At 34.4% G+C, this 72,089-nt stretch overlaps 3 protein-coding genes and 1 long non-coding RNA gene across 4 annotated transcripts; 1 reads left to right on the plus strand and 3 right to left on the minus strand.

The window, feature by feature from the left end:
• Window positions 1–13,011: 13,011 nt before the first annotated feature.
• Window positions 13,012–15,625, minus strand: LOC126717936 (cytochrome P450 86B1-like). Its single transcript, XM_050419939.1, has 2 exons — window positions 14,181–15,625; window positions 13,012–13,688 (listed from the first exon to the last, which is right to left on the minus strand). Exons 1-2 carry the CDS (start codon window positions 15,465–15,467, stop codon window positions 13,287–13,289), a joined length of 1,689 nt encoding a protein of 562 aa, XP_050275896.1. The 5' UTR covers window positions 15,468–15,625; the 3' UTR covers window positions 13,012–13,286.
• A 5,217-nt stretch (window positions 15,626–20,842) lies between these two features.
• On the minus strand, window positions 20,843–27,176 carry LOC126717938 (uncharacterized). The gene is made up of 3 exons (XR_007652784.1): window positions 26,652–27,176; window positions 25,151–25,325; window positions 20,843–21,209 (listed from the first exon to the last, which is right to left on the minus strand). It is a non-coding gene; the product is annotated as an uncharacterized LOC126717938 (long non-coding RNA).
• Window positions 27,177–33,432: 6,256 nt separating this feature from the next.
• On the minus strand, window positions 33,433–33,867 carry LOC126719583 (uncharacterized). The gene has a single exon (XM_050422117.1). It carries the CDS (start codon window positions 33,865–33,867, stop codon window positions 33,433–33,435), a length of 435 nt encoding a protein of 144 aa, XP_050278074.1.
• Window positions 33,868–52,110: 18,243 nt separating this feature from the next.
• Window positions 52,111–62,419, plus strand: LOC126717939 (serine carboxypeptidase-like 35). The gene is made up of 8 exons (XM_050419940.1): window positions 52,111–52,497; window positions 55,105–55,212; window positions 55,451–55,639; window positions 55,774–55,862; window positions 56,003–56,281; window positions 58,082–58,218; window positions 60,462–60,554; window positions 62,068–62,419. Exons 1-8 carry the CDS (start codon window positions 52,224–52,226, stop codon window positions 62,324–62,326), a joined length of 1,428 nt encoding a protein of 475 aa, XP_050275897.1. The 5' UTR covers window positions 52,111–52,223; the 3' UTR covers window positions 62,327–62,419.
• Window positions 62,420–72,089: the final 9,670 nt, after the last annotated feature.

Consider the following 72,089-nt stretch of genomic DNA (forward strand, 5'->3'; position numbering starts at 1 on the left):
TTTATTTTATTGAAATTAGTAATCAATTGCAGATAATTGATGTAGGTACCATATTTTGTTCAACCTCAAATTTGGTTAGGAAACCGTGTTTTAAATAAAAAATCTCGAGAGCTCATTTTAACATGACATTAAACATATTGAAATTTTCTTCATTTTAATATCCAAAGACAAAATCAGGCTTGAGTTGATCGAATTGTTGTGAAAGTGAGAAATTTACCAATTGCGGATTTGCCATTAAAATGTGCTTTATTTCTTAAATTGACAATTGTTTTCCCTTGAGATGCATTAAAGATCATATCTAATGTATTACTAGAGTTTGCAAGATTGCTCTGGTGAGCTGCATTTGAGATAGAAATTAATCTTGGCACATGCTCAGAATTACCATTTGATGTAGGTAGTAAGAAAGATTTATCAAGAAATGCTCATCACTAGTTTAAATTGGGTCCGACAATTTCGCATTTATTTTATTTTAATCCCATGATGTTTATCACTTTTATGAATTTATCTAACTATCCTAACATTTTATTGAGTATGTTTAAGGTTCATTGATCATTGGTGAGTGTCAAAATTGAATGGTGGATTGATGAGAAATGGCATGTATTTGGTTCTAGAGTATTCCTAAGTAGACAATTTTGGACTTATCTGCCATGTGCTAGCACACAATGCGTGCTTAGACAGTGCACCATTTGTGCTTGGACAACACGCATACTCCCATATAAATACTCACTACAGACCTCAATACCCTAGACATAAACCCACGGACTTGGGCATCCTTTTTGCCTCTCCCCCATCTCTTCCCACCTCCATTATCATTCTCTCATCCAAGAACCCCCACAATAGATCCAGGAGATTCTTCAAAAGGAAAACTAGAAACAACTCCCCCAAAATACCCAGAAAAGCAACCCAAAGACAGTTTGAAAAGCTCAAATAAATCCATTCAAAAACCCAGAAAAAATAACCCTTTGAACCCATAGAAAACTCAAAGAGAAAAGAAATCCAAAAGAAGCAGATTCAGAACATCAACAGAGAATCTAAACACAACCATGAGCTTCTTCTCACTCATTTCTTGAATCAATTTTCTGGGTTTTGCTTTAGTTTGAATCTAACTTGTTTATTGTGTTTTCTTTGTAGCTAAACCCTCAACCCCAACGGAGGCATCCATAAGCACAAGATCAGAATAAAAAAAAAACAACAACAATAACCTAAAAGCATCAAAGCAAAAAGAAGAGCAAAAAGGAAAAGTGGAGAATACTGTAGACACTCGATTTTGCACTCATGATTTAATCAAGAAAGATGACTGGAGTGACCATCCATGTACAAAAAAAAAAAAAAAATCATTCTTGCATCACTTGCATCATTTTGTTCTTGCATCACATGCATCAATCTATTCCTGCATTGTATGCATTAATTCATTTATTGCATATCATAAAAATGATCTTGAGACTTTAATGGTCGCAACGGTGTTTCCAGTTTCTAAATTGAACCATCGGATCAAAAGATATCGCACGATCAGGTTCACACGGTCCATATGCATTGTGTCAAGGTAGAGTCGGCCACACACGATTAATTTAAATTAATTCTGATTGGCTGAACAATTAAAATTAATTAAATAATTTTGTGATGGTTGACAACCAGTGTTCAAAATAGGGATGCATGCATGGAAATAAAAGGGATGATTAAATAATAATAAAATTGTGGATAATCTGAACTTTATCAAGATTTATTTTAAGGGATATATCTACAAGATAATTGTTCTTAAAAAAGTTTGAATTATCCAAAAAGAGATAAAAATCATAGACAGAGGATGAAAACAAGTCTAGGTACAAGGATTGGCCAAAAAACCCTAGAAGGAAAGACCAAGTGGCACTCGAACACGAAAGTGCGTTTGGCCTCCAAGAGCCAATTTGACACTTTTGGAGTGCCGAATTGCCATCATGTGGGCTTTGGCCCAACGGCCTTTGGGTGACGATAAGGCACACCCTTTTCACAAAAGGATGTGGCTGGATTCAAATCCTAATTGTCCATACCTATTTTTTTAGAGTCTTCTGGCCTTTATAAATAGAGACTGAACCTCAAATTCAGCACATTTTTTTTCTACACTTTGAGAGGCACACATTTTTGGCTCCCACAGCTCATATTTTCTGATCTCCTTTTTGATTTTTTGTTGAAGCTAGGGTTTTTAGGTTTCAAAGATAACTTAATAAGTTTCTTTGAACCCTAAAACATCCTCTCAAGTAAAAGAGTGCTCATGCAAGAGGTTGTTTTCTAAACCCTTTTGTTTTTATGCTTGTCTTTATCATAGTGATGCATATTTAATTGTTTTAGATATTCATATTTTATCATGTTAATTTAGTTCATGAAAACATGTTCTTGATTTCTTTATTGTTGACATAATCTGTTTCTTAATTTTAACGATATGCATGTAGTCAACTATTTATTTTCAAATAAAACAGAATGCAGATCTAAATTTTTCTTCAAATAAAAAGGATTTGCATCTTCTTTATAAGGTTGAATTTATTCAACCATCTAATTGGCTTTATTCCGTGCCAAATTTGCTTGTAATTCAGCATTTAGTAACCCTGTATTTAGGTGGGCTTGTTGTAAGGGTAGTGAGTGAGATAGAGTGAAGATTGCTCAAGAGTGTGCAAGAAAACAGAGACTCGCGGCTGGGACTCACGGGTGACTTGCGGCTGCAAGCCGCTAGAAGCAGCACACGTGCCAAGCATGTTGGAAGATGAACAGTCATGCTAGCTGGAGCACTACAGGACAAAACAGGACAACTGGCCATACGGTTAACTCGCGACTGGATCTCGCGACTTAGTCAAGCCGCGAGGTCAAGCCGCGAGCCACCCCTGTTTTGTAAAACCTGACGTTTCACATTCCTCTCCCACTCCAGTATAAATACCCCTTTTACCCACGATTGAAAGAGGGTTTCCAGAGAGAATTTTGAGAGAGAAATCCTAAAGAAAAACCAGATTGTTTCACCCACAATCTATACCTTAGAGTCTCTTCAAATTCCTCAACTCTCTTCCTCTCCATTGTCAAATCCTTGAGAGGCATTATACCAAACCTGGTTCTCACCATCATCATCACTGTGAGACAGTTGTTTGGATTTCTGGGAAGCAGTTAGGAAGGAACCAATCTTCATTGGTTGATGCTACGGTCTAGTAGCGGAATCCGGGAAGCTAGAAAAGAAAAAGGTTCGGCGCAACCTCGTTGGAGTAAGAAGCTTGGAGGGCTTAGGTGCACTGGGTAGATTAGGCTTAGAGGGTCTATTGCTGTCCTTGTATCCCAATTGTATTTTCTAGTGGATTGATTACCGCTTGGAGGGCGGCGGAGAGGTTTTTCGCCGAGGACTTCGGTTTCCTCTTCGATAAGACATCGCGTGTTGTCTTTGTGTTTGCATCTTCCTTCCTCTCTATCTTTGCCTTTTAATTATCTGCTGTAGATTTTATTTTGTTATGGCTTAGATAGTTTATAACCAATTTCATATTATAGCATGTGTTAAGTTTCCGCACACTAGTTGTTTGACATATTGCTTGAATTGGTTAAGTTGTATTTTGGGGGTCTAAACGTTCAAAGGTGTTTTGTACACGTTTTTGAACTTTCATTCTTAGATGCAGATCTGGATTTTTCTTCAAATAAAACGGATCTACATCTTTCTTAGATGTAGATTTGAGTTTTTCAAAATAAAACGGATCTACCTCTTTCTTAGATGTAGATTTGAATTTTTCTTCAAAATAAAAAGGATCTGCATCTTCCTTAGATGCAGATCTAAATTTTTCTCACATCAAAATTGATTTGTATTTTTCTTAAGCTGCAAATCTGATTTTTTTAATGCACACAAATTTTTTCAAAGAAAGAAAGAGATCATGAATTGTTGTTTTGTTGTTTGTTTTGTTTGAGTCATGTAACATGAAATTATTTTGTGAATGAGATCATCTTCATAACAAATATGCTTTTTTTCAAAAATAAAAATAGATTTAATTTTTCTGTTATATAAAAAACCAATTTTTATCATCATCAAAACAAATCTGATCTTTTACAAAACTAAAAACCATTTTTTTATCTCTTAAAAAACAAATTTGATTTTTCTGTTATATAAAAAAAATTTACTAAATAAAAATAGATCTGAATTTTCTCTTCAAAAACTATTTTTTTTGCACATATAAAAACATATCTAATTTTTTTTACAAACCAAAATCAATTTTCTTAATCACCAAAATAGATTTGAATTTCTTTAAATAAAAGAAGAGATCTCCTTCATAAATAAATTTGTGTGATTTGATTTATTAACATGTTCAACATATCATTCATGACATGAATAACATAGTACATTGGTCACAAGTGTCTAAAAGACCAGACTTTGTCTGGGCAGAATGGGTGCCTAACATCTTCCCATTCCATAACGTAGCCTCTAGATTTAGGGTTTTTTGGTTTAGTAAATCTAGCCTTGTCTTTGTTTATTTTTGGGTAGAATGTAACTAGGACAACAAGCCATGTATTTTTGATAGATTGTAACTAGGACCCAAAGCTATATAACTTTCCAATTTTCTAAGATATGTAATTTCTTTTATTCAATCAATGAATGGAACAATTCAGCCATGTATTTTGTAATTAGTATTTCTTTTGGTATAAAGAAAAATAAGTAACGACTTCATACCACTTACCCAAAAAAGAGAGGTGATTTAAAAGTTACTTGAATATCTTTTTTTGATGGACACGTCTCTCACAAATACATCAACGGGTAAACCCAAAACCCCCTCCCTTTTCTCTATCTCTTTCCTTTCATAGCATCTCTTTGTCTTACTCCACACATACATGCTGTGACTCTTTGCTTCACACACACACACACACACATTCTCACACTTTTACATGTTTACAATGCCTCACAACACTAAGCACACAAACACATAAATCAAGCTCTTACCCTTTGTTTTGCACACACTTGTTCATGCGCCACCACGTGTGAGTCCACACACTACCATGGTCTTAGTTCTTGGCAGATCATTGAGGCCCTTCACCTCCACATCAACTTCTTGTGGTTCACACGCCATTCAAGGCGCTCTTAGCTTGTAGATCGGAGAGTGGTTGCTGGGTTTAAAAGTAGAAGAGACTCTGAGACTTTGGTTCAGGTTTAGAAGAGAGCTCAGTTTGGGTCATCGCTTTAGACTGAGATGATAGGCCACCGTCGTGGTGGTGCTTGCTGTTTGTCATGGTGGAGCTTGGAAGCTTCGTTTCCTTGGCACCATTGAAATCGAAGTCCAGAGAGATAGGCTCGGATCGGGTTTGAACTTTGGTTTAGAAAGAGAGAGAGTGAGAATCTAGGGATGAAATACCATGGAGTGGTGGTGGTTGATGATTTGAGATGGATGGACCTCAGAGGTTAGACATAGAGGTATGTTGAGAGAGCTTCAGAGATTAGGGAGAGCTCAAGCCTAGAGTGAGAGATAGAGAGCTCGGTTAGAGCTTTGGTGAGGAGCAAGTTGTCACCGGTGGTGGTTGCGCTAATCTTGAAGTGATGTGCTTGAGTGGCTCGGCCATAGAGGTCTGTTGAGAGAGTTTCAAAGATGGAGGCTCGGTAGTGAGAGCAAAGATCAGAGAGAGAGAAGGTTCTAGATAGGGGTGGCAAAATCTGACACGACCCGTGAACCCGACACGACTAACTTGTTTATAAACAGGTCATGGGTCGAGGCTAAATAGGTTCGGGTCATATTCGGGTCGACACGGCTGACCCGTTTAATAAATAGGTCGTGTTCGAGTTCACACATGTGAACCCGTCTGACCTGTTTGACCCGTTTAAATAATAAAGGTATTAAATTTTGTTATTATTGCTTAATTTTTTTGTTGTAATTATATATTTATTACTATATTTATGGCCGTAATTGTATTTTAATTTTAGATATATAAAAATTTATAATAGATTATTTAGGTCATATATGACCTATTAATCAAACAGGTTATTAAATGGGTTATTTGTATTAACTTTTATATGACTTATTAATTAAACAGGTTAAACGTGTCGGGTTGGGTCAACCTGTTTAATAAACGAGTCAGGTTAGGGTTGAGGATTCTTGACACGTTTATTAAACAGGTCGGGTTCGGGTCAACTCATATAGCAGAGTATTTATGGCTCAACACGACACGAACCCGACCTGCGAACACGAATTGACACCCCTAGTTCTAGAGAAATGAGATGTATGGCTAGGGTTTAGGGAAATTTAATGAACGGGTTAGACTTTGTTACTCGATCTGTCTGGTCAGCTCCCTATTTGGTTCAAACCTAAGCCTAGGGCCTCAAGCCCAATCTGTGAGTGGCCTTAGTGCCATTTCACAAACTAGTCCAGCAATTCTTGGGTCCACATCCCATAAAGCCTAAATTTGAACCTTTGGCCCTTAGCCTAGGCCCGGTTGGGTTAGTTTAACCTGAAGCTCCTTAGGCCTATTGGTCTCTTGAACTTTGACCCAATTTTTGTTTGTGTTTAGCATTTAGCCCTAGTCCACCTTTGGTTTTGAATCCATTTCATGTTTTAAACATTTTCAGCCCACCTTTTAAATAAAAGAGTTCACGCTTGTTTTCCATAAATTAATAAAATGCCATCTCTTTTTCTATATTTGCACATTCATATTTTTCGGTCATGTTTGCATTTTACTCCTTTTCCTCATATTTGTATTTCTTCCCATATTTATATTTAAATCCCAAAAATTCCCAAAATCTTGTTTTAATACCAAAAATTCTCAAAATCATATTTTGACCCCAGTCTTCCTCAAAAATTGCTTTTTGATCTGGAACTTTCCAATATCCATATTTTGAGCCGAATTCCACAAAATTACATTTTGACCCAAAATTACCTAAAATTACATTTTGGCCCCAAATCTTTTCAAAATTGCAATAAAGCCCTCCATCTTTAAAAAAATTACAAAGAGGCTCCCAAACCGTTTGGAAGTTGTTTGAAAGCATTCAAACAACTTCCAGGGTCTTTTAATCATCTTTAAATCCACACTTTTTGCTTGTCTTCATTTAAGATATTTGCTTTGCAACTTGTTTGATGTTCATGCTTATAGCTCCATGCTTACCTTTGGATGATTTAATCATGTGCTATGCTTGAGTGATTTATATCTTCTATATCTTTATGTGCTCCGTGCTATGTTCGTGTGTCTAGATCTACATGTTGGTTGCTATGCCATGTGCTTCTAAAGCCTTTCTATCCTTTGTTATCATCTTCTTCTTGTGTTTTGGCCCTTTTGGTGGGGTGTAGATCTAGATCCTGTGGTCTAGGCCCACATCCATACACCTAGGCCTATATCAAAGGGTTTTGATCATTTCCTTTATGCATGTCTATGTATGTTTGTTTGCTTCTATACTTTATTTCCATGTTTGCCCGTCTAGATCTAGGCTTTGCCATACTTTATGCCCTCCGTGGACTTGTGCTTGTCGGTCCTTAGGGCCACTTGCTTTGTGTGGTTGCATTTGTCCCTCGTAGGGCTTGTTTGGATGTAACCAGTTGTGAGATACACCTCCGTGGTGTTCGTGTGCTCGATACACATCTTTCTCTTGATGTTGATATGCTTGCTTTGTGGCACCTATTTGGCTTTCTTCACTTTTATGTATCTTTCCACACTTGGCTACATATTCAAGCATAAGTCTATGCATCGTCCAGACTCCAATCCAATGGAACTATGGACACTTGACCCAAACCTAAATTTGTCCTCCTAGGACAGCCCCATTTTTTGTTTGATAACATGTTTGTTTGCCTCTTCATGTGCTTTGCATGTTTGTTTGTCCCCGTTTGGCATCTTTAGCTAGCTTGTCTTTTAGCATGCTTTCCTTCTTTCTCTTCCTTTGCTTGTCTGCTGTTTTGTTTTATTGTTTAGTGCATGTATGCACATGGAGCTTGGATGCTTGAAGCAAGGGTACGACCTCCTAGGTGCAAGTAAAAAGGGCAAGGATGCAAGTAAGAGGATGCAGGCCCCCAAAGGGCAATGTTCAGTAGATTAGGGGGCCTAGCCCCTCTTGAGTGGTTTCCTTTTTCTCTCTCTCTATAAGCCTCTTTTCTAGAGCATGTATTAGGGTCCCCCTCCATGTATCCCTTTTACTTTTCTTGCTCTTTGCTTAGGCCACGTTCCCTGGGTATGACAATGTCTGTTTTACATTTCCTATACCTTACTAAGCCATACCCTTGGAATGTTTGCAATGTTTGATTTACTTTCTTGATAGCATTGTGCATGATGTATGTATATCTATATCTGCTTGTATATAGGTGATTGTGCACTTTGTATGATGGACTCTCGTGGCTACGTGAGTGACCTTTTCTAGTCATGAGAGCTTTTGACCTTGTAGTGTGGGTATGTGCTCAAGGTGATTGCTGTAGGTGTATATTCATGCTATATTGTGTTCATGATCATCGCAGTGTGATTGTCCCGATCCATGTCACCTAGTGACACTGATTTTCTTGTGTATGCAACATGCATCAACACACTTGATACATTAGGGGGGCTTCGGCTTGTCTCGGTATGAGCATGTCAATACACGTCGTATACATAAATGCAAAACCTTGCCGGTGCGCCATAGCACACCAAACGCGAAACTCTGTCAGATTTTCGCCGTGAAAGTGGGGCATCCCCACTGCCGTATTCTCACAGTGAAAGCTTGATGAGAATAGTGTTTTGTGTGCTATGATGCACCCGAGGCAAAATGTTGCCAAATTTTTACCAGCACTGTTTCCAAACGCACTAAGAAAGCATCGACCAGGACCATGCCCATTCCAAAAATCAAACCTTAAAGCCCAACACATTTAAAGCCCTGTAAGCTAATGCCAATAGCTTGTTTTCAATTGCCATTGTCTAAAAATTATGATTTTATAAAATAAAGGACTATCCATTCCATGGGTAGACGTTGTGGGGTGCCTAACACCTTCCCCACATGTAACCAGATTTTCGAACTCAAGAATCAAGATTTTTTATTCATTCATATTAGATTAGGAAAAACAACATTTTTTTTTAGCCTAGGATCGGTAATAAAATCAAATAGAGTCAGGTGACCAATCACACCTAGAAAAACTCAATGATTGGTGGCAATTTCAGTTACCCTTGGTAATTTTCTTAAAATCCACTCAGATTCCAGTCACACACCTGAGGTATGACACACCTCCATATCATTCTCACACAAACCGAGAGACAAAAATGCAGGAGCGTCGTCGTGATGGGTGGTCGAGCAGTCGTGAAGCGTCAATAATTGAACTTAATATTTTAGATATTTTATTATATATACTTTATAATAATATTTTAATTAGATTCCATATTGATTTAAATATTGACAATTTTAGTTAAACTCTTTTTTAAGACAAGTTTTTCAAGTTATCACTTATAAAAAGAGAGACATAATTTGACAATAAACTTGGTTATGACCTCAGGCTTAAAACTTTTGTTTTAATGAATATATAAATTTTTTAATAATTTTTTAATTAGATATCATATTAATTATAATATATAATTTTTGCAGCTTAACCATGGACCAATTTGTTCCACAACTTCTTTAGATGGTAAGTTATTGTGAGTGGCCCATCATCTTCACACAGATCCAACTCTTCCACAAATTATGAAAAAAAAAAATCTGGAACAGGTTGTGTACTTAGATTTATTCATAATTTCTATGCAAGTGAAAGGTCCTATTGGTGCCGAACATTTCTTAATGTGGAAGCTGCTTTGGTAGCATATGGAGGTTGGGGTGGTTTGTCCAACTTGCTCATATACAGTAGGATGCTGTTTTGGTAGCTTGTGGTTGGTTTGTCCAACTTGCGTGTATGTAATAATAGTAGCTAGAAATATATTTTCAAAACGGAAGTTGACTTTTTTTTTTTTAATTATTTTTTGTCACCATCTTAATTCTTAGGTGGGAAATTTTTGTTGAAATCAGTTAGAATTCATTTATTAGCCAAAAATAAAATGACGTAATAGTAAAAAAAAACTTATGGATTTGATAAAATTATGTTTATAGTCTTATAATCCATAGGAATTTGATGAAAATACGTTTGATCTTCTCTTGAAATTTCGTTTCTTTCTTTCAAGTTTCAACGTTATGGTTGCTTTGGTAATTGGCAATGATATTCAGCTTTTATTTTCTTTAGACCTATTACAAGTCTTTGATTATGTAAATTTTTTTTTAGAGAGTTCCAATCTATATAGTCTTCGCTCTTAATGATAACTCTTTATCATTAGATCAAAACACCAATCGGTTATTGGTGTAGGTGGGGAGTGAATTTTAAATCTCTTATTCAACTATCAAAGGCTTTACAAATTGAGCTTAATTTTGTAATTTAATGCTTGTTTTGTTATTTTGCTTTCTTATACTAAATTTTAATATCTTATAATAGATATGAATAATTTTTAGGAGTATTTTTTTTTTGAAACCTTTAGGAGTATTGTATCATTGATATAAAAAGATCCACTAAAAATAAACATAAAAAATATAGTATTATATCATTATTTCAAGAAAAATTGAAAAAAAAAAAATTTAGTCACATATCTATATCTATATATATATATATTGTTTGATAAATACATGTTTGTATCATATACAAAATATATGTAGTGGAAAATTAATGGATCTACTTTATTCGTAATTGATAACATGTACTATGTAAATTTCAGAATATAAGAACAAAAGAGTGTACCTTGGTGCAGTGAAATTCAAAAACCAAAAATTAGAAGTACTTGGGAATACCTTTAATCTTCTCTCCAATTCCACTTGTGACCAAGAAGTGTGGTCTCTCAATCAGTTTATATATGTATGTTTAAGGGAGAATAAAAGAGTGTCTAACACTCACATAAAAACCATTTCATTCTCTTACAAAATTCTATGTGTTTCTCTCCTTATAACTAATTATTTAATTGGGTTAGCTTTTTGGGCCATTCCAATTGGGCTTTAGTATGTGGCTTGGAGTGAGACCAAAAGGAAACAAATAAAACTCTAACTCCAATTGGCCTTGGGCTTTTCTGTCAACTCTTGACAAGTCCAAAGTTACCATTAATTATATTTAATACTACAATATAAATATAATTGCATTTTAGGCCTTAATAATAAATTATATCCTAAAACTTTATTATACATGCAACTCCTTCATAAAATATTCGTAGTAATACAAAGTCTTGAATGTTGACTGCCATTTTGAAAATTACTATATCTTAATTCTTGAGTACTCGGTTCAGTCCTTTAAGTTATTCATCATATATTTATGAAATCCAATTTCATAAATATATATTTTAGTAACTTCTTACTAAAGTAGTTAGGCTTAACATTCTGAATAACCAAACCCATTAAACTTATTTTAAGAGAATATTTTATATCTCTGTTAAAAAATTATGAATTCCATGTTGAGAATATATGTTCCATCAACACTAAATGTGGCTGCCCAACATATTGAGATTTTGATCGTGATTTTAAATCTCATTCCTAAATATATTAAAGCAATCTACACTTCATGATCAGGTCCATTATTCTCTCAGGATTAAGAGTTCATGTAAATAGAAATCGTGAGATTTATTATTCATTTGATAGTCGTTAGGAGAATAATAAATCTCACATTGGTCCAGTTCAATATGTCTTAACTCTTAAAACATATTAACATATCAACTAGAAGTCTCCACTTCCATGATCAAGACAAATCATCTTAGTTGATATATTATAGTCTTCGTAGATGAAATGCCTAATTTCATCATCGACTACGAACTAAAATTCTGAATTTTAAAAGAACTTGTGATTTATATCTTTTATGACTAAATCACATTCTGTGCATCTCATGGACTATATTATAATGTTCAAATATTTATGTTACCATTATTTTAGATAATAATAAAACAACTTTATTAATCACAACATTAAGTCATATATAATGTCGTACATAGTATCATATAATAGGATTTAAGGACACTAATCCTAACATATATATATATATATATATAAATATATTAATAGGAAAAACTCAGAGAAAATCCAATTAGAATTTCAAATTAGAATCCAATTTTGTGCCATGTGTCCTAAATTATTTATTTTTAGAGAGAGTTTTATTTCCTAAATTTAGAATCAAATGTGAGACTATATCAAAAATATTCATCCAAGTGAATTATTGAATACATAAACCAAAGAGTTTAGAATAAATGAATCGTAGAAAAAAAGTGCTTCATAATTACAAAAATTTAGAGGTAATAATAAAAAAAAAACATGGATAGTTTACATTTTTTACTTAATAATATTCTTACAAGGCTTTTTAAAGAGTCAACAAAATATGAAAATGACTATCAATAGTATTTAAATTATATAAGAATGACTCAATAAGAATGACAAATATGTAAATATGTTAAAAATTGTAGGTCCCATCTGATTAGACCACATGAGGGAACTTTCTTTCTCTTCAAATAAAATAATAATACTTTTACTTTTTAACTTAAAAAAAAAAAAAAAAACATATACGCATACCAAATACATAATAATTTTTTTTTAATATTTTAAAATATGTTATTTGAATATGTGTTTAAACATGTGTTTTTACAATACTTTTTAAACCACAGTTTTTACATAATTTTAAATAACAATACTTGAAATCTGCTATCAAACAAACCCTTAGTTTTTTATAAACTGAAAACGTGACTTTAAATCATGTTTTCAGTTTTAAAAATGCAACTATGTAAGTGTGCAACACACTCAATTTTGAGTAATGAAAATTGAGTGATGAAAATTAAGTGATAACAAATTACTAACCAAACAAGCCCTTCACTTTTCCTGTTTTTCATATCTCAGCACCAAAAAAGAACAATAAATAAAGGACATCAACAATATTTAAGAGATAGCAAAAACTAGTCATTATTGGTAAGGTAATGCTAATTCGTATCTAGAAGTTTTGTGTTTCTGAAAATTTATGGCAAGAATGACGTCGTAATCATCCATCACATGGTACAGTGTAGTTTTAGAGAAATGAGAAAAATATAGATAATATATACTACAACGCCCAAGAGTCCAAGTGAAAATGTAGATATACAATCACACTTAATTTTCAAATTATGAACAATATCCAAGTAACACATTCGGCATTAAGTACTCCTTTATTCAAATGTGGTTTCTTAATTTAAGGAAAGTATACAACCAAGTCCAACCTTCTATGAGATTCTTCAATCGTTTTCGTGTGTGATATATATATATATATATATAAATAAATAAATATAAATATAAATATATATATATATATATATATATATAGTACAATAGCAACAACACAAGAAAAAGCCATTATTTAATTAGTCTTGAGGTACTTTTGAATCTCGGACTCATCACGCCCAGAAAGAATGACCTTCAATCCATGCTTCATGTACATAGTTAATGCTAGCTTTGGTTCCACAGGATGATTCTCCACCACTTTAACATGATAGCGGTAAATGACAGAGGCAGCAACGAATTTCATTTGATAGTAAGCAAAATCTTTTCCCAAGCAAAGGCGAGGGCCACCATTGAAGGCTGTAAACTTGTAGGCAGACTCACTGATGAACCTCCCATCTCTTAGCCATCTCTCTGGCTTAAACTCCCTACAGTCCTTTCCCCATATGCCTTCCATTCTACCCATTGCATATATTGCATAGATCACTTTTGTTCCTTTCTTCAATATTGTCCCATCTGGAAATATGTCATCTTCAACAACCTATACGTTGACATATATATATAAATAAGAATGCTATTTCTTTGAATTCAACCAAGGAACCAATTACAGAAACTTCTACGTATCCTAACAAAGTAACTGTATATGTGTTTGGTGACCGGTTCCGAGTACAAGCAACTAGTTGTTGACTGCCTAAAAGAAGTTGCTTGTACTCAATACATGAGTCTATTTATTATCCAATATAGTCCTTGTAGTTTCTCATAAAATATATATATTAACTTGTTAATGGATAATATTCAATTTATAAATAAGATTTTTAAGCCTATAAAATATCATGTAATTTAAAATTTTAAATATCTTAAATCAAAGCTATAAAATAAATTCATTTAAAAAAAAAATGCGCGCTTTTCAATTCTGCATGCTTAAAAAAGTAACATGATGCTACCAACTATCAATTTATAATAAAGAAAAAGGGTAAAAAAATAATTATTGCATTAAAAGAAAATAAATTTTTTTTCTCAATAAGATAGTTACCTCTTTGTGATCTACTGGCACTGAAGGATATAACCTGAGAGCATCGGATAGAGCAGCCTGTAAATAATCCATCTTCTTTATCTCCTCTGGTTGGAAGATCACACTTTGGTACTCTCCTTTTTTTACTTCCTCTCTTTCACTCACGATCCCACATATCTCTTCAAGAATTCTTTCCTCCACCATCGGATTGTGATGAAGCAGCCAGAAAAACCAGCTCAATGCCACCGAAGAAGTGTCTCTCCCAGCAAGTATAAAGTTCACACAAATATCCCTCAAGAACCTGTCCGAAAAGGGGTGTCCATCCTCATCTTTCAGCCCCATAAACACTGTCAGGAGGTCGGACCTTTTCTTCGACATATTATTGTCAAATTGCAAAGAGAGCTCCTTCTTTCTTGTCCGAATCACATCGTCAGCAAACTCATCTACTTCTTTTATTGAATTCTTAAGCTTCTTCTCCATCCCCAAGTTGAAATATCTCATGATCTTCCATATACATGTCGGTGTCACAAAACGTAGCACCGTGGCTTCTGTTGCATCCTCAAAGGCTTTAGCAAATGGTATTTCAGGCAAACCGGGGCGTAAACAACCAGGATCAACCCCAAATGCTATCATGCAGACATTATCAAAAGTTAGCCGTAATAAAATGTCTTGGAGATCAATAGTAAGGGACTGTTTGATTGAATTCTCTAACACAGGAAGGAGTCTAGAGTGAACAAGTTCAAGCAATGACTCGGTCGTCAATTGCCTGAACTTAGCTGAGTGGAATTCAATGCTTGCTGTCTTCCTTTGTCGTTGCCAAGTTTCATCGTCAGCACTAAATATCCCGTTACCAAGAAGATCACGAACAGTGTCTCGAAAGAATGGTCCTTTAGGGAAATTGGGGAACTTGGTCTTGAGAAGATGCTCTATGTTACGAGGGTCCGAGGTGACAACACAGTTGAGACTACTAAATGAAGGGCCTTTGAACAGAAATGTTCCGTTTTGATTGATAACAATGTCGGACATCCAGTCATACATATTGTCTCGAAGGCCACTCACCAAGGAAGGTAACATTCCTAGGACTGGCCAAACAGGTAGGCCATGATGCTTCTTTTGCCTTAGGGAATGAATGGCTATGAAAACAAAAAGAGCAATGAAAAGCTCTATAATTTGGATATGTTTCAAGAAAAAGAGGCGTCGGGAAACGAAGTTTCCGGTGGCAAGTTCATCAGAGGCGGAGAAGGAGGAGAGATTGGTAGGGTTGATCATGGTGTTGGGATGATAGTTAGAAGAAATGTGAGATTGCATGCGCTTATTTGTTAGTTTGGGGGGCGGTGATGATCACGTGTTATATGGGGGTGATCCTTGTGTTTCTTGGCGTGCATGTTTATAAGCAATGGCGTTATGATTTGGTGAGCTGAAATTAATTGATGTGGTTCTTTTATGTTACGACTACTAAACCAATCATATGGTTGCTTCTTAAGCAAGGGGTTTTGCTTTATGGGAAATTCCTTGTATAAATTGCGAACGTTGGTTGCAATTTTCGCTTGAGTGTCAAATTTAAAGTTACATATAGAATAAGATAGGTCTAAAAGCCCTTTGAAGGAATGAGTTTATTTATTCTGGAGGATAGAAAGTGGGTACGGCCGATTACCTATATTCAAACACTTTAATTTTCCTAAGTTTCCAGATCCACCTTTTATATTATTATTATTATTATTATAATAACTAATAGCTAAAACTATGGGTGGTATTAGGGCGACCAACCCATCACAATACGTAGCCTGGGCAGCTGAAACCTGGGCTTTATTTACGCTTGTGTTGTGTTGGCAAACTTCAAACCCTTAAAGAGAAATGATGTGTCCATAATATTTTCATAATATTTTAACAATAAATCCTAAGTGATAAATTATTACTGGTTGTTATTATTGGGACAAAAAAGTAATTTTATTATTAGATTCAAATTTGAACTAATAACAACTAACAACCACTGATTTGTTGTGAAAATGTTGTGGACATGATATCTCTCTAACCTTAATTACCCCTCGGTTCCTTAATAAATAAATTTCAGGTTGACGTGTGGAAGCACCAAAATTTGTGCTATTGCTTAACAACCCCAATCAAATTTATTAAAAGAATCTTCTTAAATCAAATCAAATCAAATCAAATTCTTATAATTGTAATTACCAGGGACGGAGCCAAGACTTGGGTGCAGCTTTGTTGTTGATTGGTTGCAGTAGCTCCAACTTCCGACTCAGTTGCTTAACAGCTAATGGTTTTTGTGCGTGTGTGTGTGTGTGGACAAAATTATTTTGTTTAAAAGTTTTTAAAGGGTCAGGTTGTTTGTTTTTGGTAAAAATGGTTGGATTGAGTTTAATTGTTTTTAGTTTTACTATTGGTAATTTTTGTTATTGAATAATATTTTTGGGCTTATTTATTTTGCTTTAGATTTTAAATGTGACCTTCAAAAGGAGGAAAATGCTAGAATTACAAACTTTTTTACAAATTATTAATGTGATGAGTGGTTATTAGTAAGTAAAAATGTGATGTAAGTGAGGGCCTAGATGCAAACCAAAAAAATTTTACTACCACAACAATTTGTAAAAATGTTATAGAAAAGTTTGTGACTAGAGTAGTACTCTTAAAAGAATCAAATGATAATGTTAAGGGAGGTAAAGTGTGATTTTATAGAATAAAATTGCTAAAATTGGTGCCTATGTGTATATATATATATATATATATATTTTTTTTTTTTAAAAATTAGGTGGGGCCATTGCCCCCCTTAGTCTAAGTCTCCCTCCATCCTTGGTAATTATCATGCATTTTTGTTATAAATGGTTAGGTTGGTCTCCTTTCTGGCATGCTATGAGTTGCTTTTCAATCATATTGTTAAACTAGTCGCTAATCTGTGTAATGTATAGAAAAGGTTAAATAGAAATTAAATATAGTTATATTATTTAGGGTATTGACTTAAAAATATATGAAAATAAAACCATTTGTTCAAAAAAAAAATCATATAAAAAAATAGATAAACCTTGGAGACCAGCCAACATTCTGAACATAAATTGAGCAATGTTATTTTAATGACCACGTCAGTGTTTTTCTTTTATGTATTTTTTAAGATACTAATGTGGCTTTTTTAAATATTAGTTTAATGATTACGTCAGCTAAATACTCAGCCACGTCAGCATTTAACATGCCAATTGTGCACTCTGTTTATCATGTAGAAATTTTCTGTTAGTGGGTTGACGGTAGGAACCAAAATGAACATGATTTTTTGTTTTCAGGGGCTAAGATAGGCGCAAAATCAAATTAGGGAATAAAATGAAAATAGACCTAAAATGTAAGGATTAAAAGTGTATTTTCAACTTTTTTATTTTTTTTATTTTTAAGTGATGATTGTATAGTAAAAGAATATTATTTTATTTAAGGACCAAAAAAAAAAAAAAACAGAAGGACGAAGAAGTGGGCCTGTAGGAGAAAAAGAAAGAAAAAAAAGAATAAGTGAGAGAGAGTTTAGTCTTATTAATGGGCCCCATGATTTTCAATTTATTTACAAAATGATCATTTAGCAACATCACTTGAAAATCAACTCAAACGCTCTTAATCAAATACCCTTACTAAACTTTTTTATTTTTTTTTTTGGAACTATAGTATTTAAACTATTATTTAAAATTTGCTACAGGCCCATAGCATCTGGAAAGATAGTTCGAGAAACATGGAATCTAGGTAGCTATAGTCTATAGGCTATACCAGCTGACAAAAAAAGCCGCACCGAAACCCATCAACCTATTGGAAGTTGTTGGAACTCAAACCGGGGGTGGACTGAGTGAGTTGTGGCCCGTGAAATGAAAACTATGGATTAGCTGAACAGTGAACAAAATCCACCATTCATTATTACCAGCTATACTCTACATCACCAGACTCGATGGGCCGAACCTCTCTCTTCCTTTTTTCCAGTTGTTTTAAGATTTGTACTTGTTTTTTTTTTTTTTGCTGAATAAGATTTGTACTTGTTAGTCCTCGCATCTCATCTCATCTCATTATTTACTCATATTTAAGTGAACAAGATCTGAGGTTCTCCCACCTAGAACTTTTTCCCCCCTCACAACATAATCAACATTAAAAAAAAAAAAAAAAAAATGTAGCGTATTCCTCTTTTTTAAAATCAAAATTACTAAGATACTTTTTAGGTAGAAACTCTAATGCTAAAAGTTATATAAAAAAAATTAAAAAATTGGTTTACACTTTTGATCCTTAAGTTTGTGGTTGTTTTCCTTCTATTCCTTTTAAGTCAAAAACATTTTAATTTGATCTACAAATCATTTCATATGTCTCTGTGACTAATATGACAATTAAATGAGAGAAAGAAATGACATCATTTTGTCAAAATTATCTAATCAAAATTATTAAGATATTATTTTTAGGTTGAAACCTTATTACTTAAACTTAAAAAAAAAAAAAAATAGAAATAAAAATAAAAGAGAGGAGAGGACACCTTGCATCCTACCGTCACTTTGCATGTAATGTGCGTCAATGCCTTGTGGCAATTCGACCACCCATTGCGGCGACACATTGTGCGCATCTGAAGTGTACAGGCTTTGGAGCTTGGGTGCTGTGGATGAGGGTTATACCTCTAGAGTGTGACTGGTAAATGAGTCAATTTTAATAAGGTTACCAAAGGTAAGTGAAGTCCCCACCAACATTGGGTTTTTTTTAAGGTGTGATTGGTCACCTGACTCTATTTGATTTTATTATCGATTCTAGGTTAAGAAAAAGGTCGTTTTTCCTAATCTAATGCGGATGAATAAAAAATCTTGATTCTTTGAGTTCAGAAATTTGGTTACGTGTGGGGAAGGTGTTAGGCACTCCATAACGCCTATTCGTAGACAGTCTTTTGTTTTGGTAGAATCTTAATTTTCGAACATTGGCAATTGAAAATGAGTTATTGGCATTAGCTTTCGAGGCTTTAATTAAATTGGGCTTTGAGGTTTGGTTACGGAAAGGGTGTGGTCTTGATCGATGCTTCCTAGTGTGTTTGGAATCGTTGCTGAATTTCCATGACGAAAATTCGGTAGCATTTCGCCTTATTTCGTGGCAAAAATCCAGTAGCGCTTTGCCTCAAGTGCGTCATAGCACACAGAACACTATTCTCACCAAGTTTTCGCTATAAGAATACGGCAACAAAGGTGCCCCATTTTCACGGCGAAAATTTGGCAGAGTTTTTTGTTTGGTGCACTATGGCGCATTGGCATGGTTTCATGCCTGTGTATACGTGCCAACATGCTAGTGCTAGGATGAGTCGGAGCCCCTCAAAGCATCAAACATATTGATGCGTGTCGCATACACGGGAAAACTAATTTCACTTGTTGACATGGGTCGAGACGATCATACCGCGATGATTGTGCACAAAATATAGTGTGAATATGCACCTACAGCAATTGCCGTCACTTGATGACATGGATCGTGATGATCATACCGCGATGATTATGCATAAAATATAGTGTGAATATGCACCTATAGCAATTACCTTGGGCATATACCCACACTACAAGGTCAAGAGCACTCATGGCTAGAGAAGGTCGCTCGCGTAGCCATGAGGGTTCATCATACAAAGTGCACAATCACCCATATATAGGTATATATAGATATACATACATCATGGACAATGCTATCACATAGAGCAGGAAAGTAAAATAGACATTGCTAATGTCCTAAGGGTATGGCCCAACAAGGTATAGAAAATGTAAAACAGACATTGCTATACCAAGGGAACGTGGCCCAAGCAAAGTGTAGGAAAGATAAAGGGTACACGGAGAGGAAAACCTAATACAATGCTCTAGAGAAGAGGCTGAGAGAGAGAGAGAGAGAGAGAGAGAGAGAGAGAGAGAGATGTAACCATTCAGGGAGGCTATGCCTCCTAATCTACTGAACATTGCCCTTTTTGGGTTTGTGTCTTCTTGCTTGCATCCTTGCCCTTGTTGCTTGCACCTAGGAGGTCATTCCTTCGCCCCAAGCATCCTCGCTCCATGTGTGTAAATGCAATAAATAAGGCAAGCATCCAGTATACAAGTAAAGGAGACAACAAAGAGGTAAAGAGAGCATGCAAAGAGACACACTAGCAAAGAGAGCCAAACGGGGGCAAACAAACATGTTATAAAAAAAAGGGTGGGGGGGGGGGGAGGGTATCCTAGGAGGACATATGTAGGTTTGGATTGTAGTATGGACGACACCCGTGCCATCAAGCAAAATTCCTAAAAGGGACTCGGGGTCTCGTGTATCAAAGACGGGTGTGAACCCGTACGAGATAGTAGGAATTAGGCTTGATGACACAAGCAAGCAAGGACTCATGCATGAACATATAGGCAAACGTGCAAAGATGCAAAGAAGTAAAGAAAGCCAAACGGGTGGCATAAAGCAAGCAAGGCAAGCTTAACAACGCACGGAGTGGAGAAAGGGTATGCATCAAACAAACCAATATCATGGAGATGTATCTCATAAGCGGTTATATCCAAACAAATCACAAGAAGGACAGATGCAACCGCACAAGCAAGTAGCCCCAAAGACCGACAAGTACAAGCCCACGGAGGGCACAAAGTATTGCAGAGCTTAGATCTAGACAGGAAAACATGAATATAAAATATAGAAGTAAGCAAGCATACACATGCATAAAGGAAACTAGCTTATAACCCGTGCAAATGCACGGGATTTTTATAGTTGTGTTGGTTGTTTGTTTATAGCATCATCAATGTACTTTTCTTTTTTATATAACATCATCAAAAGTAAATAATACTTCATCATAATAATATATATTAACACAATTTGAATAACCGGAAAAAATTAAACTTACCGCAAAAGAAAAACAAATACCTTTCTTCATAACATCATAAAAATTTAGATTCATAGCTCAAAATAACATTTACAATCCTAAAATAAACCGAAAGTCAAATAGTTTAGCCCTTTGTTTATGAACTTCATGCTTTCTTTCTTAAAAGTCTTTATGGGTCTAATGTTGTAAGCAACCAAGCCATTGAGGATCTTTTTGCATACCTGGACATATCAGAAGATTCAGAACAAAATGTTAATGTTAAATTGATTCCAAATGAAGATCACATGCAAATGCGAAATTAGTTCTACCATCTAAAATCTAGATCACATGAATGAGTGTTAGATAGCTCTTATCATTTCTTTTTCCTATAAACATGTTTAATAAAATTTTTACTTATAAAACATGTTAGGTTGTAAGAAATTAGGAACTAATGTATTAGGTTCATAAATTAGATTTTGTTACATTTAGGTTTAGAGGATTTTCCTGCGTTTAAGCTCGTACACATTATAGCTCTTATAGGTGCCACCTTCCTTAGGCAGAGAGCAGCTTAGATGAAAGCTAGCTCTAAATGCCCTCATGTAGAGTCTTCTTCAGGTGTTGCATCTCATCCTCCTTCTTCAGGAGACCCTACAGCTGAGGAGTTTGTCGATCCCACTACCGCTGTTGATCCTCCACCTTCTACTTTGGGTGATTCTAGCATTCGGAGTATGTTGGATACTGTCATGACCGTTCAGGCGGCTCATGGTCAGCTTTTGGTGGATGTGCTCACGGAGCTTCAGGCATTGCGTGCAAATTTGGCGAGCGTTCGGCGGTCTTCTCCACCACCTCCTTTTGATGATGAGTCTTCATTGCCCTTTGGCAATTTGTCACAAAAAGGGGGAGTACATATGGATGGAGATAGGGGGAGATTTTGTTTTTTTGGAGCTTGGGAGCTTTAGATTGTATATAGGTGCTTCATGATGTATTTTTTTTTTTTTGCTCATGATGTATTTATTTTTATGGGATGTATATGTTAGGGGGAGACATTAGGCTTTTATTTCTGTTTCTTGTTTCACATGTGCTACATTGGCTATTGATTTATATTATGAGGTTATTCATGATATATGTCTTTTATTTTTTGTTTTGTGAAATCAAGAATTTATTTTGTTTTTACTTGTATTTTCCACACATGCATTTATGTGTTTGTTGAAGTGTTTCAGGAATGTACAGGTTTATTTAGTTGTGCTGCTGTCTACACTGGCAACTGATAGATAGTAGTTAGGTTTAATTGTTTTTGGGCATGTTGTTGTAATGGGCTCTTTTGTAACTTTGAGCAATTTTTTGTTTTGGTATGTGTTTTGTCACGGATTGCCCAAGGGGGGGGGGTTGTTAGGTTCTAAGAAATTAGGAACTAATGTATTAGAACTTCAATATGTATATGTTGGCAAACTATGATCAAAACGTTTAGTATAGATTTAGGCTGCTCAAAGTGTGTGTATGTGTAAAGTTGGAATCGAGTAATTGCAGGAAATTACTATTCAATTTCTGCAAGGCTCGATCGATCGAAAATTAGACTCAATCGATTGAAGCTCGTGCAGATTGTTTTTCTGTAGAATTTTCCAACTTAGCCCAAGTCCATATGTTGTGTAGGGTTTTATATTTTGCCTTAAGTATAAAAGGAAAAACCTTAGCCACATTTTAAAGGTTGTTGATATGCTGTGTGTGTGAATCTCTTGTGAGATTTAGAGGTGTTTGTCTTTATACACACTTAGGGTTATCAAGATCAAGATTGATGTCGAGAGCTTGGTGATCGCTTCAGTTGTTGTTTCAAGAACTTAAAGAAAAACACAAGTGAGAGTACTTGTGGTTGCTGTGGATCAAGGAAAGAAGTAATCTGTGGACTCGGAGCTGTCATGTGATTGTGGTAGTAATTTTTCTACTCGAGGTAGCAATAGGATGTTAGTGGTCTAAGTCGCTATTGTAAATACTTCAATTCTTTCATAGTGGGTTTGTTTTACCTTGAATATAGTTAGGTTAAATCCTCCCCAGGTTTTTTACCGGTTTGGTTTTCCTAGGTTATCATATCGTTGTGTTCTTTATTTTCCGCATTGTTTACTTGATATGATTTACTTGTGTTAACCTAGATTTGAATAATTTACCTAAGTAATCACTTGGCTAAATAACTAGGTCAATCAACTTGTGTTTTAAGGGGTCTAAAAACGTACAAAACAAAGTCCAATAAAAAAAGAAGAAGGAAAGTACCTATTAGAATATAGTCATATTTTTCTTATCTTTTAATAAGGTGTTGCCAAATTTCCATGGAAGATCAAAGAGTAAAAAAAAGAAAAACTTGGTACAAACCCAAATAGAGGATACTAAAATTGATAAGGCTAATGTATATGTATGTTCAGCTGTTTACCAATTGTAAGGCGTCTACCTACTACCATAAAAAAATTTAATAATAAAAAAAATTGTAAATCATTTGTGGTAGTGATGTACTACAAAGGAGAATTAAATGAATTCAACAATTTTAGTATCAATCTACAATCTAAAAGAGAATTTAGCCAATGTCAGTTGGAGAATTCATTTGGGCATTTATACTATTGTAACTTGCACTATGAGCTTAAAAAAAAAATCATTTTTATGGTAAGCATTAAATGTAGTTTGTACTCATTTTCTTGCCCACTAAAATGAGGTCATTGAAAGACATCTCAGAAAATACATAGAATTGGAAGTTTGATGAAAAAATTAAAATAAAAACCCTCATTGTCTCCAATCTGACAAACAGTAAATTATCACGTTTTAAATTCCCCAAATTTTATAAGATCGAAAAAAGAAAAAAGAAAAGAGCAACAGAGAAACAAAAATGATGAAAATGTGATGTCAAGGCTTGGAAGTTGAGGGGGTGTGTGGGAAATATGAATGAAAATTCCTCTAATAGGCAGCAACTAAAATTTATGCTTCATTGCTATTTACAGGCTGCAACATATGTAAAGTAACATATGTAAAGTTTAACCACTCTTTTAACTGTTTATGAGATGCAAATGCCCCATACTTACAAAAATGCAATAAACAAATTTTTTGTTACAAAAAAATGTTGAATTCATGCAGTTAGTCTATATTGATGTAATTGATTTCCAAAACATTTTTTCAAATGAATAGGATGCTCAAACGTATATAATTTCTTAGTGAACTAAAACACCAACCAAGGCCCCAAAATGGTCATATCATTGCAACCAACAAATGTCTTAACACCCAAACACAAATCCACAACTACCCATAGTTTACCAACCACAAACCAACATAAATTCATTGGAAAAATGTTTGAAATAACAATAATAAATAGAGAAAAACTCACCTTATATGAGATCATTGTTTTCTTAAACTTTGAAACCAACTTAAGTAGATAGCCATTTGTCTAAACCTACAATAGAATGTTAATAATTCAATAGCTGAAATAACAATAGGCTTACAAAGAGTACTTGGCTATTGAGGATCACACTACACACCCACTTTAAATCACTGAAAGCAGAATCCCAGGTTAGTTCTTCTAATTTTTCCTCTTTTTTACACAGTGGATTTGCACTTCACTTTTGGTCATCAAGGAAAAAAAAATAGCAATGTTGCAGTGCTTATAAATTTAATGTGACATTGATAGACATTGTGAAAAGTTAGGATGCTGAGAAAGCATTGGTTTCATAAGTAATCTAGCTTCTTTATATAAAGACATGCCTCCCACATAATGCGAATACCAAATAACATGCGGAGAAAAGGCACCTCTGACGTTATATTAGTAAATAAGATTTAGTTAACCAACTCCAACATGCAACCACCACAAAACAGGTTCCAAAAAAGTAACAAATAGCTATATAACGTCATAAATACAATTGATCTACTTATAGAAGATGATTCTTTTGCACACAGAAATAACCATTGATTAAAATGCACTGGAGAAATGAACAAACAAAATTTGAAATTTCTAAAGGGTCAAACCTCATCCAATCAACCAAAACTAAATCAAGGACAAAAAAAGACTCAAGTAGGTATCTAACTGGAAAATAGTGTTCATGAAAAATACTGATGTTACACCAGATAAAAATTTTATTCTTTGTAATAGGTGCAGATTTTTAAACCTGTCAAAAATTGATTTTACATAAAATATTAATAAGTTCTAGGTTCTTACATGTTTTCTCAAGGTTGTTCAACACCATCTTGACTTGTCATCTTGCTCTAGTATGCTCCTGTGCCAGATTGAAACACCTCTAACTCAAGAAATTCCAAAAGAAGAAGAAGCTACTTCTTTTTATTTCTCCTCAAATCTTATAATTTTGTGGTTCTATTAGGCAAAGTTAGAAAACCTAAGAATGAAAACATATAACACAAAATGAGGAAATTAGCGGAGATGAAAAAAAAAAAATTACAGCAAGTAACTAATTTATGAAATTTACAAATGACAAATTTCTCTAATGAGGCCAAATAGAAATTCTCCATCAAATGAATAATACCCTTCATTCTTCCTCACACCTATATTGAAATTAGAGTATAGAAGCAAATGATGACCAGGCATGAATTTATTTTGTTTTAAAAAGCCTTAAATTATTTATTTATTTATTTTTTTGTCTTTGATAAGTGAGTCACATTAAGAATATTGATGAAGATATATACATTAATCAAATTAATAAAAGAAATTCCTGTTTTTATTTTCCTCAAGAAACAAAGTAGAAATAGAAATTGACTTATAACATAGATGATTCTGATTTAATTGAAGACTGAGAGGCAAGATTTTTGCTAAAAACAGGAAAGGCAAAGTCTATTCAAGTTTTGTAATGCCGTCAATAACTGGTGGTAATTGTTTTCATTACTAAATTCTTAATGCATCTTCATCTGCAAAATGTTATTTTAAGACTTCTACAATTGAATATTAAACATTTAACCACAACACAATGCTACAAATGCCAAAAGGGCTTCACTTTCCACCAAACAGAAAGATTGACTTTGTTACCAAAGAGTTGTAGGGCTGTTATATCCTAATATTAATTACAAAGGCAGGTATCAATTATATAAAGGATTCAAGGGATAACACTAACAACTTAAACAATTATTTTTTTAATCCATACTCATCTATGACTTTCTTGTATGGAAAGCTATACCGTCTACCTAAAGTTAATGTAAACAATGTGTGTGTTTTCTTTAAGTAGCATTCATATTCATTTAGTTATCTAATCAAAAGTTTCAAAAGTGTGAACTTTTATAAAGCATCGAGTTTAAAGTGACTAACAATAAACCTACTGGTATGGATCCTGATCTGGAAAGATTATGTTTCAAAGGTGGCAAAAAAAAAAAAAAAAAAAAAAAGGAAGTCCAGAAACAGTGAAAATTGAATTAATTCTTGGACTTGAAATGTGCATAATTTTGAAGCATTTTTCATGCTAGAATTAAATGACTTCAAAATTCAGAGGCAGGAAAAAAAATCTAACAAAAAAATGCTAAATAAAAACCAAATCTAACCAAAATACAATAATCAACAAAACATAAATCAATTCAAATTTAAAGTGCAAACGAAAAAAGTACAAATCTAACAAAAATCGGCCCAAAAAAAAAATCTAACCAATACAATAATCAACAAAACAGAACTTAAGAAATTGAAAAAATAAATGGGAGATTAGGGTAACAGGTAGCCAAACCTTTAACCTTGATTGAGTAATTCCTTTTGCAAAAAATCCAATGGCTTAATCTGGCATAGAAAATCAGTATTCTGTGATTGGAGAAAAGACAGAATAGAAAGGGAAGAATTATTAGGAAGATGGAATATAATTATATAAACAATAGTGAATGGTATAGAAAGAATAATAAGGCATAAACTATGTAAGATCAGAAATTAAGAATGGAACCTTTCTTGTTACAGGGAAGGAGCAGAAAAGTAGGAGAAGATGGAATTGTAGACAACAGTTTTTTTTTTTTTTTTTTTTTTTTGAGAAACAAATACAATGAATTCCGTAAATGATCACTCAAAACCAAACCAATCTAAATCAAGCCAAAACTAACGCAAAAATAATTTAAAATATAAAAAATAAACAACGGGCCAAATTACCTATCAGAGGCATGTTAATGGAAGCCTAACTCAAAACCAAAACTAACTATAACTAAATCTAAACCAATCCAACCAAGAAATTCAAACCTAAATCATATTCAATCCCCAAATTTGAAAACGAAAAGAAAAAAAAAAAAACTTTACCCGTTACGATATACGCTTATCTCTGTATGCCTTATGGACTCTATCTGGTGTGTGCTGTTTTGGCAGGAAAAGCCTAAAATAAGATTGAAGAAGGAAAATAAATGATAGAAAAGGAAATACCCAATGATTTCAGTCTTACACTTATTTAATCTCAATGATTTAGTGATTTCTGTAATCTTAAAGAAAAAAAAAGCAAAAAAAAAAAAAAAAAAAAATCCAAAATAGAGGAAACAAACATTTTGATAGAAAACCCAAAACCCCCCCCCCCCAAAAAAAAGAATCAAATCTAAACCCATTAAAAAAAAAAGAAAGAGTTTTGAGATGCGTACAAAACAACCTTTCACAATTTAATTGGCAACATGGATTAAGAATTCTAGAATAAAACAAAAGACTGATCAGTAATTTTATCAAACAAATTGCATACTAAAAGTAAAGTTGTTCACCTAATACATTTAGATTTTAAATAATCCAAGGTGAATTTTGACTTTTAACCACAATAAATGAAGGGCAAAATCCCTAATGTTACCACCAAAAAAGATATAGAGGGATAATTTGGAACCAAAGCATCCAAAGAAAGAGAATCAACCCATCTATTTTTTTTTTTTTAAAGGGTAAAAGAAGAACCCTAGAAAATTAAGTAAAGGGAATTGCCGGTTTTGAAATCAAAAACATAGAAATATTGAAGATTTAGGATTCTAATTTGAATAGGAAAAGCAATGGTGAGGAGTTTCAATCTTTCAAACTACAAAAATAGTATTTGAAGAGGAAGGGAGTACGCTGACCTTCAGTACAAAAAGATAGAAACCATACCGGTGGAAGGTACGGTGGTCTAATGGTGGCAAATCCTAACTTTCTTCTCAGATTTTTCTCTCCACCATCTACGCAGACCGAAGTTCTTTCTCTATTGTGCTCTTTCTCAGTTCTCTTTTTCTTTTTGTGGTGTATGTTTGTTTTGGGTTTTTATTTTATTTTATTTTATTTATAAGCGGGTTGGGTTTTTTTAAGACTCTCCCGAAACGGTGCATCGTACAGTATTTTTAACAAGAAACTGTATATGTGGTTGTTTTTTAAGTAATCATTTTTCCTAACGTGGCAGCATCTCCTTAATTGTAGGAAAAGGCTTCTACTATTATATATAGTATATGATGATCCAAACCCTTTGATATAGGCCTAGGTGTATGGATGTAGGCCTAGACCACAAGATCTAGATCTACACCCTATCTAAAGGGCCAAAATGCAAGAAGGAGACATATCAAGAGACAAAAAGGCTATAGAAGCATATGGCATAGCAACCAACATGTAGATTGTGGTGGGCCTTTTTGTGTTGTTGGGCTTTGATTTCTCTTGCTGTACTGCAGCTTGTGGGTCTAAGGTAAGAGAGTTAGGGCTAAACTAAATGAAATATACTTTAGGCCAGTTTGTGCACAAGTCGAGCTGTCCTAATATAGATGCATTCTGGCAGAGGCATTGCAGGCTGAGTGTATGGCATGTTGTTGGAAAAATACATGTTTGTATTGCATAGAAGACATGTGCAGCGGAAAATTAACGGATCTACTTCATTCGTAATTGATAACATGTGTTATGTAAATTTTAGAATATAAAACAAAAGTGTATCTTGGTGCAGTGAAATTCAAAACTAAAGATTAGAAGTAATTGGGAACACTTTTAATCTTCACTCCAATTCCACTTGTGCCCATGAAATGTGGTCTCTCAATCAGTTTATATATGTGTGTTCAAGAAAGAATAAGAGAGTGTTTAACACTCACATACAAACTATTTCATTCTCTTTCAAAAATTCTGTATATTTTTCTCCTTATAACTGATTATCTAATTGGACTAGCCTTTTGGACCATTCCAATTGGGTTTTAGTATGTGGCTTAGAGTGGGTTCAAATGGGAACAATAAGACACTAGCTCTAAAGGGCCTTGAGCTTTTCTGTCAACTCTTGACAAGTCTAAAGTTACCATTAATTATATTTAATACCATTATATAAATATAATTGTTCTCTAGGCCTCATTAATAAATTATATCCCAAGACTTTATTATACATGCAACCCCTTCATAAAATATTCGTAGTAATACAAAGTCATGAATGTAAACTGCCACTTTGAAGATTACTACATCTTAATCCTTGAATAGCCAGTTTAATTCTTTAAGTTATTCATCATATATTTATGAAATCCAATTTCATAAATACATACTTTAGTAACTCCTTACTAAAATAGTTAGGCCTAACATTCTTTATAACCAAACCCATTAAACTTATCTCAAGAGAATATTTTATATCTCAGTTAAGAGATTATGAATTCCATCTTGAGAATATATGTTCCATCAACACTAAATGTGGCTGCCCAACATACTGAGGTTTTGATTGTGACTTTAGATTTCACTCCTGATATATCAAAGCAACCTACACTTCATGATCAAGTCCATTATTCTCTTATGATTAAGAGTTCATGTAAATAGAGTCGTGAGATTTATTATTCATTTGACAGTCATTAGGAGAATAATAAATCTCACAACGGTCTAGTTCAATATGTCATAACTCTTAAAACATATCAGCATATCAACTGGAAGTCTCCACTTCCATGATCAAGACAAATCATCTTAGTTGATATGTTATAGTCTTTGTAGATGAAATGCCCAATTTCATCACCGATTACCAACTAAAATTTTGAGTTTACAAAGAACTTGTGACTTATATCTTCTGTGACTAAATCACTTAAATCACATACTATGCATCTCATGGACTATATGATAATGTCCAAATATTCATGTTATCATTATTTTAGATAATAATAAAACAACTTTATTAATCACAACATTAAGCCATACATTATGTCATACATAACATCATACAATAGGATTAAAGGACACTAATCCTAACAATCTCCCACTAATCTAACTCCTATTCCCTTCAAATATGACTCAAAAGTCCTTTGGGGCAAGGCTTTGGTAAAGGGAACGGCTAGATTATTTGCACTATCAATCTTTGCTACTACTACATCTCCTTGAGCAACAATGTCTCGAATGATGTGTACTTTCTTTCAATGTGCTTTCCTTTCTTATGATTCCTTGGTTCTTTGGATTGTGCAACCGCTCCACTATTGTCGCAAAACAATGTGATAGGAACTTGCTCTATTCTCACCACACCAAGATCAGGAAGGAATTTCTTGAGCCAAACAGCTTCCTTTGCCGCTTCACAAGCAGTAACATATTCAGTTTCCATGGTGGAGTCAACAATACAAGATTGTTTAACACTCCTCCAACTTATGGCTCCACCTCCCAAGGTGAAAACGCAACCTGAAGTGGACTTTCTGAAATCAAGATCTGATTGAAAATCTAAATCTGTATAACCAATGGGAATCAAATCCTCACACCAGTAAACAAGCATATACTCTCTCGTTCTCTGTAGATACTTGAGAATATGTTTTATAGCTTGCCAATGTTTTGGTCCTGGATTTGATTGATATCGGCTGACCATGCCAACTGAATAATAGATATCTGGTCTAGTACAAAGCATGGCATACATGAGACTTCCCATTGCAGAAGCATAAGGAACTTTTCTCATCATATTTTCTTCCTCAAGGGTCTTAGGCCTTTGGTCATTAGACAGAGGAACTCTATGTTTGAAAGGAAGCAATCCTTTCTTGGAATTTTGCATGCTAAACTGTTCTAGAACCTTATCTATATATCTAGCTTGTGACAAACCTAACATTCTATCTTGCGATCTAGCAAAAGCTTGATCTCTAGAACGAAGTTAGCTTCGCTGAAGTCCTTCATATCAAATTGGCTTGACAACCAAACCTTTAATGATGACATTGCCCCTACATCATTTCCAATGAGTAGAATATCATCAATATAAAGCACTAGGAACATTACTACTCTATCTTAATGTCTTTTATACACACATGGTTCATCAAGATTTTGTTCAAAACCAAATGACTTGATTGCTTGATCAAATCTAACGTTCCATGATCTAGATGCTTGCCTAAGTCCATAAATGGACTTTTTCAACATGCATACCATATGCTCTTGGTTCTTTGCTATGAAACCTTCCGGTTGCATCATATAGATTTCTTTTTCAAGACATTTAGAAATGCAATCTTGACATCCATTTGCCAAATCTCATAATCATAATGAGTAGCAATGAATAAGATAATTCTAATAGATTTAAGCATTGCTACTGGTGAAAAGTTTTCTTCATAATCAATACCTTCTTTTTGTGTATACCCTTTCGCCACTAGCCTTGTTTTAAAGCTTTCAACCTTTCCATCTATCCCTCTCTTCCTCTTGTAAACCTATTTGCAACCAACAGGTTTAATGCCATTAGGCACCTTTACAAGATCCCAAACTTGATTGGAATACATTGAATCCAATTCAGATTTCATAGCTTTGACCCAATGATGTGCATCTATATCATTCATTGACTCTTCATAAGTGTAAGGATCAGTTTCAGCCTCTTCTGAAATAGCTTCATAAGTTTCTCCCAAACCTATAAATCTTATAGGTTGCCTACCAATCCTCCCACTACGACGAGGTTCCTGAGTACTAGTCATCTCTTGAGTAATATCTTGTGGTGTATCCGATACAACCACATCATCCCTAGTTTCATCCATTGATTGTTCAATTACAGGTTCATTCATTTCAGCCAAAGCAACTCTACTATTAGGAGTATAATCATTCATATAGTCATTTTCCAAAAATTTTGGCATTTGTACTAACAAATACTTTATTATCTTTATCACTACAGAATAAAACTCCAACAGTTTCTTTTGGATACTCTACAAAGAAAACTACTTCTGTTTTAGATTGTTACTTGTCAGACTTTCCTTTTAACACATGTGTTGGACAACCCCAAATATGGAGATGTCTTATACTAGGCTTATGCCCAATCCACAACTGTACAGGTGTTTTAGGAACAGACTTTGAAGGTACTAAATTCATAAGATACATTGCAGTATTTAGGGCATATCCCCAAAATGAAATTGGTAGAGTCGAATAACTCATCATGGATCTAACCATATCTAAAAGAGTCCTATTCCTTCTTTCTGCTACACCATTTTTTTGTGGAGTTCCAGGTGCAATCATTTGGGATATAATCCCATTTTCAGTTAAGTAATCTTTGAAATCCCCAAGAAGGTATTCGCCACCTCGATCAGATCGAATGGACTTTATGCGTTTACCTAGTTGATTCTCAACTTCAGCCTGAAACTCTTTGAACTTTTCACAGGCTTCAGACTTCCATTTCATTAGGTACACATAACCAAATCTAGAGTAATCATTAGTGAAAGTAATGAAATACTCATAGCCAACCCTTGCTTGGGTTGACATAGGATCACATACATTTGAATGTACCAGTTCTAGCAAATCTTGGGCTCTTCTATCTTTCGTATTAAAAGGTCTTTTGGTCATTTTGCCTCCAAACAAGATTCATAAACTGGAAATCCATCAAAGTCCAATGGCTCTAAGAGTCCATCTTTGATAAATCTTTGAATCTTGTTTGAATTAATATGACCCAAACGCAAATGCCAAAGATATGCATCACTAGTAGAAGGAAACTTTCTCTTTAATGATTTCACATGTGAATTATTATCTAATTCAAAATTATATAATTCATGCTTATCAGGAGTTAAAATATAAAGACCATCAACAATATTGCTAGAACAGATAAACACTTTATCCTTCTTTATTACAACATTGTCTTTCAAGATAGCACAATATTTATGTTTACCTAAATAAGTTGCAGAAATTAAATTCCTACGAACATTAGGTACATATAGACAGTCTTCCAATATTAAAACCCTAGAATCAAAGCATAAATTAAACACTCCAACAACTACAATTGGAATTCTGCTTCCATTAGCCAAAGTAAGAAATAATTCCCCTTCATTTAGCTTTCTGGTCTCCTGGAACCCCTGCAAAGAGTTGCAGATATGATTAGTACAACTTGAATCCACACACCAGGAATCTGTGAGATTTTGTACTAAAAATATTTCAAGAAGGAATGAACTTTTCATACTCTTATTATTGGCAGTTCTAAATTTTGGACAATTTCTCTTCCAATGACCTTTCTAGCCACAATGGAAATACTTTCTTTTGGCGTAATCCTTTTTCCTTCCCTTGTTGGCAATTCCTAAGGCAATTTGTTTACCATCTTGCTAGGTGAAGTCTTTCTTCTCCTTCTTCTTCTTCTTCTTCTTCTTTTTACCCTTGCCTTTTGAATTAGGTTAAGAAGTAGAAGCTTCAGCCAAATTAGCATCAACACTGGATGTACCAAGAATGCCTTCCGCTGCTACCAATTCATTTATTAATTCAGACAATGAATAAATCTTTTTGTTCATATTATAATTAAGTTTGAATTCCTTGAATGATTCTGGTAGTGACTGGAGTATCATATCCACTTTGGATTCTCCATCAATATCGGCACCTAAAACTTCCAATGTATTTAGATTAGAGATCATCCTAAGACAATGCTCCTTTACTGAAGTGCCTTCAGCCATTTTGGTATTGTATATTTGCCTCATAGTTTCTTGCCTTGCAGAATGGCCTTGCTCACCAAACATCTCCTTCAGACTTAACATTATGTCCAAAGCTAGTCCCACATCCTGCATTTGTTGCTGTAGAACATTTGAGATAGATGCTAGGATATAGCACTTGGCCATCTCATTAGATTTTTGCCAACGATCATATCGCTGTTTTTCCTCAGGAGGAGCATCTAATGATGGAAAGTTAGGACATGGTTGAGTAAGCACAAATTTGTGCTCTTCAACAGTAAGAACAATGTCCAAATTTTTTTTCCAGTCAATATAGTTGGATCCAGTCAGTTTGTTTTGATTAAGAATAGCAACAAGTGGGCTAAATGATGCCATGATTAAATTTGAAAACGATAAACATGAATATAATAAGTAAACTGGACATTATCAATTTAGCATATAAATATATAGTATGGAACCTTAATAAAACCATAATATAAAATATGCAACGACAACCCAATCCCATGTTTAATATCCCTCAGCATAGAGTGAACATTAAATACTATGATTAATTGAGAACTATTCTCATTATTAGCTATCATGATAACTCTTATCAAACAATAATAATATGGCATTATACATTTAGCCTCTAAATAATAATAGTAAGAACTCAACATAGAAAATACTATAATATTTAGTCTAGTGTATACCCTTGTCTAGAATCATGTGTAGCCACATTTCATCTACCATTAACAAGTTTATCTTGTAGTACCATGATTCAAAATACCCTCTGTATGGAATGCAAAGCTCATGGCTAAGTCAAGGTGTTCGATCAAACCACTATAAACCAAGAAATTCAATCTTGTAGCACCATGAAATAAATACTCTCCGCATGGAATGCTAAGCTTGAAGCAAAGACAAAGTATATATTTCATACTACTATGAAGTGACAATGGAGGCTGTGAGATCCAACCCTAGTAGCTCTCTCCCACAAGATATTTTAAAAGAAAGGTTTTTTAATTAGAAAACATGCGTAATCTCATTACACATAGCCTTGCACTTTTAAATGTGAAAACACTTAGTGAAAATTCAAAACTCATAACTTTCGATCGATCGAATGTATCCCTCAATCAATCGAAATCATGAAGAAAATTTTAATAAACAATCTGGATGACTCGATCAATTCTTGATTCCTATTCGATCGATCGAAAAGGAACATTCAATCGATTGAAGGAATTCTCAATCGGTCGAAATTTTAATAAATTCAGCATAAACAATCTGGTTGATTCAATCGATTCTTGATTCCTGTTCAATCGATCGAAAAGGAACATTCTATCAATCGAAAGGAATTCTCGATCAGTCGAAACTCGTGAAGTTGAATTTTCCAGAATTTTCACCAAGCGGTTTTCAATGGTTTTTCCTGAACAAACTCCCACAATATGAACACAATAGATTAAGTCTGAGATCAAAATTAAATTCCATTGATGCTATAGCCTTAAAGTTCAATTTAACATACTTAACATCAAACTTAAAAAACATCATAACACCAATATAAGTTTTTATAAAACAATAATTTCAACAAACATGCAGAAAATTGATTGTAGAATCTTCTAACATCATGAAATTACTATCTTTAATTCCAAAACCCACAAAACATGTTTTACAGATTCGAAATTGAAAACCTAGATTTGATACCGGTTGTTGGAAAAATACATGTTTATATCGCATACAAAACATACGCAATGCAAAATTAACGGATCTACTTCATTCGCAATTGATAACATGTACTATGTAAATTTTAGAATATAAGAACAAGAGAGTGTACCTTGGTGTGATGAAATTCAAAACCAAAGATTAGAAGTACTTAGGAACACTTTTAATTTTCACTCCAATTCCACTTGTGCCCAAGAAGCGTGGTCTCTCAATTAGTTTATATATGTGTGTTCAAGGAAGAAGAAGAGGGTGTTTAACACTCACATACAAACTATTTTGTTCTCTTTCAAAATTTTTGTATGTTCCTCTCCTTGTAACTAATTATCTAATTGGACTAGCCTTTTGAGTCATTCCAATTAGGCTTTAATATGTGGCTTGGAGTGGGACCAAAAGGGAATAAATAAGACAATAGCTCCAATGGGTCTTGAGCTTTTCTCTCAACTCTTGACAAGTCCAAAATTACCATTAATTATATTTAATACCACTACATAAGTATAATTGCACTCTAGGCCTTATTAATAAATTATATCCCAAGACTTTATTGTATATGCAACCCCTTCATAAAATATTCGTAGTAATACAAAGTCATGAATGTAGACTGCCACTTTGAAGATTACTACATCTTAATCCTTGAGTACCCAGTTTAATCCTTTAAGTTATTCATCATATATTTATGAAATCTAATTTCATAAATACATACTTTAGTAACTCCTTACTAAAGTAGTTAGGCCTAACATTTTGAATAACCAAACCCATTAAACTTATCTCAAGGGAATATTTTATATCTCAGTTAAGAGATTATGAATTCCATCTTGAGAATATATGTTCCATAAACACTAAATGTGGCTACCCAACATATTGAGGTTTTGATCGTGACTTTAGATTTCACTCTTGATACATCAAAGCAACCTACACTTCATGATCAGGTCCATTATTCTCTCATGATTAAGAGTTCATGTAAATAGAAGTCGTGAGATTTATTATTCATTTGACAGTCGTTAGGAGAATAATAAATTTCACAGCGGTCTGGTTCAATATGTCTTAACTCTTAAAACATATCAGCATATCAACTAGAAGTCTTCACTTCCATGATTAAGACAAATTATCTTAATTGATATGTTATAGTCTTTGTAGATGAAATGCCCAATTTCATCACCGACTACCAACTAAAATTCTGAGTTTACAAAGAACTTGTGACTTATATCTTCTGTGACTAAATCACATAAATCATATACTATGCATCTCATGGACAATATAATAATATCCAAATATTCGTGTTACCATTATTTTTGATAATAGTAAAAAAACTTTATTAATCACAATATTAAGCCATACATAATGTCATACATAACATTATACAATAGGATTAAAGGGCACTAATCCTAATAGCCCACAGTAGGAACAACTATTACAGATGTTATAACAGGAATATAGTATGGTAGATTAACTATAATACGAAACAAATGATACCAACACCGAAATAAAGTAAGGTAACTTAATAAGGTTATGACAGAATAATACAACAAACGGAAATAACGCTATAGCAGACACTTTAATAGCTGAACAGTAAACTAATCACCTAACAAGCCTAAAAGAAAAACTTGTCTGCTAGAAAAGTAGGCTTAGCTTCTCAGCAAATGTGAGTCCAAGAAGGGAACCAATCCCCAACGTGAGTAACCTCAAGGAAGGCTTCTGCCATAGAAGTTATGCACTTTGGAAAAAGGGCCTAAATGATTTAAACTTCAATCCTCAATCTCTCAGAGAGTGGGTCTGTTAAGAAGGAGAGAAAAAAGGTAGTCTATTGATGCATGCCTCTATTCCTATCACTTATGTCTCTTTGATTTTTCTATATATTCTTTTTTTTTCTTTTGCTTTTCTACCTCTTCTTCTTTTTGTCCCTCGTTCTCCCTTCTGTTATTTTATTTTATTTTATTATTTTATTTACTATTCATAGCTACCCTTTTTATATTATCTGCCATGGTAGGATTTACTATTCTTACCCCTCAACTGCTTTTGGCTTCTTATGAGTGTCCTTCCAAGACTGCCCATAGCTTGCCAGCTGCGTAGTCATTGCCATTGCTCTAAATGTGTTGGTTGCACCACTCTTCATTCCCAGACAAAATTGCTTGTTTTGTTTCTTACCTCTCTTTGTTTTTTCACTTCCTTCATCCAGATAAGGATTAAGCCTCTCCATTACCTACCTCTATGGCATGCATCAAGTGGTCCTAGCCCACACTTGCTTCTTTTGGGTGAGATGCCATCCTAACAGGACATCTCTCTCCAAAGAAGTTTGAGTGGGAACCCCAAAATAGACCCCCTCTTTCTCCCCATCGCCAGACCACACCCTTTGAAATCCTTGACCCGTGGCCCACCTACCATGTATTGGTTGGTTATAAGTTGGTGGTGCCTTAGCCCCTTGTGTATGCTCCACTTTGTCTGAACTTTGTTTCTTTTTGGCCTTCACACCATTTCCGCTGTCTCCGTGTTTGTTTGATTCTGCTGCACGCGTTGGTTGGTGTTTATCTTTTGTGGCATGAAGGATGTGTGGGCTTTTGGGCTCATATCCTTACCTTTTACCCCTTCTTAAACTGGGCGTTGCTTGGGAAAAATCCCTTATCTTCCTACCAAGCTCATGTCCTCCTTTTCTATGTTTGTGGGCTTTTTTGTTATTGATCTTTCCATATCGCTTTGTTGTACCTGCTGTAACTTTGCCTCTCCTTTACTTCTTCATCAATCTTTTGCTTAGGACTACCTAGGCCCACTTTTCACATCTTTACCTTTTTGGGGCTTTGTTGGCCAGCATTCCTATTGTGCCAGCCCATTACTTCTGATAAGCCAAGAATGTATTGACCCATTGTGATGAATTAACCAATTAATTAGCCAAGTTAATTAATTAATTCAATTTGCGTGCAATAAGCGTGGTAGTATAAACAAATCACCAATTAAGTTAAAATACAGCGGAAAATAAATTGATACGGTAATTTGTTTACGAATGGGGAAAACTTATACAGCAAAAATCCCACCGGGTGATTTTAAGGTCACCATTCTCGAGAATTCACTATTATCACAACAAGCGGTTACAAGTAAAGGAATCACAATACCTTATACCAACCTACAGTTGAACCCTTACCCCAATACCTAATTAGACTTGTTTTTTAGTGACAATCTCTCTTTTCAATTGCATGGCTCCCGGTACATGACTAACCAAGCTTCTTGGTCTTCTCAGCCAAGTAATTATTCTCAAATCTTAGTGCTCCAATGGTCTGATTGACTTTATCAAACTTCGTGGAGATTTCTTCTCGTTCAAGCTCCATTTCACTGAGCTTCTTGGTAGCCAACCTATACAACTTCTCATGTTTTTCCGAGACCTTGTATAATTTTGCATAGGCTGTGTGGATGTCATCTTGTTCATCTGTCTTCTCAAATTTAGACTCCACAAAGTCTTCTTCTTCAACCACATATTCAACAATCCCCTCAGTAGGATTTATAGTGGCAGTGAAGGCATTTAGGATTCCATCATCCTTATTGTCAGAATCATCTTCAAGCTCAGTGTCGCTCAATGTAGCAACAACTGCCTTGCTTTTCCCAATGGTGTAGAGATGCGTAGGGCACTCATGTTTCATGTGACCGAAACCTTGACACCCAAAGCATTTTGTCTTGAAGGAACAGTGTACTGACCGCCATCCCTAGCATCTTTCTTTCCTTTGTCCTGGTTCTTGAAATGAGACTAGCTGGACTACTTGTGGTATTTGTCAAATCTTTTAGCATTGGCATTCTTCATAAACTTTTTGAATTGCCGAGTGATATAGGATTTCATCTTAGAATCTTCATCGTCTAAAGACTCATTAGTGTCATTGCTCTTGGCCTTCAATGCCACACTCTTTCCCTTACTAGATTTCCCTATCCTTGTTAAACCCAACTCATAGGTCTGCAGATTGCCAACCAATTCTGTCAAAGGAATTTTTTCCATATCCTTTGATTCCTCAATTGTGGTGATCTTGGCATGAAATCTCTCGGGTAGAGATCTAAGCACCTTTCTAACAACCTTGGGTTTGGGAATGGTTTCCCCAAGATTAAAGACTGAGTTCACTATGTCCTTGAGTTTGGCATAGAACTCATCGAATGACTCATCCTCCTCCATCTTAATCTCTTCAAAGTTCGTGGTAAGCCTCTAAAGGTTTGAATCCTTGACAGTCTTGGTTCCTTCATAGGTTGTTTGGAGGATGGTTCATGCTTCCTTCGCAGTTTTGGTAGAGGATATCTTTTTGAACTCCCCATTTGTGATCGCACTGAATAAAGCATTCAATGCCTTGCTATTGAAGTTAGCTGCCTTGATCTTAGCATCATCCCAATCGGCCAGCACTTCCTTTGGCTTAGTTCAGCCCATCTCAATAACTTACCACACCTTTTCATCTAATGACTGCAAGAAAGCTCTTATGCGTACTTTCTAGAATGCATTAGTGCCATGAAATAAAGGAGGTATAATAAAAGACTATCCTCTATCCATGACAAACAGGGGTTAATGGATCACATAGCACAGATTAAAACCTAATCAAAGTATACCTGCTCTGATACCACTTGATAGGCCAAGAATGTATTGATCCTTTATGATGAATTAACCAATTAATTAGCCAAATTAATTAATTAATTCAATTTGCATGTAATAAGCGTGGTAGCACAAACAAATCCAACTAAGTTAAAATGCAGCTGAAAATAAATTGACACAGTGATTTGTTTATGAATGGGGAAAACCTAAATGGCAAAAATCCCACCAAGTAATTTTAAGGCTACCACTCCCAAGAATTCACTATTATCACAACAAGCGATTACAAGTAAAGGAATCCCAGTACCTTATACCAATCTACAATTGAACCCTTACTCCAATACTTAATTGGACTTGTTCTGTAGTGACAATCTCTCATTTCAATTGCATGGCTCCAGGTATGTGACTAACCAATTCGATGCGCGGATCCTAGTATGCGGCTTACTTACCAACTTGAAAAAGATGTTGGCTGAAAAGTTCTTCAGTTCATCAACACGATGAAGATCACGAAACTCCTTAGTTACAAAACCCTACGGTGTACAAACATAGCAGCTTCTTGAATAGAAAGATGAACTAAGGCATATGTCTCCGGTTTACAAAATGCTTGTGAAAAACTTTTGTATTGAGTTAAATCAGCTGTGACGGCCCTTAAAACAATCCTTATATATGTTTAGGGTTATGAGAAAAGAAAGCCCAAACATCTATTCACAAATTGGAGTGAAATCAGATCTAAAAAACTGATTTTCTTAAACCTCGACAGATAACCTATCTATCGAGCAACTGTTGAGCATCGAGTTGAAACAGCTTTTTGACCTCGATAGATACTAGCTGTTGAGTTTTAAAATCCATTACTTCTTTACTTGATTCTTGGACAGACTTTCATGGATTTAACACTTGAACCTGAAACCTTATTTCTTGAAGTATTAAACACATCTTAGATTTACCCAATTACAAGTAAAGTGCATTTTGTCAAAAGATTAGCCAAAATCTATATTGATATATGTTCCTAACATGATTTACATATGTCCTAACAACTTCATTCCTTGGGCTTCCCCAGCCCGTTTACTTCCTCTTTACCTCTTTTACTTCCATGGGCTTTTTGATAGATTCTGATAGGCCAAGAATGTATTTACCCTTTTGGTAAACTAATAAATTAATTAGCCAAGTGCATTAATTAGATTTAATTACATGCAATAAGCGTGGTAGCACAAAAAAATTACCAACTAAATTAAATGCAACGGAAAATAAATTTGATATAGGTGATTTGTTTACAAATAGGGAAAATCACCGAGGCATAACCCAACCGGGTGAATTTAAAGTCACCACTCTCGAGAATCCACTATTACCAAAACAAGCAGTTACAAGTAAAAGGAATTTCAGTATCTAATACCAACCTACAGTTGAACCCTTACCCCAATACACAATTGGACTTGTAACGTAGTGACAATCTCTCCTTTAAATGCACGGCTCCTAGTACGTGACTAACCAATCGATGCACAGATCCAAGTATGTGACTAACACACCAACTTGAGAAAGATGTTGGCTGCAAAGTTCTTCAGTTCACCCAAACAATGAAGATCAAGAAGCTCATTAGTTACAAAACCCTTGGCGCACAAATGCAGTAACTTCTACAAAGAAGATGATGAATTAGGGCAATTATCTCCGGTCACAATATGAGTGAATAATCACTTTGCGTCAAATTGCATCAAGTGAGACGGCCTTTAAAATAATCCTTATATATGTCTAGAGTTGTAAGAAAAGAAACCCTACACAAATAACTTGGATATGTGTGAAAAACAAATTTGAAAATCTGAATTTCGTAATTCTCGATAGATACAGCTTCGATTGAGAGCTGTCAAGAAATAAACATTAAGCCTCAATAGATTTATCTGTCGAGCTATCTGTCGAGCTATCTGTCGAGCTATCTGTCGAGTTTTAATGAACAACACTTCTTCACTTGTTTCTTGGACAAATTTGCATACCTTTAATACTAGACTTGAACTCTTGTTCCTTGAAGTATTAAACACATCCTAGATCTACCCAATCACAAGTAAAGTGCATTTTGTCAAAGGATTAGCCAATTTACAATAACATATGTTCTAATAAGTTTCATATATGTCCTAACAATCTCCCCCTTTGACAATCCGTGACAAAACCACAACAAACAAATGAAGTATGAGAGAAGTCATAAATCACAAAACTCATAATCACTTGTTGAGTACAATAAAATATAATCCTAACACAAACTCTTGAAAAACTTTGCAAGAAGAGAGTTCGTGGCATAATAGATTTTGACAACTTGTTGTGAGAGACCTTGAAAGTTGCCTTTCAAAAAAGAGAGATTTTTAGAGTGCTTTTTAGGGCACCTCTCTTTTTGGGTAAGTGGTATGGAGTTGCCACTTATTTTTTACACAAAAAAATAAGAAAAACTAAATACATGACTGAATTATTCTCTTCATTGATTGAATAAAATATTACATATTTGGAAAATTGAAAAATTACATGACTTTGGGTCCTAGTTACAAACTACCAAATAATTACATGCCTTTTTGTCCTAGTTACATTCTACCCAAAATAAAAGGTAAAGTCAAGGCTTAGATCTACTTAACCAAAGACCTAAATCTGGAGGCTAGGTTACAGAATGGGAAGGTGTCAGGCACTTACTCCGCCCAGACAGAGTCTAGTCTTCTAGACTTTTGTGACCAATATACCTTTTTATGCATATCATGAATGATATGTTGAACATGTTAAATAAATATTAAATCACATAAATTTATTTATGAATGATGTTTCTTCTTTTGTTTGAAAAATTTAGATTTGTTTTGAATGGTAAAAAAAATTGATTTTGATTTGTCAAAATACCATATCTGTTTTGTAGGATGTAGAAAAAGGTGATTTTAACTTTGTAAAAGATCTAATCTGTTTTGTGATAATAAAAAAATGGTCTTTGATAACAGAAAAATCAGATCTGTTTTTTTTATATGTTTTAAAAGAATGAAAAATATTTTTTAAGAAGAAAGTTTCACTCATAATTTAAATTTATGCAACATGAATTAAATAAAACAAACACAAACACAATCATGTTTAATCTTTTCTTTATTTCAAAAATCTGCATATGTTAAAGAAAAATCAGATCTGTATCTAAGAAAGATAAGAAAAAAAATTCAGATTTGCATCTAATGAAGATGCAGATCTGTTTTTGAATTAAGAAAAATTCAGATCTACATCTAAGAAAGATGTAGATCTGTTTTCGTTTAAGAAAAATTCAGATCTACATCTAAGAAAGATGCAGATTTGTTTTTGTTTTAAGAAAAATTCAAATCTACATCTAAGAAAGATGTAGATTTGTTTTTAATTATTAAGAAAAATTGAAATATACATCTAAGAAAGATGCAGATCTTCCTTTTTTTTTTTTTTTTTTTTTTTTTAAGAATTATTCACATGCAGATTATTGGAATTAAGAAAAAGATCATAAAATTGTATAAAAATCAAGTTCATGCTTTAACAAAACAATAAATAATAATTCATGGAGAAAGAAAAACCTTCATCATTATAAACAAGAAGCATAAAAAGAAAAGGTGATTGAAAACAACCTCTTCCATGAGCACTCATTGTTCTCGAGAGGATGTTTTAGGATTCAAAGAAACTTATTCAGTTATCTTTGAAACCTAAAATCCCTAATTTTAGTAGTAAATCTCTGAGAGAATCAGCAAATATCAGCAATTTGAGAGCCTCAAAACGTATGCCTCTCAGAGCATAGAAAAAAAGGTGCTGAATTATGAGACCCAAACTTTTTTTATAGAGGCAAAAAGACTCTAAAAAATAGCTTCGATGTGTAGAACGCGAATCGGGACTCATCCTTTTGTGAAAAGATCAAAAAAGGTGTGCCTTATCGTCACCCGAAGGGCGTTGGGCCAAAGCCCAAAAGGGGGAAATTCAGCCCTTTTAAAGTGCTGTTCGACACTCCAAAAGTGTCGAATGGGCTCTTGGACACCGAACGTTCTTCTGTGTTCGGGTGCGTTTTGGACTTTCCTTCTAGGATTTTCTGATCCGGTCCCTGCACCTAGACGTGTTTTCATCCGTAGTCTATGATTTTTTTAAAAAAATTTTTTTTTATCTCTTTTCTGGATAATTTAGAATTTTTTAGGAAAAATTATCTTGTAGATAAATACCCTATAATAAATCTTGATAAAGTTCAGATTATCCACAATTTTATTGTTATCCAATCATCCCTTTTATTCCTATGCATGCATCCCTATTTTAAACACTAATTATCAACCAATCACAAAATTATTTAAATAATTTTAATTGCTTAACCAATCAAAATTAATTTAAATTGATCATGTGTGGTCGACTCTACTGAGACACAATGCATGTTGACCGTGCAACTTGATCATGCGATATCTTTTGATCCGATGGTCTGATTTGGAAACCAGACACACCATTATGATTGTTAGAATCTCAAGATCATTTTTATGATATGCAATGAATGAATTAATGCATGTAATGCAAAGACAAATTGATGCATGTAATACAAGAACAAATTGATGCATGTAATGCAATCATGATTTTTGGGGTACATGGATGGTCATTCAAGTAATTCTCCTTGATTAAATCATGGTGCAAAATTGAGTGTCTATAGAATGCCCCTCATTGATAGAGCTTGAAAAGTGAATGTTAATGTAAAACAAAGACACTAATTTTAGCGACCATAATTTAATTGAGGTTGAATTTTCAAAGATTACCTAGCCCTTGAACCTAAAACCTTGGAACATAATACTAGTGCCTTATCTATTGGCAAAAATGAAGATACATAACTTAGCTGGTAGTTGATGACTCTGGAAATGATTCTTGACAATTGGGGTGACCAAGAGACTTTTCAATCCTGAACTTGATAATGGAGTTGTCTATGACCCAAGGGCTGATCTACCTTGATCTTGACGAAAGGCAACTAAAGGGAAAAAGGGCTTCTCTACCTTGAAACTGGAGCTATCTGTAACCCAAGGGCTTCTTTACCTCGATTTGGAATTGTTGAAATGGCGATCAAAGGTCTTCTTTACTTCAATCTAGAGTTGTTGACATGTCGATCAAAGGCCTTCTCTACTTTAACCCGGACTATTGAAATGTCGATCAAAGGTCTTTTCTATTTTAATCTGGAGTTTGTTGAAATGTCGATCTAGGGCTTCTCTACTTCGATCTAGAGTTTGTTGAAATGTCAATCTAGGGCTTCTCTACTTCAATCTAAAGTTGTTGACATGTCGATTAAAGGTCTTCTTTACTTCAATCCGGACTGCTGAAATGTCGATCAAAGGTCTTCTCTACTTCAATCTGGAGTTTGTTGAAATGTTGATCTAGGGTTTCTCTACTTTGATTTGGAGTTTGTTGAAATGTCGATCGAGGGCTTCTCTACTTCGATCTGGAGTTTGTTAACATGTCGATCATAGGTCTTATCTTCTTCAATCTGGAGTTGTTAAAATGGCAATCAAAGGTCTTCTCTACTTCAATCTGGAGTAGTTGAAATGGCAATCAAAGGTCTTCTCTACTTCAATCTGGACTCTTGAAATGGTGATCAAAGGTTTTCTCTACTCCAATCTGAACTGTTGAAATGGTGATCAAAGGTCTTTTTTACTTCAATCTAGACTGTTGAAATGGCGATCAAAGGTCTTTTCTACTCCAATCTGGAGTTTGTTGAAATGTTGATCTAGGGCTTCTCTACTCAAACTGTAATTGTTGAAATGTAGATCAAAGGTCTTTTCTACTTCAATATGGAATTGTTGAAGTGTCGATCAAAGGTCTTCTCTACTTCGATCGGAACTACTGAAATGTTGATTAGAGGTCTTTTCTACTTCGATTTAGAGTTATTGGAGTGTCGATCTAGGGCTTCTCTACTTCGATCTAGAGTTTGTTGAAATGTCGATCAAAGGTCTTCTCTACCTCAATCTGGAGTTGTTGAAATGTCGATCCAAGGCTTCTCTACTTCAATCTTGAAATGTTGAAATGTTTGTCCAAGGCTTCTCTACTTCGATCTAGAGTGTTGCCTGCAAAAAGTCAAAATTTAGGGGCTAGACTTTTAAATTATGAGAGCTTTTTGATCCCACTGTTTTTTGAGATGTGTGATTTTCATTTATTCCTTCTTGATTTGAATCTTTATCAAGAAAGGTTTGATTAACAAAAGATTCTATTTTTGAGAAACATTTGATTTTTTGAAACATGGAAGTTTTGAAATTGACATTTAAAATTTTAAGACTTTGGAACTTGGAGATTTTGACTTGAAATTTGGAACTTGAAATCTGAAATTTTGAAACATAGAATTTTGAAAATTAAGGCTTGAAATTTTGATTATGAAATCTGAGGTTTGGATTTTTTGAAAACTGAAGATTTGAGTTTAAAATTTGGGCATTGAGAATGTGGGGGCCGATATTTTTGGCTGAGTTTTAAGTGTGGGGGCCAAAATTTTGGACCCCACTTCTTTGTTTCTTCCTTTTTCCTTTTTGCTTCATCTTTTATCAACTTCTCTTTCTCCATTGACACTATTCACCTTCTTCTTCCCCTTGTTTTTTCTTCTTCATTTCACAATTTCTTCTCACAAAAAACACTTTTCTAAGCTTCTTAACCTTCCCTCATCCAGCTTTATCAATATTTCTTTAGATCCTTGTGTTTTGAGCATTTTCATCACACACCCATTTTTGGTGAACACAAATTTTGCCTAATTTGAACTTATATTGAGTGAGTTATGACCGTTTGAGGTTGGGCCAACCCAGCAGTCAAAATAAGGGTTTTTGTGGACACATGCGTACGCATGCATGTACATGCACGCGCATGTTGCATTCCAGAACTCTAGAACTTCACTTTTAGGGGCCCAAAACATTAGTCTTTGATGTGGGCTGGCCCCTAGACCCTTAAGAACATCCAAAGATGTCTAAAAGGCCCCAAAACCCTAGTTTAAACATATAATTGCAGCCTTTGTCTGTAAACTAAAACCCAAACTAGAGAGTTTTATTTTTTAGCCTCCATCTTCTCTAAGATCCTAATTCTCTTTCCCAAACACACACAATAGCACCTTAGCACGTTTTTTATAAATTAAAAACCTCTCTTTAGTTAGTTCTAAGGCATAAACTATTTTTCTAAATTGATTTCTCAAAACCTTTTGTTCTTGAGTTATGATTACTAACTATTGTTGTGTTCTTTTGATTATTCTTCTCCTCAATCTAATCTTTGTGTTGTAGGCACTGAGGGGTCGGTTAAACAATCTCAAATTTGTGATTCTAAAGCAAGGTGAGCCTCTTTCCCATGATTTCTCACTTTGCTACATAGGATTCACATGGTTCTTAATTTGTTTTATTTGTTTTACATGCTTAGAAATATGTTTGATTTTGTTTTGTCGCGTCTTACCACGCTTTGAATGAACGGTTAAATTAGATATTAGAAGCATGCTAGGTTTTGTTTGATTGTTGTTCTGTTGCTTCTTTAAAACAGTGTTTCTAGGTGTGTATTCGTGTGCATGATTTATGTATGTGTACACATACTCGAGGCATGCGTACGCATACTTGTGCCCAGAAATGCAGATTTAGGGTTCTTGCTATTTTGTATGTTTTGATTAGTTTTAATTCTCTGTTTAGGTCTTGTTAAGTCTAGCATTCACATGTTTAGGTTTAGGGGTAGTAGAATAACATGTTTCACATGCTTGAATTGATAGATTGATGATTAGGGTTTATGCTTTGATGAATCACATGAACATTCATGAGAATTTGAACATGCATTAATGCATAGGTGTTGAGGTGTTATGGTGCCGCAAGATAAGTGGGGTAAGTCATGTATAATTACATGAACATGCATTTGACTTGGTTGATGAATATAGTGAACTTTCTTGATTGATGAACATGATGAATATACTTGATTATTGCCTTGTTGATGTTGTTGTGTGATGTGCTTGCTGCCCTTGGATATATATTGTGATGTGATCTTTAACATGTTTTGTGTTTTATTTTCCTTAAGTGCATGATGTATGTTTAGGTTAACGATTAGGGCTCTCTTAATAAACTCTTTAATTAACTATGGTCTAGCAACACATAATGGAGGCCGGCCTACAAGCCAGGTGGTCTTGGGTGCGTAACACCTCTCCAAGCTGTACCCAAACTCCGGACCCATAATCTAGTATGTGGATCCATGTATGTAAGTGATTGGCCCAAAAGACCCAATGTGGTTCATAGACCTAATCTAAGTGACAACTCCACTTTTCTCCACCATTGTCCATTCGACCGGGGCATATTCTCCTTTGCGCCCACAAAAACCCACAAAGGGAAAAAATACATGTGAAGTACGGCAAGGATGCAAGAAACAAATTCTAAGCATACAAGCATGGATCCAAACATAAACACATGGAAAAGGGCAAACAAAGCACAAATATGCATAAAAGAACTTATCTAAACCCTTTATTGAAAAATGGGTTTATGGATGTAGGCCTAGACCACAAGATCTAGATCTACACCCTACCCAAAAGACAAAGTGCAAGAAAAAGGCAAAGGCAAGATATAAAGCTATAAAGGCAACGCATAGCATCCATTTTTTTTTTTTAAGCACAAACATGTAGATCCAAACACACAAAGATGGCAAGAAGCCCATAAGCATATAGATCCAAGCAAAAAAAGGTAAATAGCAGCTAAACATATAGATCTAAGCACAAGCAAGGTATTTGACATATTTTAGCCCAAGAAGGCTAGGCCAACGTCATCAAAGCAATAAAACTTGTTGTAAAGCAAGTAGACATACTAAGAAAGCTATAAAACATACTAGGAAGCAAGATAAAGCAAGGAAAAAAAAATGCTAGGATATTAAATGGGTGTAGATAGTAGCTAGAAAGCTACATCTACACCCCTAAACCTCAAATCCAAGGTTCTAAAACCAAGGAGAGGAAGATGAGAGCAAGAACACTACCTCTTGATTATTGGAGAAAAGCAAGAAATCAAAGATTTTTGTATGTGTTTTTAGAGAGAATCTACCCAGAAAAGCTCCAAGGAAACCTAAATTTTCATTTTATTTATTTATTTATGGGGGTTAGGGGGTATTTATGGTGATTTTCTAACTCTTCGGCTTCCAGTTGCCCCTTAAGGCCTACCAGCTAGCTCTGATGGCCCTTTAGGGTGCACAGGCTGGTTGCTAATGTTAGCAATCTTGTCCTTTTCCCCAGTTCAAATTCGAATGCCTTCTTGGACTCCGATTAAGCTGATCTTAGTGTCCCTGGAAAGGTATGGATGTCTTTTTTCCGAAAACTAAGGGCACGTTTGGTAGACTGCAACGATAATTACATAGGAATAGGAATAGATATTACAAGGAATACAAAAACTATAATGTAATGCTTATTACTATTCATTTGTTTGGTGACAACATAATAATAGAATCTTAAAGACAATGGAATGCAAGCATTTTAAATCAAACTTAAGATATATTTTAGGAAATATCTTACTCATATAATTATATTTCCTAAAAAATAACATTTTTTAAATTTGAAAGAGAGATTAGTTATTTTTTATGATTTTTTATTTTCATAATTGTTCCATTCATATGGAAAATTTTTTTATTTAGAAATATATTAATTGTATAAATTAATACACCTACTAAGGAATAACTATTACATCCCTTTTAGAGATGAATAGTTATTTCACATTTTAAAGAATAGCTATTCATAAGGAATGTCTATTCCCTGTAATAAAAACATAACCAAACTACTAAATAGCTAAAACATATGAATAATTATTACATTACGGTGCCTATTATAGTTGTAGGGACACGGTTATTTAACGACCCAAGAAAGACATTGGGCTCGTGAGTAAAGGGCCCTAGCAATGTAATTTGTAGAGAGTGAGCTTGAAAGGCAAGACCTTGGTCACAGGTCAGCAGTTTAGCCGTAATTTTTATGGAAGCTTTTACATGGGAGGACTTGGCTTGACTAGCAAAGCATTCCATTGGTATGGGTTGTAGGATTTAAGTCCTCGGATTGCGTTCGAGGAGCACAGTATCCCTCCTACTCCCCCTTTTGTAGGATTTTTTACTCCTTCCCCGGGGATCCCTTTCTCCTTCGCTTTCTTTTCCTTTTATACTAGTGTTCATTTCCCCTTTTAGTGTCCACGTGTAAGTTTTACTTTCTGGGGTGCAGACCTGTCCTGTCAATCCATACCTCGAGCGGTTGGGGGTCGTTGGAAAAGTTAAATAGCATGGTCTGGAGTATGGGCCTGTCAGATGCAGGATTCTGTATTACGATGTTGGCAGCTTTCTCCCTTGTCCTGCCCCTGTACTGAGTTTGTCCTTTTCTTCAGGCGTTTTGTGAGGTGTTGGGCATAAGATCGTCCTCGGCCATATCCTTGTCCCTTTTTTGGGCTTTCATTATGCGTCCTCGGCAATAGCTCTCCTCGGCTTAAGCCTTGGGCCCTAATGTAGAGTGGGCCTGGGCCACGAATTCTCTGGCCCCACAATAGTCTACCAAACATACCTTAAAAAAAATAAAATTCCAATGGTCGGATCAAAAGTTATTGCCTCGGGAATCGAGTTGATACGCCCGACCTGGTTTTCAAGATATCTCAACTTTTTTAACTCCAATTTCGACTCATGAATAGTCGTTGGAAAGGAAATTTAATAATCTTCAAAGTGGCATTAGTTTCATCCCGTTCTAATGGTTGGATCAAAATTAGTGTTTCTAGGGCCCTCGTGAGTCAATTCCAGGTGAAACTTGGTCAAAGCTGGTTAAATGTGACAAAAATCTCCAAATAGCTCGGATTTGATGTAAAAACATGAAAAAAGTGGTTTTGGAGTGATTTTGATCAACTTTGACTTTCGGTCAACCTAGGGTTGACTAGGAGCATTCTGGTCATTTTGACCTAAAATGACACTTTTAAGTGATCCGATGCTCAAACAGGTTGTGCTGTGTCAATCTAGATGTTTCTGCGATCCCATGGTGGAGAATTGGTATTTTTGGAATTTTGAGGGCCCTGCATGCAAATTGAAGGCGGACAAAATACGGTATCTACAATACCCATACCATAACTTAACATAAACATGATCTACTAACATGAATTAACACCCTTAACCACCTGTTGTATATTCTCTAATTTCTCATTTTGAATAAAATATATACCGACTTACATTATAAAAAAAATTATGTTGGAAAGTTGCATACTAAGTTTATTTTTTAGTAAATCCTGTATAGCGTTTAGAGAGCATTAGGACTGACTGCATAGAGCTTTGGATCTTTTTTACAAGTGCAGAGTGCCTAAGTAATTCACTCCTTAAACACTAAATTAGAAAGTAAGGTCAATAACATTTTTCCTTCTGGGTTTATACCAACTAATAAGCTTCCCAACTCCTCCCCAATACTCACCTATGTTTTATGTCTTTTGACTATGCATGGCTTCTCCTCCAATACTTGTATCTCTTCCTTGATGGTTTTCTGAACTTTTTGAGAACATGCCAACGACTATGAAGTAGCAGAATTTTGTTTTTCCTAGGATAATATTTTTGAACTCTGCAGATGTATATTGCATATCCCTAAATATCATCAATCCCTATCTAAAGGAAACCATTGTTGATCTCCAATTTTATGTCCAAACAACTTGACCTATCATTTTGACATTCATTACCAGAAATCAAGCCCAAATCACAAATCTAAGATCCTATGTCTGTATGCAGTTGCATCTGGATGCTCCAACAAAATGTCATTTTAAAATAAGAGCTACTCAAAATTTTCCAGTTCATTGTTCAACAATAAATATGATTATGTTGTGCACCCTTTGTTAGCCACTAACACCCAGTTTATTTCAAGAAGAAAGTATTAACATCATTTCATCAAGGTAAAAAATACAGGTGAAAGAAAGAAAAGTGTGTGTGAGCACGCACATGCCATGTCGTGGGCTACTCTTCTGTGTTAAATTTTGTCCTATTTTCATCCCACCACTTTTATAGAGTTTTTAAAACTCATGTAAAGCAAAATGGAAAAGAGGGCAGGACAAAAGTAAAGACACTTTTGTCGCTTTTTGTGTTTGAGTCTGTGACGGTCAAACTTGTCCCTTTGATTATTTATTTATTTATTAAATTTCTCAAACCCAAACCCGACAACCTAACCAAGCTTTTTGTCTTTTTACTCTCTTTTTTCCCTTTCACGTTCAATTGGCATAAACCATTCCCCAACTCTTTTATATATACAAACGGTTTCAGTACGTTCATTATTGGGGTCTGGGTCTCACTTCACACTCACATAGTAACAGTACTAACTACTAAGAGGGTGTTTTGTTATTATATTATGTTGCAATCTCCAATGGCCGTTGTCTGGAACTTGCTACTCTGTTGTCTAGTCTCCACTCTTCTAGTGGTCTCCACCGGAGAAATTCATGGCGAAGAAGCGGAGAAAGAGGCTGACAGAGTGACAAACTTGCCAGGACAACCAGCCGTGACTTTTAGACACTACGCGGGCTATGTCAAACTCCAACCCCAGCATCAAAAGGCACTCTTTTACTGGTTCTTTGAAGCCCAGGAAGCACCTTCTCACAAGCCATTAGTCCTTTGGCTCAATGGAGGTCTCTCTCTCTCTCTCTCTCTCTCTCTCTCTCTCTCTCTCTCTCTCATGTTTATTAAAGAATTTTTGCCACATTTTTTAATGTACGCTAATAAGAGATTTATAACCAATAATCCAAAGTTACAACAACACTTTGAGAACATTAGAGCAATGTACATGCTGTTTTAGACAGGCTTTTTTTTTTTTTTTGGGTACATTTTTTGCTTTATTTTTCATACTTTTACAAGTAATTTTTTTTTTTTTTTGAAAGTAATTTAAATAAGACATTGTTTTGGTCCAAGTGATTGTTGGACCAAAAGTGATACTTCCATATATTTTCTAAACAATAGTTTATATTTCATTTCATAAACGTTTCTAAATAATAACACATGGTCAATACAATGATGGATTCTCTCAAAAAGAAAAGGAAAAAAAAATACAATGATGGAAAAATTGAGGTTGGATCAAGCAATTGATAGCACAAGAGTTTATAGGCTGTCAAGCACTACATTTTGTCTAATAATAAAATATGAAATGATATGACATATCGATATCCTAATACCCACGCTGTTGTTGCTTTTGTCGCCGTGTGTGAGTGAGTCTGTGACTGTCAAGCTTTGTCCCTCTGAGGCTTACTTTTTATTTATTTATTTTTATTTATATAAAATTTCTTAAACCCAAACCCAATCACCCAACAACCCAACCACGCTTTTTGTCTTTTTAGTCTTTTCCCTTTCTTGTTCAAAGCTGCGCGCATGGCAATTGGCATAAACCCTTTTTACTGCCAGCCCTGGCCCATCAATAACTTGTGCAGCTGGGACTTCCTCCTCTTTTCATCGCTCTTTTCTAATTTGTGTTTATTATTTAATTTATGAATTTAACTTGTTGCATGTAGGGTTCATTTGGATACAGTTTATATTGTTAAAAATTAAAAATTAAAAATTGAAAATATAGTAGTAAAATAATTTTTAAATGTGTGAACAGTATTATGGGTCTCATTTTTAATATTTTTTTTGAATAAAGTGATTGTAGGTCTCATGAATAGTACATAACAGTAACTTGTGTGCATAAACAATAACTTTTTCTCCTACCCAAAAACGCGTGCATCAAAAAAAGAAAGAGAAAAAAGAAAAAGAAAAAGGGAAATGCCAGATGCAGACGTGCTGACTTTTTCAACAGGATCCAAACAGTCACGTAATCTGCTTATACTTTTTTTTTTTTTTTTTTGGTGTAATAAAAATTATTCTCTTTTATTATATGACGGTTATATATTATTTTAGAATCTGGCTAATGAGTATTTTGGAGGGAGTAATTAAAATTTGAGTTTTTATTATAAGCTCTCGTTCCGTATAAATGAATAGAATGAAATGAAAAAACTAATTTTAGAATATTGTTCTCTTTCCTTGTTTAGCCATTTTAATGGAGGAAATGGAAAATTTATTCCCTTATTTAGGAGTTTAAGTGAGAGAGAATAGAATGAGTATAAATGAACACTCATTCATTTCTATTATCTTAAAACCTCAAATTTTTATTACCCCAAAAATTAGGAGAAATGGGAGGGAATTGAATTAGAATTAATGAATTTTTTTACTAAAACTCCTAAAATACCCCTATATACTCAACTCCTTATTTTAAAATAGGGGTCTAATAATAATATTGTCATAAAATATTCCATTCTATTTCATTTCATTCCTTCTATGTTACTCCCAAACAAGATTACTTACATTCTATTCATTTTCATTCATTTATTTTAAAATATCCGATCAAGGTTACTTAATTCTATTATACTTTTTTCTATTACTTTCTTTTGCTTAAATACATTTCATTCTCTTCTAAAAAAAAAAAAAAAAAAAAAAAAAAAAAAAAAAAAATTCATTCAATTCCATTCATTTCCATTATCTTATGAACTCATAAATGAAGCCTAATTGATCTGCTTTTAAGATTATTTAATTAAAAAAATATTTTTTTATTTGTTTTTGTTACTTTCCAATATGGTTATCCAATAGATTACATTTAAATGCAACACAATTTTCCATCTGAGTACACACTACAATCATACAATACATAAAGTACAATGGACCTGACAATAGGACTTGAGCCTAATAATATTGTAGTCCAACGAATTTCAATAATTATAATAAAAAGAGAGTATAAATGAGTTTTTTTTTTTTTTGTTTGGAGAAGAACATAAATAACTTCAATTATCATCTTTTTAATGACTTTCAGTTTTGATTTTGTACATTTGAACTATCCATCAAGTTTCATTGGTTATTATCACTTGAAGAGTTGAGTCAAATGCTACCTCTCCATGTCTTAAGTGCATAGAAAAACACTGCGATTTCATTTCGAGTTTGGGGAGGGTGGGGGTGGGATATTTATGAAATGTTTTGGATCAGTGCAACCAAAAAGAAAAAAAAAAAAAAAAATTGTTTCATTTGTTATTAACAGATTTTTGAAAGTGATAAACTTTAAGGAAATTTTCAACTATATTGCCAATTTCCTTATTCTTTGTCTTTTATTTGTTTTGAAATTTATATTTCAAATCTTCTGCCACGTACGCAATGAATTTTGGGAAAGAAAAAAAAAAAAAAAAAAAAAGAATAATAGTAGTAGTGTTGTGTATTCTCAGGACCTGGCTGCTCATCCATTGCGTATGGAGCTGCACAAGAACTCGGCCCATTTCTTGTCCAACTAAACGGAATCAAGCTCAATCTTAACAAATTTTCTTGGAATAAGGGTAATTCAATAATTAGCTTCTTCTTCTTATTCTTTTTCTTTTTCTTTTTTTAATTTTTTTTAAGTTCACAACAATGATCTAGCTAGCTACCATTGGCCAATGCATCATCATTGTCATTGATATAATTATTATCTATTCTAATTTGATTTTTATGTAACAAATTTTTTTTCTTCCCCTTTATTATTATTATTATTATTATTATGTTTCAAGTTTATTTGATGTTGGCTAAAATAATCAGTTGCAAATATATTATTCCTGGAGGCACCTGTTGGTGTGGGGTTTTCCTATACAAACAAATCAAAAGATTTGCATATGCTTGGTGATCGAGTAACAGCCGACGATTCACATGCCTTCTTGATTGGATGGTTCAAAAGGTTTCCCAACTTTAAATCCAATGACTTCTATCTTGCTGGAGAGAGCTACGCTGGTATCATTTTCTTCACAAAAATAACCTCTTCTTATTTATCTATCTATCTATCTATATATATATATATATATAAATATCTCTCTCTTAAGGTTTTACATTTTTCTTACTTGATTGTATCTTCTCTCTCTCTCAAGGTCATTATGTTCCCCAGCTTGCGAATCTCATTTATGAAAGAAACAAAGGGGCCAGCAAGAACTTGTACATAAATCTAAAAGGGTTCATGGTAAGCCCTATATATATATATATATATATATATATCTTACTTTGCTAATTATTTATATTCCAATCAAATTAAGGCTTTTTTTTTTTTTTTTTTTTTTTTAATATTTACATGTCCTTGTTTTTCCAATAAGAAAAAACCAGATTGGGAATGCTGTGATCAATGATGCAACAGATTTAAGTGGCATGTTTGAATATGCATGGAGTCATGCAATCATCTCGGACAAACTGTACAATGATATAGTGAAGGAGTGCGATTTCAGGAGTGATAACCAAACAAGGAATTGTGGTAATCATATCAGGGGTTTCTTAGAAGCATATTCTGCCATTGATATTTACAACATTTACGCACCCATTTGCCTCACTTCCCTAAGTAGAACCTCCCCCAAGCTCGTTGTTGCTCCCCGTTTGATCACTCAACATGTAAGCCCTTCTTTCTTTCTTTCTTCTTCCGCTATATATAAACGCGTGAGACAAAACAGGTATAAACAAATTGCATTTTACTTTCTTATGCTTTGGTCCCATGAATCACAACTTATTAGTCCACAAAGTTTCAATTATTATATGTGACCCTAAAGCTTGAACTAGAATTAATTTTTTATGGCTGAATTCAAAATATCCTTATTGATTTTTTTTTTTTTCCAAATATTAGGAGTTAAAAATACAACAATTTAAAAAATTTGTAAGACCAAATTATGATTAGGTCAGATCACAAGGGAATGATTTGTTTGTTCAAAAAATATATAATCTATTAGTTAGAGGAAAGATTAGAATTTCATTTTAATCTCATTTTTAGGATATCAATAGCTGAAAATTTATAAACTATTTTGATAGAATATCACTGAATCGAAATCTCTCCATATATGATAACTAAAAAATGGCAACTAATTTTCATTTATTTATTGGCGCTGCAAAAAAAAAAAAAAAAAAGTACTAAAACCAAAGGAAATATATCACACAAAAATAGTGAAAAACATGATGGATGTGAAAAAAAAAAATTAGGAATACATCATTTTGTGCCACAACTTTGTTACAATTTTGACGTAATAAAATCGTTGAAAAAAAGTAGTGAATTAATGTAAAAGTAACAAATAATCCGTTATAACCTATCATATAAGATAATTGCAAAAAATAATGTGACAAAGAGTGTCATTCTAAGATTACTATGCATGATGTAGCAATTTCATATCTGATCTGTTTTGGAGGTGCATTAAGTTTATGTACTATACTCCTAGCTAGTGGTTTGAAATTAATCTAGAGTAGTTTTAAAATCATAAATTATTTCATAATATGACAGGCTATAAGTACGTAATTAATCATCAGTTATATATGGACATATTGTTTTTTCTATATCAATCATACTTTGCTACATTGTGGTAAGAAATTGTGAAAAAAAAAATTGATAGCACTAGTTTTTCATTAATCTGAGAAGTTGGTGATTAAGACTTACCCACACTTAGGGTGTGTTTGTTTGGAGGTTAAACAGGATAGATGAAAAATTTTGGAAAAAAATTGGGAATAAAAATTTTTTTAGAGTGTGTTTGGTTGAGTAGGAAAGAAATAAAATAAATAGTAAAGTCTAGGTGTTTTCTCTCTGGATTCACAAAAATGTTTTCTCCTTAAAATAGAAAGAAAACTAAGTAAAAATGAATTTTTTCTTAATTCACAAATACCCAAGTAGATGTGCACGTTATATGCTTCTTCAAGTTGCCTTTATTTATTTATTTTTTTTTCCTTCTCCCCTTGGCAGTAATGTTGCCCCACCCTTTTTTTTTTTTTTTTTTTTTTTTACTTTCTGCAGCGTGCCTTTTATTTTATTTTATTTTAATATTTGGGCAATAACGTTGCTTTTTTTTTTTCCTAGGGTCTAGGCGTGATAGGTTTTTTTTTTTGGCTAGACGTGATTTTTTTTTTGATATGATTTTTATTTTTTTAATATTTTTGTGTGATTTTTTTTTATTTGTTACTTTTTCTTTTGTTTTAATTAGACATTATTTTTTAATAAGAATATATAAATAAATTTATTTAAATTTATTTTTTTCCATCTTTTTACCTTTTCACCTCCAACCAAAAACAAGAAAAGGAGAAAATAAAATTTTTTATACCTTTCTACTTTTCATATTCTCATTATTTATTATGCACTTACTTTCCCACCCGTCAATCTTGCTTCCATTAATAATTGTTGTTGAAAGAAGCTTTTGTTTTTGTTTTTCTCGAATTCAGAACCTCTGGCATAAGCTACCGTCAGGCTATGATCCATGTACAGAGGATTACGTGGAGAACTATTTCAACAGAGAGGATGTCCAGAGGGCGCTACATGCCAACGTTACTAAATTGCCCTACCCTTATACCACATGCAGGTAAAAGTACAGTAGTACAGAAATGTTAGTAACGGTGCATTTGGCTTTTACTTATTTATTTTTCGTTTTTTACTTTTTTTATTTATTTATTTTTTTTATCATAGTTTTTGTTGCAAATAATCTTTATTTATTTATTTTATATATAAAAATAAACTAACATCGATTTTTTTTTTCACACTTAATTGTTCCAAACACACAACAATATATATATATATATAAAAAATTGGGTTCAAGTTACACCTGATATAACTCTAAACAATGTTATACTACTCAATATTTTTTAATTGGATGCAAATTTTGTCAAATCTACCGTTAAATTTCATTATCTTTGCATATTCTCAATGCTTGCAAAATTTTAAGGTAATTAAAGATTAATCATCAATCAATTTTTTAAATTCAAATTTTTGTAGTTTAAAATAATGTATAAGTATAATTTTAAGCAATCTTATGCTACCCAATATTTTTTTTAATTTGATGCAAATTTTGACAAATCTACCGTTAGATTCCATTTTCTTCGTATATTCTCAATACTTGCAAAATTTCAAGGTGATTAAAGATTAATTATCAATCAATTTTTTAAATTCAATTTTTTGTAGTTTAAAATAATGTATTAAAGATGAGTTTATGGATCAAATGGTAAATAACATCCAATTGACATGAAAATTGACATGATTGTTAAGAACATATAGAATATGTAATTCAACGGTGGGATTTTCAAAATATAAATTCTATAACAAATTATTAAGTGATGTAATATTACTTAGAATTACACCAAATATAATTTGAACCCAACCCCCATATATATATATATATATATATATATGTAGGTATGAAATACATCTTTTACTAGACTTATCATATATTTAGTGCAAATCAATTATAAGTTCTAACATCTCATCTCAACAATTTAAAAAAAATATGAAATTTTTTATATTTTAAGAAAATAAATACTTTTAAGTGTTTGGTTGCGAAAATGCTCCGAAAAACATTTTTGACTGTTTGGTTACGTTGCTACTACTTTTGCCACATTTTCTCTTTTCCTAGACACATATATAATAAAAAAGAAAAGTATAGATAAAAAAAAAAAAAAAAATTGTGACTAGTGGTGCTGACTGTAAACCGATGACATCAATAAGAGTGGTGATTGGGTTAATGAGTTTTGGATGAGGCTTAAAATGTTATAACTACAAATAAAAGTATAAAACATTTTACTGTAAAGTACCTCTATTTTGTGGTCAACTGGAAATTATTGTCCGGTTGACTGGCAATTTCAATCACCCAAAGACCACAAATTTGTGTTTGTATTATACACCCATACATGACGCGAATTTTACATCCAAATTTTGCCAATCCAATGTGTGTTTGTGATATACTACAAAGCCAGCTGTTTTGAACAAATGTGTAGTCAAGACTTAAATGTCTAAGATTCCAAAATTACAACGTACTATGTCATTTAAAAAAAAAAAAAATTATGAAAACGACGTACCATATCAGAAATGTATATATTAATTCATTTGGCTGTTGGGTATTTCTGGGAGATTAAGTTTAGCAGAAAATCCTAGAACTTTTAAGCAAATTACTCGGAGCATGTGTCAAATCATTGAACTAGAGCTTTCAAGTTTCATCCTGCTTCCCCTGCCAAAACATAATCAATGAAACGTTGCAGTGAAATTCTTGACATTTCTTTTTCATTTCCATCACTCTTTTACCCTCTGACTCCCGTCATTTGACCACCAGCGAGTGTGGCTCAACCAAAGAAAACTCTCGGAAGCTTCATTTGCTCAAAAGTTCGAATTCTAGCTCATGCAATTTTATGATGTGAGCTGCTTCTGCATTTGCCCTAAGCTTGCTTGACGGATTCTCATTTAAATTTATTATTGATTTTACTTTTTTATTTAGCATTAACAATCTGCTATATCAACGGGTGCCAGATTTTTGTGTTAGTAGATTTTTACGAAAACAATTAATGGAACGGTTAGCTGTAGCTAACCATGCCCGTAGTGTAGATAAGCAAGTTTTTGTGTTAACAACATTAGATATTTTGGCAAGAATAAGCAGGGAACAGACAACTAATTAAGATGTGTACATACCAGGAATGTCCAACATTTTATATATATATATATATATATATAATTTGATGAGTTATGAATGAGTCTTTACAATTTTCTGCATATTAATTGCTAGGTAGCTAGATTAGGTTGATAAGATCCTCATATTTTGAGCTTATGGTTCGTCAAATTCAGTGATGTTATCAACGGATGGAATGACTCAGCAGACACAGTGCTGCCCATAATTCGGAAGCTTTTAAATGCGGGACTGCGCATTTGGATTTACAGGTACTCCCTTCAATTTCAGCCCATGCCTATTCTTCAGACCTTGTCTATATATAATAAAAATGCCTCTGTACAACTTTCAAGAATTAAATCAAAATGTTCATAACATTGTTTTTAGATGCTTATCAACCGTAGAATACCAATAACTATCATACTTTAATTTAATATGCTCTTAGTCCATATGTTCTGCATGATCTCTCTCTCTCAACAATAAAATTAACCCTAATGACTAAGAGTTTTATAACTCTATTAGCATCTCATAATATTTTTAACAGAAAAGAATACCCCCATTTTCTATTGTCACTATCATATTTATTTTAAAAAATGGTTAATACATATAACCAAAAGCTCAAAAGCATTGCCAACTCTCTTTCATTAGGAAAACTAAATGTTGAATTCTCCTCCCCATTAGTCATAAACAACAAAACATGTTTTCCCTTAGATTTAATATTATCTTTAATTTTCTAGGCAGTCATTCTAATTGCAATTTTCAATTTTGTTAGGCAAATTTTTATATAAATTCAAGAAAACGAATATTATTTTGTGTCAAATTGTTACTTTGTTTAATTTTTCTAAAAATAGTTGGTTCTTATTTCTCTACCTTTGAAAAGAACTATAAATTATTTGAATCCGTAAGTCAATAGAAAATTATCTACAATGAATGTTGAAATTTTAGTTTCTGGTCACCCTAAAAACGTTACTGCTTAATATACTAAAATTGATATTAGCTCTTGGAACATGATGCCGAATTGCATGCATCCATTGATAATGATATTCTCCTTTCATATAGTTTCCTTTTATTATTTTAGGTTGTCTTTTGGATATCATTTTTTTTTTTTTTTTGACATAGTTAATTTGCTTGTCCCCTTAAAAAATACTTATGAATTTTGACTTATCACCGATTATAATATATCAATAATAGGGTCAGGCTAATGGATATTCTTAGCGCATTTGATAATAAAAAATTTTAGAAAAGTTTTGATATTATTTTAAAAGGAAATGTAATAGTCCAGTTCATTTGTTAGCAAAACACGCTTTAGGCATTGTTGACTATAAAACTTGGATGAAAGCTAGTCCTTGCTTTCTTGAGGAAGCTTTAATCCATGATGTATCTTTATTGGTATGAAGTTTAATAAAAGTGTAGTATTCACATCAAAAAAAAAAAAAAAAAAAAAAAAAAAAAGGAAATGTAGAAAGCTATAAAAAGAAAAAAAGAGTAAAAAAAAAGATCAGATACTTCCTTCTTTTTTTATAATAAGTTTCTAAAAATATTTTTTAAATTAATACCTTTAGTACATTCATTAACTTTTCCATAATAACAATGATAATAAAAAAAATGTATTAGCTAACATGATCATAAACCATACTATATTAATATTATATCACGAATTAACTATCATCTTTTATGTTTTAGTTCATAAATATTGGGTATGACTTAGAGATTGTTTCTACACAAAAACAACAATAAACATTAGAATTCATAATGAGAATAATGATGACGATGAAAATGATACAGCGGTGACACGGATGGGAGGGTGCCGGTGACATCAACAAGGTTCAGCGTAAACAAGCTGGGGTTAAAAATAAAGGAAGAATGGAGAGCATGGTTTCACAAAACTCAAGTTGCAGGTTGGGTGCAGACGTACGAGGGGGGCCTAACATTAGCCACAGTGAGAGGCGCAGGGCATCAGGTCCCAGTCTTTGCTCCTCATCAATCACTTTCTCTCTTCACCCATTTCCTCTCTTCCAAAACCTTGCCGGATTCTCGATCTTAGATGCTGCTAAAGAAGACAATATTGTGTAACCAGGGAGATTACATTTTTAACAAATTTGGGACACTTCTATTCTATTCCATAAGATGTTCTTCATTGTATTTGTCACTATAATCTTACATATTTATAAATGTGGTCATTAACAAACTTAAATTAAACAAAAAATATCAAAAATAAAACTTGAATATATTGAAATCAAAATAAAATTAAAAAAATACGCAAATATATAAAGTTTTAAAATTTTCTTTTACAAGTTTTCAAATTTCGAAATAGTTGTATGATAATTTTCTTTTACAAGCTATATACATTTTTTTCAATGCACACAATAAAGCAATTATTATACTATTAATCTCTAATTCAATTATTAACACCTTGCTTAAATAAGTAACAATAAAAAAAAAAAAACTTATCATCCTTTTTTTATGATATGTTCCAACTAATTTTTGTATTCTTTAAACTAATTAAGATTAAATCGATGCAATACTCCACTAATTTCTTTTTTAGGGAAATCATGGCCAAGAGGTTGACAAAAACCTCTTAGTAAATATGCTCTTTTTATTTTATCCTAACTATTAGGGTGAAAAAATGAGACATTTTCTTAAGGTCTAGGATCTGAAAGAAGAGTATTCAAGTCAATACAAATTTGCTTAAAAATGAATATTGCAATACAAGTGATTTCCTTATAAGAAATTTTTTTCATTGTGCTAGCAAAAGAATAAAGGGTAAATTATAAGTTCATTCAATATATTCAACTTAAATTCAACTTATGCATTCAATGATTACATTATTCATGTTCAATAAAATATTCGGGTATTACTTTAGTGCATCTACGTGTACAAAGTGTATCACATATATTTAAGAAAATCAGCTAAAAACTAAAGTAAGCACTAACATATTAACTATTTGAAAATATGTGTTTTTAAGAAGAAAAAAAAAATATAGCGATTTTAAAATATGTCTTTTGAAAACGCAATTTAAAAAATCACAATTAAACATTTGATTTGAGCTAATTTGTATTTGTTTGAGCAATTTTTGAGAAGTGCTATGTCCATAATACTTTCACAATAATTACTAAATGGTAAGTTAGATCAAATTTTATTTTTAATGGACTCTAATTTTAATTTAGGGTGTTAGCCAAGAAAATCCTAAGGATAGGGTACTACTAGAATACAATGGAGACTAATTGTGTGGACTATGTGAAGAGTTGCCATGATTGTCAGATGCACGCCAACTTGAACCATGTACTGCCTAGTGAGTTGTATACCATGACTTCTCCAAGGCCTTTCTCGGTTTGGGGCATAGATGTGATTGGAAGGGTAGCTCCTAAGGCTTCAAATGGGCATGAATACATTTTGGTGGCAATTGACTATTTCACCAAGTGGGTGGTGGCTGCCTCCTACTCCTTATTGAAGGTTAAACATGTAGCTCGGTTCTTAGAAAACAACATCATATGCCAGTTTAGGATGCCCCAAGAGATCATTTCTGATAATGTTTCCCACTTTGAGGGCGAGGTTCGAAGGATTATGGAGTTGTACAACATTGAGCATCATAAGTCTTCGTCGTATCGACCATAAGCTAATGGGGCCGTAGAAGCAGCTAATAAGAATGTGAAGAACATCCTAGCCAAGATGGTAGTGACATACAAAGTTTGGGCCAAGAAGCTTTCATTTGCCTTATGGGATTATAGAACTTCTATTAGTACGTCAAATGGGGCAACTCCTTCTCTTTGGTTTACGATAGTGAGGCGGTGCTTTCTATTGAGGTGGAGATACAATCTTTGAGGGTATTGGTGGAAACCAAGGTCCTAGATGAAGATTATGCTAAGATGAGATATGAACAATTGGCTTTGATAGATGAGAAAAGGGCTAGGGCACAATATCATGCACAAGGGTACCAAAAAAGGATTGTTAGAGCATTCAACAAGAAAGTGAAACCAAGGACCCTTAAAGAAGGGGACTTGGTCCTAAAGGTGCTTAGAGATGAGACTTTTGACCCAAGGGGAAAGATGAAGCCAAGGTGGTCTGAGCCTTTTATCATCAAGAAGATCATGTCTGGAGGTGCTACAAGGATCAAAGATTTGGATGGGGAAGAGATGTTTCACCCAATTAACATGGATAGACTTCAGGAATACAACATTTAAAAAAAAAAGAATGAAAAGAGCTTGCTAGGTTGAAAACCTGAAAGGGCGGCTTAGGCAAAAATTAAGGCAAGAAAACCCCACTAGATTGAAAACCCGAAAGGGCAGTCTAGGCAAAAATTAGGGGAAAGACCATGAGCATGGCAAAAATTCCCGAAAGGATGTCATGGGTAAAAATTACATGGCAAAGGAAAAAGAAAAGAAAAGAAAAAAGGGAATAAATGACAATAAGCAAAGATAATAAAAAGGAGATTCTCTCATTGCTCAAATTAAAAGATGATAAGACTGTTTTCATAGGGGATTTGGAACATTCCAATCCTTTATTAAATTCAAAAACAAAAACATGAGAATCATAAAAGTGTAGAAAAGTAAAATATAGGGCCCATCAAGGTGGTCACTTAGTCCTCCTTACTTTCTTGCTAGTCTTCATGTAAGCTTTTTCATCTCTCAGAATCCACTTCATGTCATCCTCCAACCATTGCTTGTATCTTGCAGTGGTATATATGTATTGAGGAGGAACAATGCCTTTCGTTACCCTTCGGCATGACCATGCCTCACTAATCCTACCTAAGATCCTATTGGTAAACACCTCAGTGTGGAAGGCACCTTCATCATTAGGGGCTCCTTGATGCTCTTCAAATTGCCTTAAGATATGACAAGTAAAGAAGTATGAGCAGCAATGAAGTCCAACTAAAGTCACACAGTAGTCCTTGCAGTAATTGTGGACCATGCTTGAGATGTGCCATCACTCCACGACCCACTAAATGTTGGTCTCCCTTAGGTGACCCATACACACTATGTACGCCTTGAAGCTCATGTCATTTTGATGAAGCCAGCGGTCCCTAAGATGCCTAGGGAGGTAGGTGCTGATAGGTACGGTAGGAGGTTGAAGCAAGCAAAGCCTTTCTTGTAGCTATATCTGGAAAAAAAGGAAAGAAAAAAGAAAAAAGAAAAAAAAAAAGAAAAAAGAAAAAAGAGGAGGGAGTAAAAAAGAAGAGAGGAAGAAGAGCAAAAAAGAAAAGAGAGCATGAGTGAAAAAAAAAATTATAAAGACAATATAAGGTGCCTCGATGGGTTGAAAACTGAAAGGCAATCCATGCAAAATTAGAGAAATCCCGCTAGGTTGAGAACCTAGGTAAAAGTTAGGGATTTTACTTGAAGGAGAAGGGGACTTCCCGCAAAGAAGCTTGCTTCCTTCCTATGAAAGGAATCCGAACCATTGAAGGTCTCTGCCAAGATCAAGGCCACTGGGTTACCTCTTTTTAGCCCTTAAACTACCTTGCACATCCAAAGGTACACATAAAATGACTTTTGAACCAAGAAATACCGTGCAAGAGCACATAGGCAAAATGCATGAAGAAAGTATGAACGTGGCCTCTCACCCATAGGAAGGCTCGAACTGGAAAAGTACTCAAAAATCAACATTAGGTTGAGTTTATGAAAAAAGCACCACCTATTTGTCGTGGTGGAAGGGACGCCCAACACAACTTGTATCAAGGAAGGGAGATCCCTGCCCAAGGTAAGGAAGATGAGATCATCAATCTCCGGTTCATCCATGATGGTACCAAACTCTTTGATAGTGGGACATAGTTCTATTCCATTGAAGTAGAAAACATGCCGAGAAGGAACCTAATAGTTGGCAGCAGCACGAAGAAGAGGCTCGTCCACTCTAATTTGATGATATGGGATGACATAAGAAAGACCATAAGGGGTGATGGAATCCTTGAAATTGGGACCAAGCCTCCTAATCCAAGTCGAGACATCAAATGGAGAGTTTTCTGCCATTGGGGGACCTTTAAAAAGGGCTCCCTGGGTTGAAAATATGTTGGTGGGGGGTTTTAGACTCAAACGGCTACTTTTATACTTAAGTAAGTCAGTTAGGGTTTTTCTGATTCATGGCCCACGTATGTAGGGTCAACCCTACGTACATAAAGTCAAAGTTGTGTATGCAAACCCATCCTTATGTACTTATGGTGCTTGGCAGAAGCCCATTCTTCCTTGTTTTGAGCATAGTTTTCACTTCAAGGCATTCCTAGGGTTCCTATAACCTAAGGGATCATCCAAGACATATTCCAAGCACAAGATTTCAAGCATCCAAGAAGCAAAGTTATATAGAAACATACAATTAACCATATATCTTGTAAATTAAGTGCTAAGTCCCAATTAAAAGCATAAATGTAAAAAGATGTTCTTAAGTACAATCCTTTGTCTCAAAATAAATCCAAATGTTTGCTAAGGGAAATAAAATAAAAAACCATAAAAGCAAAAAAGAAAAATTTGTGTATTGTATGCCTATATGTCTTAACTACAGGTAATCAATGGTGCCGCCTCTTCCTTGACTAATAGCTAAGAGTTGCCTTTGAATCCTCCTCATCACTACCATCATCATCATCACCACCACCCAGGTGGGCCGCTCCTCCAGGATCGTACAAGCTCCTTGAATAGTTAGTCACCTCCAGCTTGAGATTCCCAGCCAGCCATACCAATTCATCATGCTCCTGGATAGTGGGCTGCAATTCAAAGAAAGAATGGTTAGTGACAAAAAACACAAAAAAAAAAAAAAAAAATTGGCAAAAAGAGAAAGAACTCACCGCCCGAGTGTTGGGAGGGAAAGGATAGCCCATGACATTAGGATTACGGGGCACGGCAAGCTCCCGAGCAAAGCCGTTAGGGCCATAAGCATATACCGTCCAAGGGAGATGTGGAGGGTGAATGGACTCATCAATAATAGGCTCCTCCTACCATATTTTCCACCATAATAAGTCATGACAAACAAGGTAAAGAAGAGAAGAAGAAGAGATTGAACATATACCTGAGCAGTAAGGGAAGGCATGATGCGAGTGATGTTGAACTCCTCATAGTCCACCCCTCAAGAAGCCATCCAACATAGGGAATGCCACTCCCCCACGAGTTGTACTTAACATCAATCAGGAGGGTCCATTGGAATCTATGGGTCATCTCTACCCACCAATTGGCACTGCACCCTCAAGCTCGCTCCCTCAAAAGGACGAGTAATCTCCGAAGCAATGAGAGCGGTAAGCTCTAAGTCTCGAAAAGCAGGAAGGGGTTGGCCGGCCCATGGAGTCCAGTTAACCTATAATGACACATGATTAGAAGAGGAAGATCCTAAGGGAAATGCATGAACAAACATGAAAATTAGAACTCTTGAACTTACCTCATCCGAAGTTAACCCAGCAAGGTGAGCCTTCACTCGAGGAAACTCCTTCAGAATTAGATCGGTGCCCGAGGTTATGAGGTCATACCTAACAAACTATCGCTGCAAAAGAAGCATGAGCCATATGTTAGATGCAAGATAATACAGTTTGCAAGACTATAAGTTACAAGTGAAAATGCAAGGAATGAAAAGAGAACTAACCTTAAGGAGCTTCCAAGGCCCTATAAGCTATTGTAAGGTACCCAAGCTGAGAGTGTTGAAGGTGGAGTAAAGATAGGTAAGACATGCCAGCCCTTAGTTGGCCTTTTATGCCTTTCCAAAGTCCTGAAAGAGGTTTAACCACATTAAAGACACCGTTTGCCCAACATTGGCAAAGAGATAAGCCCCCAATAAGTGAAGAAGGAAAGCCCTAGCCATATGGACACGCTCCTCCGTAGTCCTCTGTGGGAGAAGCATGTAATTTGACACCAAGTCGAAGTAGCGGATGGTCTCAGTGGAGTACTTCCTCCCCCAACATATCGAGACCCAACTAGATGCTCGATACATTGTCCAAATTGATGATGGCCCGTTCGAAGCTAAGACCAATCATGCGGTAGAAGTTGTAGGAAGTCACCATCGTCTCCCGCTTAGAAATATAAAAGGTGTGGGTAGTATCCACCACCTCTTAATAAGGCACTGCACCAAGGTAGCACTCGCAAACTTTTTTGAAAAAAGACCAATGGCTTGAAGCCTGCTTCTTAGATATAGGCCCTGGTTTCGAGGATAAGAAGGTTGTACCACTCTACCACCTTATTAGTGCTCCCCCTACCAGCATAAGGGGATGATGACTGCAAAAAAGAAAAAAGAAAAAAAGGAAGGTGATATTAGATTCTTGATTCAAGCAAAATTGATGAAAAATGATGTTTTCGATGCAAGAATAAAGATATAAAGAAGGATGTAGTGATGTTTAGATACAAAAATGACAAAAAGGGGTATTAGGATTGCATATAGAAGAGAAATAGTTGAAAAAGAAGTGAAAATGGGTAGAGTAGGGCCTTTGCCAGGTGCCTCACGTACGCGGGTCAAAGCCCATGTACGCAGATAGGACCTCGTGTACGCAGGCCAAAACCCAAGTACGCAGGACCTCAAGAATAGACCAACGTACCCAAGAACATAGTTGTGTATGCATGAATACAAGCTGTGTACGCAGGCTGAAGCCCACGCACGCAGAAGCACAGAAAGAAGCATTTCTTTGACATTTTCAAGCATACATCATCCAAAATCAATCCTAAACATGTTCCTACCCCTCCTAGGATGTCAGGTTTTTCATCTAATCCCACAACAAAATCCAAACATTTACATGGCCAAAAAAACATTAAAACGAAAGATCAGAGAGAAACTTGAAAATGAGAAAAAGTTTGAAAACTTATAGATTCAGCCATGGGGATTTGATTCTCTGGCCAGTATGTCAATGGTGGAGGCCCCATCAACCTTGTTGCCCTACTCCAGTGAGTAAGGTGGAATGCATTAGAAGAAAGGACGTAGGAGGACTTCTTGGCCTTAGGTGCCATTGGAGAAGATGAAGAGAGAAAATGAGAAAATGAGAGAATAAGAGAGTTTTAGAGAATGAGAGAGTTAGGAAGTGAGGAAAAGAAAGAAGAGAGGGAGGTTTTTAAAGAAAGAAGAGTTATGAGGATTGTGAAGAGGTGAGGGAGATGAAGAGAATGAAAAAGAAAAAGAAACGGTTGGTAACCATTGGAAAAAAATGAAAAGGCAGAAACACACTTGATGGCTAAACTATGTGTAGTTTAGGCCTCACCACTAAACTACATGTAGTTTACTCATGAATAGTAAAAAAAAATTTCCTTCTTTCAAAAAAAAAAAAAAGGGGAGGGGGGAAACAACTCAAGATAGCCCCAATTAGGCACAAAATCATCAAAGGGCTCCCCAGTGAGTGGTAAAGGAAGTAGAAGACTCTTCCCCCAATGAAGCATGTATATTCCAAAACCATTTCCAGCAAATCATACAAAATCAAGAATACTATCCCCAAGTAAGGAAGCAAAAGATTTTTCCCTAGTGGATCAAGCGCATCAAGAACACCATCCTCAGTAAAGAAGCAGAAGACTCTTCCTCAATGGTTCAAGCACATCAAGCATCATCCCCATGGAGGAGGTAGAAGATTCTTCCCCAAAGTATCTCCGATGAATCAAGTACACCTAAAGTATCGCCTGTGAGGAAGTAGAAGAGTCTTCCCTAGTGATTCCAATACACCTAAAGTGTCCCCAACAAGGAAGCAGAAGATTCTTCCTCGAAGTCCTCAACATACCATGAAGGAAGCAGAAGATTCTTCCCTAGTGGATCACGCATCTACACTACTCCTCAACGAGTCCATTCCTACTACCCTTCAGCGAGTTTCTCATCCCCAAGCAAGTCATGAGAGGTAGAAGATTCCTCCCCATGCACATCTACTCCTCAGTGAGTTTTCACCATTCCTAGTAGATCCAACAATGAAGACTACTCGTGCACATATCCTCCAGGAATTGAACATATTGGTACAGTAGAAAAGGGTAGAGATAATGATAAAGAAAGAGACCAAGGTCAACTTGAGGCAATAGCTTCACCAGAAAAGGTAGAGAAAGAAGTGAAGAAGACAAGAGGAATAAGTCGCCTTTGAGGTAAGATTCTCGGATAGACACCATAAAGACTATATCCTTTTGTTGTTTGTTGGGTTAGCTCATAAGAGCACCTTTGTTTGTTTTTCTTTCTTTTTTTAGTGACTCTAGGATAGCGAGTCACTCACTATTTGCTTACAAGTGGAAAAACAAGTTCTGGGACAGTGAACCTGTCGTTGCTTGTTTCCCAAGCAACAAAGGTGGGACTTTAGACATATGAATCCCATGCAACTCTTCAAAGTTGCATCCCACCCTATGTATGTGTGATGCGTGTCGTGTGCATGGGTTGGGCCCGAGTCGTATGTCGAAACAAAATGTTTTGTCTCTTATTCTTTTGATTTTGTTAGCAAAGCTCACAAATCAAAAGAGGGGCATCTGTAGACACCGCATTTTGTACCCCTTATAACTCGGGCCCTCGTTCCCTAATGATGCTCAAACTCTAAGGCCCAGGGCTAGTTTAGAGCCCAATTAGATATCAAATTGACTTGAGAAGTGTTAAAATCGAAAATATAACTTTTTAAATTAGCAAAACTCTATTTTTGAAAATAAATGACCAAAGTGACCATTGGCCCACATACGTAGGCAGTGGCCCATGTACGTGGGCCAAAACATGTGTACGCAGGCACATTCCTGCGTACGCAACTAGGGTTTTAGAAGTATGGAAAATGAATGTTTTCTACAATAATGAATGAGGTTTGGAATGAATTCATATCGTCTGAAAGCCATTCCAAACCCCATTTTTTCCACTATAAAAAACCTTCCATGGTACATTTTCATAACACATAGAAATCCCACCGGAAAAACCTAAGATTCACTAGAAAATAGTGAATCAAAAGGGAGTTTTTTTACAAAAAACCCTCAAGTCAATTTTATTTGATTGGAACCTTTTTTGGTCTCAATCCTTTTAGTTTAACGTTGCTAATCGCCTGTTTAATGACTTAATATAGATTTGACTAAGGGGAATGGTCAAAATCAAAGATTAGGAACTCCTTTTGAGGTATCAAGCTTCAACCTTTCTTTTCTATTTTTAGTCTTTCTTTTGCTGTTTAATCTATTTTTCTTGCTTAGTTTAGTTTTATGCGTGTTTGATGTTTATAAGCATGCTAGGTTATTAGGATTAGGGTATTCTCTTATGCTTTATTTTTCTGTTTCATGTTTCTGGGTTAGGGTTTTGGAACAAGTCCCGCGCACACATGCCATAAGCATGCATGCATAGATTAAACCCTACGTATGTAGGTCTCTAGTTATGTACGCAGGCAATTGCCCAAAAACCCTAATTCAGATCTCTTGTATTGTTTGGTTTGCTTACTTCACATGTCTTGCCTATGTTTAAACCCTTTTCATGTGTATATATGTATTTGAGTCTCTGGTTCACATGCTTTATTTGTTGGTATCTCTTACATGCTAGATTAGGGTCTGTCTTCTTATTTCTTAATACCATGCCATGATCATGCATTCACATCCTTATGCATAATGCCATAGGTGCTAAGTTGCTGCAAGATAAGTAAAGGGTAAGTCATGCATTAGAAATGTTCTTGCATTGGTAATATGATGAATATGTTTGTTTGATGTGTGATTTCACGTTTAAATATATTGGAAAACATGTGATGATTTGTCTGCCCACCATGTTTTTTTGCGACCTTGGTATGATATGATGGAGCATGCTTAGATGCATGATTAGGGTTTGTAATGTGATGAATGCCTTGATGCTATGATTAGATGAATGCTAGGGTTTTTGTGTGTGTGTGTGTGTTTAGGTTTGGCTCTCTTTTGCTTTAGGTTTGATATATAGGTTATTTTGGG

The sequence above is a fragment of the Quercus robur genome, chromosome 3 (genome assembly GCF_932294415.1).
Source record: "Quercus robur chromosome 3, dhQueRobu3.1, whole genome shotgun sequence".
Taxonomy (NCBI): domain Eukaryota; kingdom Viridiplantae; phylum Streptophyta; class Magnoliopsida; order Fagales; family Fagaceae; genus Quercus; species Quercus robur.

Coding starts and splice junctions, on each gene's coding strand:
- LOC126717936 (XM_050419939.1), bottom strand. CDS start 15,467: ATGCAATCTCACATTTCTTCTAACTATCATCCCAACACCATGATCAAC. Junction 13,689..14,180: donor TGCCAGTAGATCACAAAGAG/GTAACTATCTTA, acceptor GTCAACGTATAG/GTTGTTGAAGATGACATATT.
- LOC126719583 (XM_050422117.1), bottom strand. CDS start 33,867: ATGGCCAAGTGCTATATCCTAGCATCTATCTCAAATGTTCTACAGCAA.
- LOC126717939 (XM_050419940.1), top strand. CDS start 52,224: ATGTTGCAATCTCCAATGGCCGTTGTCTGGAACTTGCTACTCTGTTGT. Junction 52,498..55,104: donor AGTCCTTTGGCTCAATGGAG/GTCTCTCTCTCT, acceptor GTGTATTCTCAG/GACCTGGCTGCTCATCCATT. Junction 55,640..55,773: donor TGCTGGAGAGAGCTACGCTG/GTATCATTTTCT, acceptor CTCTCTCTCAAG/GTCATTATGTTCCCCAGCTT.